Raw genomic sequence first — 72,089 nt, 5'->3', positions numbered from 1 at the left:
AAAACAGTCATCTTCCCCACTGTACTTTCCATAAAAAGATTTCCTCCCCTCTATTAAGGTGAAGTACCTTGTTAATCCTCATGCAGCCAATGAGTGCTTTTTTCCCCCCTCTTCTTCAAAATGGATTATTTTTTTTCCTTTTTAAATATAGGTTATTAGAAATAGAAGAGCTGCAAAAAACAGTTTCAGACTGAGCCTTGTTCATGTTCACCTCTGCTTTCTGGCCAGCTGCACCATTCTGCAGCCAAACCCCATTCAAGCTGTCCATGAAAGTCGCTGCCTTTAAGCAGACTCCCCCTGACATAACACAACAAAATTACTGCTCCACCAACACAGGTGCATTTACTTTGTCTGCCCTATAAATCTGGCCTAGAGGATGACTTATATAAATAAAGTGAATGATTTTGTACTTGTAAGGACTTGATAGGGGTCAGCGATTTGCTGAACACTAGCAGAATTTCTCAGCTCAGAGTGGGTGAACCAGGAGGGCTTAATGCAAAGTGTTAGATTATCCAGGCGTGATGGCTTAATACGAGTGGGAGTAAGGCATAATACAGGGAATCATTACTCAGACACGTGCATTTATGAAATCATTATTGGGCTAAAGCAGCTCATTTGTCTGCCTTTTTAACTACAGACCTTTGGTTTGAAGAAGACCAACCATGTATCCACTAGTAGGAGCTCTGGGCTGAACCCTGATCACCTGTAAATGAGGATTTTCCATTAACCACTTGATGCCCCGAGCTTGCTCCTTCTGGAAAGGTGCCAGGCTCATTTCTGTCCCTCTCCAGGTGGAGGAGAGATGCCAGAGGCATCTTGTCTTTGTTAGGTTAATTTGGAGAGGCTCTGGGCTCTCAGGGAAGCTAGCTCCTGATTGAATGAGACACTCTGTGAACCCTTCAATTTTCACTTATTTCTTCTATGCTTACTTTTATTTGAAAAGATTTTGCTGGGCTTATTTGAGGCCTTGTCAATACTCTTTTGTGACCAAAAGATCAGGCCTCCTTTGGCCTTGATTAAAAAGGCATAGAGGCAAGTATTAAAAGGCTTTGTCTTTTCCAGTTCAACAAGCCCATGGGTCTCATTTTCAGCTGCCTTCCTTCAGCTCTGTCACCACAAAAAGCAGTTTTTGTAGGCAGCCATTTGCATTGGGTGATGTGTGGGAGACGGGAGAGGAGAGCTTTGTCTGTATGAACACCCTCTTTGGCCCTTGGCTTCACCTCAGCTCTTCAGGGACATCTCTCCTCCAAGGCACTCTATGGCCTGGAGCAGCACCAAGTAGTGGCGAGGAGAAAACAACCCCACCCCCTTCCCACACACCCCACCCTCCCTCACCTTCAACCATCATTGTGAGGACACGAAGAGGAAACACCAAGCCCAGCCCAAATGAAAACAATCCTTGGCAGTATAAACCATGTTGGAATGATTTTATATAATACTGCCAACAGAAACATGAACCTTGTCTTCCAATCCTTCTCCTGTTTGTATCCACCACTAGGCCTTCCATTCCAGCCCCAGATTTGAAGTCTTTCTTGGAAAACACAGGGGCAGGCTGTTCTCCCCAGGTGACCTTATTTCCAGCTATCTCTTGCCTGTCAATTGTTTCAGCTGAGGTAAGTTTAGAAATGAGTTTGCTGCTTGCAGAGATGAAGGACAGCAGGAAAGGCTCTGCCCAAGTCAGCAGAGCATCTGTGTTTGAATAAGATCAGGGTCAAGCACTCAGTAACTCTGAATAAGACACGTGAAGCACCTGATCATCACCAGAGTTAGCATTTTCTGCTTACGCCTGACCTCTGGCAGGTTTGCTTTTATCCCTACCTTTTCAGTAATATCATTTCCCAAAAACTGTTGGGCCCAAGATGATATGCTTCCAATCACAGATCAGCCATTACACCAAAAATACAGGGCCTGGTCACAGGAATTTGGAGCAGCCATGATATTCATTTGAATTCTTTAAAGAATTTGCCTCAAACTTGCTGTTTTTGTTTTCCATGTTTTACCAACGTTAGCCAAAAACCAAAACTATTTCAAACAAATTTTGAATATTTCAGAACACTTTTTCAGAGTATCAGAATTCAGATATGGTATTACTCAGAACAGAAAATATATGGTATTACTGGTGTTACTCAGACCAGAAATTCAAACTTGAAGAGACACACTCATCTACCAGGGAACAGATCCTACCAGGGAACAGACACACCTAATAAAAATAGCTCAGGTTGCAAACTTTGAATGTGAAATGCTCACAGCAAATTGCTCTCCAAGAAGCTGCCAGAGAAGAATGATTTCCAGAAGTGATTCAGCAAACAGCTCAAGAAAATTACAATCTCTTCGTGGACGATTCACAAATGGAAGATGCATTTTGTTGAATGATATTCATTACAAACAATTCTTCTGCCTATATTTATCCCTGTGAAAACAGTCAGGGCTCTCAGGTGGGCCCTTTAACATTTACAAAACCTGTAATGCACAATGTCTCCAGGCCAGGCAATTTTATGCAGAACTTTTGCACAAGGTAATAAAAAAAATATGTCTGATGTCTAAAACCAGATATGGTGAAAGATTTTCCTCTTTTTCCTGTTTTTCCTGTTTTTCCTTTCCACATCGTGTAGCGATTATTGCACAAAGGGCAGTAATAGTACCTTAGATAATGTAATGTCATCCTGAAGGACTGCATTTTTCAAGCAATGCCTTTTTTTGGAGGCAAGGGAGTTTTTGCTTCTGTGTGGCAACACTGACAGAAGCTGGACTGTGGGGTCATTTCTGTGTGCCTTTGCCAACATGATATGCATCTTTAGCAGTTTCTACCAGAGAAGCATTCTAAGTTTATAAAGCATGTCCTGAAAAACAAAGTAGGAAGAAATTGATTTTCACATTGTTTTTCTCAATTCCCAAGGGCTGGATTCACTTGCAAAGTAAGAAGTTGGGCCATGAAATCAGTGGGATTTCTTCAGAGCCTCCTTCTCAAGCGTCTGGTGCTGGCCTCACAAGAGCCCAGTGGGACACCAGAGAGAAAGGAGAATCGGGGAAACACAAGAGCTATTTCCTAAAATGCACAACGTCATTCCTTGGTGCATGCTCCTGTCTTGAAAATAAAATAAATAAAAAAATTGGAAAGCTTAATATTTTTATTATTACTGTTATTATTTAATGACAGTTTTATGATAACTCGGTTTGTTTACTGTTTCCTTCTTGTGGGAATGTCAGCTGTTCTGGAATTATATTTATATCAAAAGGAGGCAAACATTTTCTGCCATTCTCCTGCCTTGTCTGGTTATTCCCTTACTGCTAAATCCCTCAGGAAGCAAACAGAAGCTTCAGGGATTAGCAGCAAGGCCAGCAGAGGCTTCGCTGCTCAGCTGTGTTTGCCCACTGAGTCACAGCTTGGTCTGCCTTGGGTGCGATGGGGCTGGGGAGACCTCTCCCTGCTCCTGCCTGGACCTGCCACCTTGGAACATGTGGTACGTGAGCTCCCGAGCCGAAAACAAGTCGTTTGCCAGGTGCTGGCAATAGCAGTGCTGCTCAGGGCTTGCTCCTAGTCCTTTTTTTTTTTTTTTTTTTTTTTTTTAATTTCCTGAGGCGCAGAAGCCCATGTGCACTTGCACTCATAAATTCTCCCCTCCCAGTTCACAACCCCCGAGGTGGCCTGAGTACCCTGTGCTCACCAGAGGGAGATTGGCAGCACCACGGCGTGATTCATCACATTGGGAGGAAGACAATGAGACAGAGTCTTTTATTCAAGGGGGAACTCGAACAGTTGTTAGTGCTACAAAATCAAGAGAAGGTTGATAAATAAAAGTTCAGCTAGGTCTAACAAGGGCTCGGGTACCTCTGTGCTGTCAAAACAGAAACACCACTTCAGCTGCCTCAGAGCACAGAGCATCTTTAGCACAAAGCCTGTAGATAATAGAATGACATATATTTTTCCTTTGTTTTATTTTTTCAGTGCATTATTTTAATAGCTTTATTATTATTATCATTAAAATACAGATGGTATACCCAAAATACTTTGGAGTATCTTATTCAACTTTTAAAATCTTCCTAGACTCAGCTCGCGGGCTGACACAGGGCACTGACAAATAAGAAAGTTTTCTCCTCTTTTCTTTCCACATCACTTGACACAGCAGTGAGGCTAAAGTAGTGAGGAAGACACAATATCACCCAAAAATGTGTTTCAAAAGAGGTGTCAGAGGGCAGATTAGGGATGAGGCAGGCTGTCTGGGTGCCCATTCCAATACATTGCAATGAGCTGGGAAATGACAGTGAGGAGCTGAAAGCCACCAAGAGCTGTCACTGCAGAAAATCACTGAAACCATGATGTAGGGCAGCTCTGGGGCTGAGCATAGCCTGGCACTCCCCCAGAGTCCCGGTGATGCTTCTTGGTGGTGACTGGAAATCTCTAGCACAACCTCGGTCTGAACCAAGACGATTGCCCACATAAGATGACATCAGCCAGCAGACTGGCAGGAAAACTGTAATCATGAAAAAGAAGGGACAGAGGGAATGAGGTCCTGGGAAGTAAAAAGTCAGAAAGAATGAGCGTTTAGGATCAAGGAAAGGTCATGTATGGCATAGACTTGAAGGCTGTCTTCCACAGAAGGGTCTCACATCTGCTTCTGGACTCCACAAGTACTGAAGCATCACAGCCCACAATCCCCTAGATGGTTTCCTGTTTCCATGGGTTTCATCTACCATGGTGTATCAGCCTGCTGTCCCTTATCTTAAACTTTAGATGTACTTTCCCTGAAACTGGTCTTGAACCTGTTATCTGAGGCAATGGCAAAACAAGCGAGGACAGTCAGATTGATTTGGAAGTAAATGAACCCATGCTTCCTCATTGCACCCTCTACAGTCATAAGCCTGCCTTTCCCATGAACATTTGAAACTTGGCAGCTCGGTTTTGCTTTGCTTGTTATTGGGAGTGATTGCCCTGGCAGGGATCCTGAACCAGCACACCACATGCAGTGGGACATTCTCTGCATCTCGTTCAGAGCCTTAGGGAGCCAGGTTTCCACAAAAGAAATTGGGTTTGGAAATTCTTCACCCTCCAGTAGAGTGAATGCATGAATATTTCTGTTCCTGACCTGATTTTCCGTCAGTTCCAGGGGGTTTTTCAATTTATTTTTTCTCTTGATTAGTGGAGGAGAGACTGCCTTGCTTTGCTGTTTCTTTTCCAAGTTCACTGGCTAGCTGTTTCTGAATGTCCTGGGTGTTTCCCTGTCCCCTCCCCAGTGACCCTTTCCAGAAGTTTCCTGGTTAGGATTTTGATCCGTTTTGAATAGCCAGTTACTCCCAGCTGGTTTCTCTACCACTCCCTTCTGAGGTCAGCCTGCCAGAAGTCAGAGGAGGTGGAAATCACTCCTTTCAGCTCTCAGATGCTATTCCAAGAAAGATAGAAGCTGACCAGTCACAGACGGTGATGCTTTCTGCTCACACGCCGGATCCACTCAATCACAGCCTTTCCCTGACTCACCGAATTACCTCACCCATCCTTTCCTCAAGTTGGGTCCCTAAATCACTAGGAAGATGACAGACATGCAACTGAGATAAACACCATGTGTCTGTTGGTGAGACGTGCCTAATGCCATGCTCACAGCAGTTCTGCAAGCAAGCCGAGTCAAAGCATCCTCCCCATCCTCAGAGACAAATTTTCTGCCCTTCATGCCCTTCTGTGACTTCCATGGCTTTATGGCAGGGCCTGAGGCAGACTGGGGTCATCTCTTTGCCCTAACGGACAAAGCAAGGTCTGGTTTATATCCAGCTATACACCAGAGCTTGCTTCCAAGTCTCACTTGTGTGACAGTCCAGTTTGATCAATTTGGATGCTGGGTGAGAATTGGCTCAAAGCCATGTGCAAACTGATGTGAGCCCATACCCAAGAGCTCTTCTGAGCCCAGCTTACCTCCGGACAGTGTGCAAGATCCACCTGGGGTGATAGAAGAGGAGAAGCCACCTTTTGTGGCTGCACTGCCTCACCCCCAGGTTGGGAGCAAGCTCATTGCTTCCCATACCAGACAAATTTCATCCTGGTTGTGCAATGTTGTCAGAAGCCACAGTGAGGAATATTTCAGGGAGTTTTGCTTCTTTTGCAACTGGTGGCTGGCTTTCAAGCTGCCTCCATGCAGCAAAGCTGTAGTCACTCTGCTAATACCTATCTCCCATGTAAATGCAATCTGAGTAATTACTGTGTAGCAGGGAAGGTTTTTGCAGTCATTTGTCTGTCCCTGAGAAGTATGACTACATCCTGTCAGCATGTATCACAAGCACATCATTCATGAGTTATTCCAGAAAAAAGGAATAAATTACTTTTTGAGTCCTATAACCAATAATTGTAAAAAACATCCACCTTGGTGCATTTAATTCCCCCCAAAGTTCTTGATTTGCTCAGTCAGTCTCTCCTGGCAATGCAACTTTGTGTATCCGTGATGTGATGTGCGGTATCAGTCTCTCCAGGTTCTTCTCTTTTTTTCTCCTTCCTTTAATGTATAACTTGCTCCTAGCAATCAATCTGAAAATACCAGCTAGTGTGAGGGAGCACACTGTCAGTCCAACAAAGAAATAAAAGCTCTTCTATCAGATCCATGTTTTTGACAAAATTTACAGTTATAAGAAACTGCTTTTTACAATCAGATTATTCAGGTCATGAAGAAATAACGATGAAAACTGTCCGCTGCATGTTTGAAAAAAAAAAAAAAAAAAGAAAAAGGAAAAAGATTTATCTCTAGTGGTTTCCACCTTATGGTGAAATCCATACCTACAAATTAAAATATTAAGTGATAGTTGGTGTTTTATCAATAGAAACTGATTTAACAGTTGCCTATTACTCTTCCATTACAGGGCATGCACTACGAGGTATAAAATGTTTGACCTTTTATTCATGGGATTACAGCTCTTCTGGGACCATGAAATCCCTGGGAAGGGACCTCTGGCAGTCATCTGGTCCATCACCCTGCTCTCACGCAGGATCAGCTTGACCTGCACTGTTCCAGGAGGTCATTCTTAAGGACCCCCAGCGGCAGATTCCCTGGCCTCCCCAAGCAATCTCCCTTTCACTGAGGACTTCCTCAAACAAAGCATTAGCTGCTTGTTTCTACTAATGAGCTGCACTGGCTGAGGCAGCCTCACACACATCCACTGCCAGATGGGCACGTTCACCATGGGTTATGTGGGTATCTCTTTAGCTGAAATCTCAGGAATCCTCACAGTAAAGAATTTGACAGTAAGGGCTTGACTTAAAAACTATTTATGAAGGAGGGAGCGGTTTCGATGAATACAGATCTGTCCATCTCCTATTCATGAGGCTCTTCAGACATGAACCTTGAAATTCAGCTTGCCTGTGTGCTTGATGTTAGATGAATGTTAAAGTACATTGATGAATTGAGCCCAAACATCCATGTTTCTCTTCCTTAAGTAGCTGAAGCAATATTAGTTAAAGAATTTGGACAGCACAAGAAACCTTAAATTGGCTGGCAATCAGTCACAGTAAAGTTAATCCCTGTGCTTGATTTCCTACCTCTATGTGAGGGTAAATGCAAATAAAGCATTACAAGTGAGTCTGATGCCATCTTCACATCAGTACAAAAAGACAGGCCTTTAACATCAGGCATGTAGTTACCTCTTCCATTTCAGAGTCAGACCATATATTAACCCTTAATTTGCTACCATTGCCTATTATTTCATAAGGATGTCTATCATCAAATGCTACACACAATTCTAGGTTTAAAAAAAATAAATAAATCATGGCAGGCTTCATCTACAACACCATGAAGCAGCCTCAGAAAACTTTCCAGAACAGGAATGCTTTACTTAAATTCTGACAAAAGTGAGGGATGAAAGATCCTGGGAGATTCAGCCACCACAGAGTGGTAATAATGCGTTACTAGATATCCCACAATGATTTCAAGTTCTTGGCAAGCTGGTCATGTTGTCTGGGTTAGTGTAAACTTGTCTGTTCTGGAGCTATGAATATCTGCAATACATCTTCACATAAGAGTAACAAATGGGAAATGTATGCAATTTCAACAGTGACGCTCAGTTACTTTTACTTTTTTAAGGAGAAATTAACTGTCTTATTGCAATCTGCATTATCAGGAACCTGTTGGCAGTCAGGTCTTCCTCGGGAAGCCTTCATGTTTCCTAGCTCCAGAGCTCTGTTGTTCAGAAATTTGACATCTGCAAAGACACATGCAGTTAATTCCATAAAAGTTTCAGATCATTTGCTGATTTATGCAGTGTTCCAGCCAGCTAAATTTGTCTCAATAATTAATGCATTTACACCAGCAGGCTGCCTTCCTTTTGAACCATCTTCAAAAATTGTCACTAGCCTCTTCACGTATCCTTCAGCAACCAAACAGAAATAAACGTGTATGTTCACAGTCCATACTGTTGTGGTCCAGGCCAAACCCTAATTAATGAATGGTGTTTCAACAAATTACTTCTGTCTTTCAGTATTGATTAAGGATGATTGCTGGCCAGGGGATGCCTTCAAGCAGTTAGCTTTTTGCAGAGAACTGTTTTTTTTTGTTTTTTTTTTTTTTTTTAACTTTTAAAATTGCGTTCAGATACTGTAGAGCACTATGACATGGAAAATACAAGGTCAAGTCACTAGTTATGCTTGAGACAAAGCAGGATTTTTTATTTTATTTTATTTTATTTTATCCTATGGAATATGTGTGCTATGCACCATTGTTCACGTAAGTCCCAGAAGCTGCTGGCTAGCACAGAGCTGGTAAATTAGCCAGAACAGAACTGCTCCTATACAGTTGAATTAGCATGGCCACCTCTATTGTACATCCACTGTGATGGATAAGATCCCTTAATCTCTGCCAGAACAAGCACCAAAGCTGTGCCCTTGCTTTTCACCATTCTCCTGCCTTCTCTCTCAAATACCAGCCAAAATCTGTCCATAACTGCAAAACAGTCCAGCAACACAAACCATAGAGGAAAACTGTTCACCAAAATGCCTTCCAAGCAGCTGTGGCTTGAGCAATGGTTTGGCTGGCTTTCCTCCCAACCCTCAAACAGGAGCAAGGCAATTACACTCAAAATATCTCAAAAGGAAAGCTTCTGTAATTGAAGATCTGCTTTTCACCAGGATATAGTGACTGGCTGAAAATTCCTTAGATAAGACCGGAGGGCTTGCCAATAGTGACTGCTCTAATTAAAAGCAAAACAATGTTAATTACTGCCACTTTGCTTCACACAACAGCAGCTTCCTGAAACAGTCACCTTGTTAGCCTATGTCTGTCACTGTAAGAGAGGCCTCCATTCTGCAAATGTTGTCTGCTCCGGCAATGCAAACAAATAATCTCTCTAGAAGTTTAGAAGAAAGCTGTAATTCCCCATGACTGAGATGAACACCCACGTTTGGTGTGTGCCAGGTCTCCTCTCTTTCCATGTAACATTCTCCCACCTGTAGTGAAATGAGATTTCAGGCACCAGCTCTGAAACTCCAGCCTGGCTCACAGTCAAGCCATGCTCTTTGTGGCATTGTGCTTCACGACCTCCTGTCCTGACCCAGGTGGGATAGATGATCAATAGTGAAATGCCGATAGTGCCTTGACTGTGTATTTTAGGGTAAAGCTTCTGGAACTAGGGCTTATTAATTGCATGAGTGCTGGCAGAAAATTTTACTCCTATCTTCCACTACTTTGTCACTTCTGCAGCCCTCAAGGATTAATGGAAAAAAAGGTTTTGTTTCTGAAGAAGCTGGAAATGGCTGATCCCCCACAGAGAAAAAATCTGGGGGAACAAAGGACCAGACTATCACTATTCTCAACACAGAGAATCCAAAGCAGAAAACTGGTTGCATGTATGTGCAAAGGAGAGGATGCTCAGTGTGTGGGTGCCAGGAAATGCAGTTTCTCACTTCCAAAGCAAAATCGGCTTATGTTCAAAGCATGACATGACCGCAGCCCTCACTGAGGGCTAGCTCCTTCACCTGCCATGGGGAAATTACCATGACTCTAAAGCTGACATGATGGCTTGTGCAGCAAAATGCTGCTCTAAGCAGTAGGTGAAGCTAGTCAGCATCTGTAGGCTCAAGAACAAGCAGAAGCTCCTAGTCCCATGCTGCAGAGCACTGGACTTGGGCTGAGAGATACCAGCTACCTTCACCAGACTCCAGTGCACAGTGTTCATTTAGGATGCTCACTGTTTACATTAAAAAGCAGACGGGGAGCTGGCTCACAGGCCTGAGCCAGCTGCAAAGCAACCACACTACTGTTTGGTAGGGTTAGTCAGGCAGCACGAACTCATGGATGAAGCAGGGATGAGTTTGAGGGTTGGGTTGGGATTTTACTTTCAAGCAGCTGTGCAGACTTATATTGACCTTAACCAGCCAGGAGAGATCTCGCCCATGCTGGATCCCCAAACTTGGTGCAGTGTCTGCCAGGAGCAGGCAGAGGGGCCTGGGAGCTTATAGTGTGTCCATCTTCACAAGAGCCACGTTCTTCCTCACCAACTTCTGCAGTGTTCAGCGTGGGTAGGACTCCTGCTCAAAGGTCCCAATTCAACCTCACTCACCAAATGCACCTCGAGTTAAAAAAGTACTAGAAACAATGAAATGAAAACGATTACAGCTTAAATCACAGCAGTCAGGGAATGCGAGAGGTAAGATTTCAACGGCAAAGTTAGCTCAGCTGTTCTGTCAATAGAAAATAGTTTCCACACTTGCTGTTTCCACTGACCTTTGTAGCAGCACCATACTGATGGCACCATCAAATACACTTCCAGAAGAGCAGCCAGGTCAGAACAGCAGCATAGGTGATGTTTTCTATCACTCCTTCCCTTTTTCACTGAGTGAACTCAAGCACACGGTCTCGTGTTGCAGTCAGAAGGGCTTGTTCTTCTCATTTTGTCATGGGGAGACCATTCCTGTAGACAGCTTGGAGAAAGCCTGGTGTAGCTGCTCTCAAAGGGATGCCAAGCTCGCATACTCTGCTCAGGTTCAGGCTAGGTATCAGTGAAGGCACATTCACTGAGCAGATCCCACAATTTCCTCTGGAGATCTGAGATGTACACATGTGAAGGTTTGCATACTCATCAAATCAAAGGGTTAAATGTATCCCTGTGGAACAGCTTACCTCCCTTTGAGATGCACAGTGCAGTGCCTTATCAGGATCTCTCAGATCTGCTTGGTGACTGCACTCTCCTTTACAGGGAGAGAAGTTTTCAGCTGTGATATAAAACCTCAAAGCAAGGTATTTTGAATCTTTGCTCCCATTTGTTATTTAAGACACAGGGCTCCTCATGCTACATTGACCATACATAACAAATCATTTCAAAGGTTGTTTTAATATCTGTTCCACAAATCTGCATGGGCAACCTCTCTGACACTTTATTAAAGCCAATAAACACATGCTTACAACCAAGAACTGCTGTAGCAGCACTTGGCTTTTTGACTGGGGTATCAATTCCCCCTTTGTGCACTAGAAAAGGGGGTATTTATTTAGTTGTGCTTACTTCTCTTGGGCTCCACAGTTCATGCCGTTCCCAGTCATGCTCCACGGAACCTGGAGGATGTCAGCTTCACCGCTAATACTGCGGGAGCTGAACCTTGTCGGGATCAGCCAAGGATTTCATCAGTGCAAGGTCAGTGCCGACACCTCCCTCCCTTCCTGTGAGAAAACTCTGCTGCGAAGCAGCTCCCCGGCCCTGCACTCTGCGGCACCGAGAGTGCTTTCTGGAAGCTGCGGATGCCATTTCAGGGCTGAGAGGGCTATCGAGATCAAATCGCAGCCACCTGAGCGTAATGCGGGGAGCACTGCACACCGCTGAGCCAGCAGTGGTGCAAGGAGATGCACACATGGGCTGGGCTGAGGTCTGCGGTGAGCCTCAGCAGTGGCTCTGTGCAAGAGGAGCTGAGCACAGGCAGGCAAAATGAAGGAGAAGAATTACTCCTGGCACTTCTCTTCAGGAGGAACATAGGCACAGGGGTCTGCATCCATGCACAAATGTGTCCCTGTGCACAGGCATACTCAGCAGGCAGGCAAGCACATGAAGATATACATTAACCCAGGCAGCATCCTGTGCTATTCCTGACCCTCTTTCCGTGTTGCTCTGCATTTTCCTTGGAATTTAGCAGTGTTCAGCTCTGCAAGAGCACAGAAAGCCCTTTCAGCTTAGAGGCCTGGGCAGTGTGTTTTACTGCACGTTATTTTCTTTGGGGTTCCTGCTTCCCCAAAAATCCTGCCTGCCACAAGCCAGTAAGAGCAAGTCAGTTTCCCAAAAGGAACAAAGCTTTTGGGGTCCCCACACTTTTATGTTAAACAAACAAAGAAAAAAAAAAAGAGATAAACCCCAAGTGCTTCATTTTTTGGTCAGTAAGATTTGTTTCAGATATGATTCATCAGCAAACGGGACAAAGAAGATAATCATTTTCACAAAGTGGCTTCAGAGGACAGAGCCAGACTTCAAATAAACGGTCATGTTATTTAAAATGTTGCAAAGTATTAGAATCAGAACATGTTCCTCCCTAAGAAAAATAATAGGACAAAAATAGAAGATAATGAAGGAGGCATTAAGAAAATGTAGCAGCATGAAAGGCACTAAAAGCAGTTACATGGTGCAGATGGATGTATTAGGGGGGTCCTCTCCTGAGTCTAGAAGACTGGGCTCCAGAAGAGCACATGCAAAGAAACAAATCTTAACAAGGATGAATAGGGCAAGGAACTCACAATGAAGTGATTTCTAGGAGGTGGAGTAATCCTGGCTTCCAACTATCCCCTTTAGATAGGAGTTAATGTACAGGTAATTGCTTAGCTTAAACAGTCTGAGTCTGTTGAACTGGTTGCCGCTGAGCAATGTTGAAGGTCAGGTCTTAATCTCCAATGTGTCTAAAAGAGACGCTTCCATTTATATATTTGCTCAAATCACTCAGCAATACGGGTCTGATCTAAGATGCTGTTTCTTGCAATTTGCCAGGTTTTCTTTTTATATGATATTTAGAAAATACTACCAAAATGTTTAAAAATAGGATGAAACAAAACTTTTTAGTAATGTTTGGAGAAAATAAAAAAACATTTCTTCATTTCCTATGCTATGCTCATGCACTGCACTAAAATTAATGAATAGTTTGGAAATCTCAACCTGTATATCCTAGTGGATGATAGAATGAGGATAATATTTAGCTAGTGATGGCCCTACAATAGTTCCTAAGTAATGAGAGGGTAAAATCTTTATCAGATGTGTGTTAACAATAACAGCTTTATTATATATATACCACTGATAATAGACTTACTTTTCTGGGTGTTTCTTTTTCAAAGCCCCTTGGAGGTAGGCCCTAGAAGCCCTGGTGTTCACGGGCCACACAGGAAAAAAAGCACCTCTCTCAAATGCGTCACCACTCTCTCTTTTGACTTCATGGCACCCTAGACTTGTGAGCGTTGCTGAATTTTCAGAGTTTCTCAGAGCCTGACAAGCAGCTCCTAGAGCTGCTGACTGTTAGAGGCACTTCTGCCGAAACACACTGTGTACGCAGGCACCACGAGCTGTCAGATCCGGCAAGGACTCCAATGGCGAGCCCTGCCACTCAGGAATGAGTGACTTTCAGGTGCTCGTGATATCGTATCTGTTGACAGTCTGTCTGACTTATCCTTACGTTTCTCTGCCCACTTCCCACATGTGCACCAACACTCAGGTGAGGTGGCTGATACAGACCAGGACCTAAGTGTGCAACTCCTGGAAAGCTCCAGCGTGACCAAAAGGAGATATCACCAAGCAAAGTGATGATTTTTTTACATGAAACACTTTGGTGCATTTTGAGCTGCACTTATGTTTCCGATTTTGGGTCTTTTTGTATTCCTTTTTTTTTTCTAATTTTAAATCCATACACCCTTATTAATATGAGGCAGTATCTAAGGTACTTTTATTGCAGTTTGAAAGTACCGCAGCCCAGGTTCATGCCACCTAAACTGCACTGAAGTTGCTGTACTTAAAGTTTTCCATTGCTGATCTGAAGCCTTTAGTTGTGGCCAGCTATTATGTATGAAACTCAAGGCATAGGGACAAATGCTAAAGTGTGAATCTAGCTTCAGTTCTCACCTGGAAGATCACTTCATAATAAAGTTAGCACTAAAAAGAGCTGAAGAGATAGGACAAGTGCCTTTGGACTGATGCAGAAATAAAAAACTTACACTGTAATTTCCCTCTGTGCAAAGATTTCCTCTTAGATAGAGTATAAGCATAGGAATCACAAACCCAAATGGTCTATGCAAAATGTATGATCAATCAAAAAAGGAGGGAAGGAAGGGAGACTACATGGGGTGATGGAAGGCTCAAAACAGAAATTGCTGTTATTTCCACTGTGATACTCTGGAAGGTAGCTATAAAAACCACTTACTTCTCTTAAAGTAAGATGCAATTTGTACCTAGCATGGTTGTCGTATCGGCCTGAGGTATCTGCAAACTATTGACTAGAGGACTCTGCATCTGTTACAGTGATTCACTGAGGTTTAACATTTGCCATCCTTTATCATAATCTCATGCATCTGTATTTCTCCTTTAAAACAGTTATTAGAGCTATTAAACCAAAGGCGCTACATTCTGCACAAATTTAGAGCCTAACTTCTGCTGTAATACACCCATGCAGTCCCATGATAGATAGTTAGATAGATAGCTAGATAGACAGACAGACAGATGTCAAAAGACAATGTGAATGCATAATTAGGCAAGCAATGAACCTAGTAGAAAAGCTTGGATACCTTACCCTGGGTGTACCTATGTATGCGCATTCAGGGTGTGGATGTGCCTATGTGTATGTGGATATATGCAAGAAAACACACCCTTTCTAAAATCAGATGCAGTTTAATATCAGTTGCAACAAATCCTATCATATATTTCCTCTCAAAACTGTATTAAATGTGACAGGTTGGGCTGTAAAGATAGCAAACCACTATTTTCGGCTTTCTTTGCAACTTCCTAGGTTACCCAAAATGTCTAACTTCTGTGGAAAATCAGATGGGTCTGGAAATTTGCCCAAAACAGTTGCCAACTCAGTATATCTCTAATACTTGGAATCCTCTAAATATAGGCCTTTTCTTCTGCAAGAAGCAGGCGCTGAGGACACTACTCTGCTTCCCGGAGCAGTGGTTTCATTTTCCCCTCCGAGACCCACGGTTCAAACTGAGGGGGGAACAAAGCAGAGGCTGTTCTCCCTATTCAAATTAATTTATTTAATAAACAACTTAATAATTTCTTCTTTGTTACAGGGCTTTTTTTTAGGGTCTTTATTTTGGAAACATATTTTCTCCAGAGGAATTGCCAGGGGCCCATCTAGTCCAGTATCCTGTCTCTGACAGTAGATAATGCCATGGAGAGTTATGGACTAACCTATTTATAAGGGAAGTTTCTTAGCCCTGAGGACTTTGAGGTTGTCTGTGCCTGGAAGCCTGTGAGTTTATAATGCTTATTTTTATCCATCCATACATAACCACAGATGCTCTCGCTAGCCCTTTCCAGCTCTAATCCTTCCTGCTAGACGCCCTGGCTCGGTGATGCCTAATGGCAGTGATTTCCCACTGGTTACTTGTGTGCTGCATTGCCAAGGGATAAATATGCCTTTCAGTGTTACTGGAAGTCCCTGTCTAATGAGGAGGGGGAGTAGAGAAGCCTGATTTGCATTCCCTGTACTATTTGATAGAGGCCGGGTGTGCTTTTGGGAGTCTTTTCTTTTTCTTTCTTTTTTTTTTTTTTTTTTTTAATTTTACCCCATTGCCTTCCATTTCTCCCTTCCCACACTTCTAATTTTTCACTGTCTCTTTTCGAAGAGAGCTTGCTGTGTCTTAGCACTTCTGTTGTCCCACCTATAGCTCTTTTTTCCCCCCACCCAGTATCTTCTTAGAAACGTAGGACTGGAAAGACTCAGGAGACTACTCCAAATGCATCCAGCTCCTTCTTAAAACTAGTCTGCAACACTCTCCCTCTCACTCCTGCAGGAGCTCACAGCTCTGGTGGCTGGAAACCCCCACGTGCTAATGTGGAGACTGTTTGCTGTGGCCCAGCTTACACCTTTTTGTCCTTGTGACTGTTCAGGAGGTTTTCCACCCACCAGATCTGTGTGTGGCTGATGTAGAGGTCATTCACCACCCCTCACATGGTGAACTGAATTGAAAAAGAGATGCTTTTCTCCTCTCTTCCTGAAAGATACCTTCCTCTATCCCCTTGTTCAGGTAGAAATGTCAGTACTGCTGATCTGTGAAATGGTGAAACCTTCTCAAGGTTGTGTGCTAAGGGCTTTCTATCCCATTTTTATACATCCTTGAGTTTTATTTGCTCTCCTAACTGACCCTGCCCAGCATGCAGGGAATATCGCAGCCTTTCACAGGGCAGTGACAGCTGACCATGCACCCAGCAGAGACGTACCCAAACCTACCAGCTGTCTCCACATACAGATCCAACACGGAGAGGCAGAGCAGGATTGATGTCTCAACTTGTATCAGTGGCATGGACGCTCTGCAGATGGTACCCTCACCTCCTTCGGGTTCTGGGAACAGATGGTGCTGGTGCTGGCCAGAACCTGGCTGGGGAGCTGATTGTTCCTAAGAGCAAGAGGGCACCGTGGATGAGACTTTTCCAGCATGTGAAGTGGTGCCTCACCTCTTTTCCTCTTGAAAGACTGATCCAGGGTGGCATCCACTCACTGATAACCCAATTTCTAGTGCTCAAGGATCCATCCTGCTAAGTCAGAGAGCAGGAAGGAGAGAGGGGTGGACAGCCCTCATGCTCCCTGCAGGGGAGGTTAGACATTTAGAGACCTACATTAGGCAAAAGACTGACTGGAGATACTGCCTCACAGTCTGAGGCAAGGATGAGAGAGCCAATGTGCTTGGAGGGGACCTGGCAGAGCAGGGTAACCTATGCTCCCTTGGCATCTCCCAGCTGCAGCCCTCCATTTTGTGGGGCTGATGGGCATGGGAGGCATGGATGGCCACAGGCAGAGCAGGATGGGGAGCATCAGGAGGTGGCAGGAGGTGGCTGCGTGAGGGCAGAGTGTCTGGCCAGGGCAAAACCACAGCTGATGCCACCTGGAGGAGAGGTAAGAGATGGGAGAAGGGGAGCTGCCTACATGGATGCTCTGCTGGGAAAGGCAGGGGTAGGAATGGGCAGGGACAGCTCTGCCAGAGGGGACAGAGAGGGGACATTTGCTTCATCTCAACCATGAGAGAAGTGAAAGCCAGCCAGCTGAGGTGGACTTTCATCTTGGTGCTGTGTTCTTTGCTCTTCACCAGTAGGAAGCTCCCACTTCTAAGATTAAAGCTTCAGGAAGGCTCCAGGGTCCCAGCCTTCCTAATGCCTCTGCCCAGCTCATGGCAGCAGTAGCCAGAAAGCCAGAACACTTCAATGACAGCCCCCCAGCTAGAGGGGAAGACCAAAGGCCAAATCAAATACCTTGATTAGCAAATACGTGCAGCCAGAAACAGCTAGATGATGCCTGCAGGGTGGAGAGAGTCCCACGACTGGAGATGGACTGGAAGGCAGCAAGGAACAACAGCAGCATCAAAGAAGGGTTTTGATGAATAGAGAGGTAAATTTTACGCAGACAAGAGAAAGCACTGAGCTTTCTTACCTGTGCCACTGAGAGAAGGAAAGATATCAAAGGACATCAGGACAGAACTGAATGAAGCAAATAATCAAGCAAATTAAATACTTGTCTTCTTTGCACTCATATGCTGAGGCCATCGGTCACAGAGGGACCTGCTAAAAGCCAGCCTGTTCGGGGAATGCAGTCCACTCCTCTCTGCACAGAGCCAGAAGAAAGCAGCCTGAAACAGCTCCACCTGAACCACCCCAAACAGATGTGCGTCTAACCGGGGTTAAAATCCCAGGGCGGGAGAGTCCACCCTCTCCCTAGACAATCCCTTCTAGCATTCGACAGTTCACTTCCAGAAGATTTTTCCTAACAATTAATCCATGTCTTTCCTTGTTCTAATTTCAGGACCTTGCTTCTTTTCCTATCACCTGCAAAAATGGAGAATGGATTTCTTTCTCTGTCTTTGCAGCCACCTTTTGCATATTTAGAGCCAGTTACTGCATCTGCACTTTTATCACCCTTGCTGTCCAAGGCTCCTGGAAGGACCCCATTAGCACAGAAGCCAACAGTCTCACGTCTCTAATTTTGTCATCCCATAAACAACACCCATTTGTGCGTGGCCAGGCCGCTATTCCCAGTTTATGGCCTAAATCCTAATGAGGTTACGTGACTTTCCTGAGGTCAGATGAAAACCCTTGGAGAGAAATAAGCTGAGCCTCCCGCTCTCCCTCACTTCCAAGCCCACCTGCTGGGCTCTCTCCCTCCTGCTCCAGGAAGCAGGGTGAGAAGCGAGTGCTGTAGGCTGCGTTCCTCCAAATGACTCACTTTCTCAGTGTTTTCATAACGTGGCAAAGAAGGTGACTCAGAAACAGCTCCTCAATAAATAAATCATGCATTGTTCACCAGGGGTGAGCTGCAAAAAGGACAGCGAGTCTTTTCAGCACTGCACAAGCAGCTTGCATTGCACCTCCCGACCACTTCGTGGCTGGAGTCTCTCCAACGTCTGCCAGATCGTTTAAGATAATCTGCCTTCTTTATCTTGCGAATGGTGCTGTGAGATTGTCTGGGGGCCCTGTCCAAAAGGCAAGCCCCCCGTTTATAAACACCTACTATTGGGCGGCCTCTCCTCGGCTCCCCCGCCGGGCAGCAGGTCGGAGAGGTGTGATTTTGTAGACAGGGAATGAGGCCCAGGGAGATTTGGTGACGGGCCAAGAATCACACAGGAAAGCCATGTCAGCTCCAGGAATTAAACCCCACTCTGCTGAGCCCCAGCCCGACCGTGCACTTGAGCCCAGCTCTTGACTGTGACCGCAGCAGTGGTTCGTGCTGAGTGTGCACAGCTCAAAAGCTGCCCGTGGATCTCTACCAGAAAGGGGCTCGAGACAAAGTATTTGGAACCACACTCCTGGTTACCTGAATTTAGACATTTGGTTTTTAACCCTTCCACTGAAAAAGAGAGGACTTTCAAAAAGAATGAGTTATTTTCAGAAATCAGAGTTTTCCCACTGAGGGTCAGGGTGCTAGAAATAAGGGTGGATGGCTCCAGTCATTGACTTGTTTTTAATTTTTATGCTGTTCACAGGGATCTCCTTGCACTCCACTGTCTTTGAATACAGCAGCTCCGTAGGGGTACTTCATACTCCTCTGCCCTGCATTGCCAGAGTGCCTCGGTATATTAAAAAAGAATGATTCTTTTTCTAAATTCTTCATAGACTTTTTCGAGGTAAAATATTATAAAATTAAAGCCCTGAATCACCAAAGTCCTCATCAGGATAACCACGCCCTTGCAAAAGAGAGGATGGTGCTCCCAAGGGGCACCATCTCATCATGCTGCAGAGGATGAGCACAGGCAGCAGCCAGCCCTGAAGCATCACTTACAGCACTCTGCCCATTTTCCTGCTTGGAAAACTGCCTTCAGGGCTTTTCCAGTCTCCTCTTTGGTCCACTGGGAGCCTGAAAGTCCCTGAACTACCTCCAAAGTTCTGGGGTAATCCAGGGAATTTCAGGTATTTACAGGGTGAGTAATACGGGAACACTTCTCTGTGCAAATGCCCATCCCCAACCTATCCCAAAGAGAAACCTGGGTGCACACAGTCATCCCTACCAGATGCTTGTTTGCACGGAAGGAAAATCCAGACATGCAGCCAAGACGCATACCTGATCTAGAAAATTAGGAAAGCAGGGCTGCGGGATACTCTTAGCCCAGCGTATAATAAGTGCAGTCACAGCCTGCACAGGTTTGAAATATATATATATATATATATATATTCCAAAGATAAAAATCTAAAGTTGTCTTGATTTTCACACTGACCTGTCCCACTCATTTACCTCCTACTCCCAATCTGTGGGAAATCTTGAAACGTAACTTTGTTGCATTTCATAATAATACATATTTTTCCTCCCCAAATTCACATTTCTAGTGAGCTGTGCTCATCAGCCCACTAGTACTATGTTAATAAGCAAAGGTTATTTAAGCAGTGTTACTCTTACACTACCTGATCTTGTATCGGTGTCTTTTAAAGAGAAGTTTAAAGGAAGAAGTCCTTTGAAGTTGTAAAATTCCATTTTGAGTGACCAGGAAAACAGACCTCAATTCACTATAGAAGTGTTTGGTGCATTTTATGTAATCCCAAATTGTAGTATTTTGTGTACCTTATTTATGAGTTCGGAGATTGGTAAACAACCACTGTATGTTTGGAATAGAATATTGATGTGATTTCCCAGGTGACAGGTTTAATACTCGATATATTTGATTCAAGAACTGACAGCTGCAGTTTAGAGCAGGAAAGATTTGATTTAACAAGAGATGTATCTAGCAACTGGCAATTCGGTTAACACAGGAAGGAATTTGGTGTGCAACTGATCCCTTCCCTTCATAAAAGGTGAATAAGCTTCAGCCAGCAGTGCCTGTGTTTCAGCACCCTGAATTAATTCCTCTCTATGCTCCATTTCAGCACATGAGATATGCATTTCCCAATTAATAAACATTTCATACTTGGCTTCTTTGGTGTGTCAAGTACCTGCAGCATTTCCGAATGCAGAGCAGCCTTCCAGCACCTCACCAGCGAGCAGCAGAGTGACCCAAGCACCCGAGGTGGACGCTTCATCATCCAAGCAGGAACCGTGCAGGACCAGGGTCAGAGTGGGAGGCGAGAACTCTTAAATCCTACGCATCTGCAAATAAGAAAGCAAACAGGGAGGCAGGGCATTTTGGAAAGACAAAGGAAATGAAAATATATCTTCAGGACAGATTTTCTACCTCCTGAAGGGGAAAATGAAAAAAAGATCAGAATTCACGGGAGGACAGAACTACTTTAATTTTGAGGCAAGACAGATGAGCTGGGCTGAAGTCACCAAGATGTGGACTCACACCAGCAGACCTTGAAAACCACAGCTTCTGTGTCAGTGGAAGGGGAGTGTGAAATCACGTGTAAGGCACATGTTGGGGTATTATTCCCAGAGCTCTCAGCTCTCACCCAGGGCAAACAGGGTGGAGGAGATAGGAGGGTGGGGTCTGGTCCCCGAGCATCTACACAAGAACAGAGAGATGGCTGGTACCAAGCAATGTAGGGAGGAAAAGTTGTACTGCATTTACTTACTTTCCCCAAAATAATCAGAAAAACAAAAACAAAAACAAAAAAAACGTATGTTTCTCTTTGTCTTCTTTCTTTTCCAATGAAAAATTAGTGGTTTCTGAAAAAGGTGGACATTTGCCTTATTTCTGGAGAATATAAACACATACTTTTTTTTTCAATAAAAAGTATTTGTTTTCACTCTTGCCTTTCTTCTCAGTCCCCTTGCCCCCTCCTTCTCCTTCAGGAAATTACACCACATCTTCTCAGAATCACAAAAAAGGAATGTTTATTTTTTAAGTGCAAGTATAGCAAAGATGACTATATATTTATATTTTTCCCTTCTCTTCCTCTGCTAAGGAAGTGCAACGTGACCTTAAAACACCCGTGTGACAAGCCCTGCAGAGGAGAGCCCAGCAGTGAGCAATATCTGAAGGCAAGAGGCTCATGGGCTCCCACATGTGCTGACTCCCCCCCATAGGTAAGATGGAGAAGGGGGTGTCCATGTCACTCGAAAGGAGAAAAGGGGTGACAGGTCCTAGAAAATGTGACAGCTCTGCAGCACAAGCAACGGCCGCCGTTGGCTGATGTGACAAGGGCAGCTACTGGATGGCTGTGGATGGCTTCAGCTCCTTGCCTGTCCCCATGTGTAATTTATGCAGGGCAGTAAATCCAGCCTCTCGCCTGTAGCGATGCCCTGGTTCGTGCACACATGATCTGATTAACTCAAGTGAACATGCAGAGGGTAAGGGGTTAACCTCTTCATTCAGAGTTTGGCTCCACTGCACACATGAGAATTGAGTCCACTGACGCTTGCTCTCTCTCCAAATCACATTAGTCCTCTGGGTTCCACCGGGAAGGAAAAAAAAATAAATAAATAAATAAAAAGAAGAAAAAGAATGAGAAACCCCCAGAGCCTGCTCAGACGGTGCTTACAATCTAGTCAGAAGGGTTTAGAGACTCACCGCCCCTTCGCTGCGAGGTGATACACAGATTTACTCGACTGCAGCAGCTCATCGGACTGTGTCCTGATGACAGACCCCATCCCTGCAATTAGCAGTGCTGTGCCTGGCTGTACTCCCTCCTGGAAAGCTGCAACCCACCAGAACACACCGGGGCTCAGTAGCTCGTCTGCCAGCACAGGGTCAGGACTGTCCTCAGGGATCAGAGAAGCCCCATCCAGGTGCCAGGGACACGGCCGGGTCCCCGAGGTGTTCAGCCAGAAGGGTTTCATTGCTACTCCTTAACCGCAATCCCCTTTAAAAACACAGGCACAGTTTTTAATTAAGCCTTCGGTGTCTATTTTCGACACCAGATATCTTAGTGCAGTTGTCCTTTCTTTTTTAATCTAATTTGATTGGGAGTGTATTTGGCCATATCCTATACATGACAAAAGGAGTTGGTTTTTTTCCTCATTGCCTCAATTTATTTTTCCAGTCATGTTCTATATACTTTGCACAGGAGTGAATTATAAGGAGTTAGGCAACATACATGGTGCTAATTAGATAGGGGATGTAGAAGGCAATTTTTCCATGACTCCAGGGAAACCTTTCTGTTATGCTTATAAAGCAAATGCAAAAGGCCACGCAATACAAAGTGCTTCTTAAAAATCAAGTTACACACCGAAATAAAATACTAAGAGCAAAATTAGTTTCTCCAATTTAATTCAGTAAAACTTTAATAGCATCTGACTGCTCTCTGCAAAAGTCGTTAAAAAAATTATAAGGAATTCACAAATGACTGATAATGTAAAAACACGATGGCTCTGATTCTGCGTCTAACAAGGGTCCTGATGCAGCACAGCGCTGGAGCCCACACCTAATCCTGCGCTGCAGGAATGTGCTCACGGGCCAAAGTTAACAGCCAAAGTCGCACTGACTTCAGCAGGAGACTGATGTGGCGCGGAAGGACGTGGGAGCTTTGATCTGGAAGGAAAGGTTCAGGGAACATTCACAACCCAAGCTGAGCCTTACGCACACATCAGTAATTGCATGTGCTAATCAGGTAAACACTTCTGAAAGTAGGACAAGCTTGAGCAGGAGAAAGGCAGGCGCAGTGAATTAGGTGAGCCAGTGGGTTTCTTTAATCTCCAACGCCACGATAACCAGTGGAGGATGGTGGAAGTTTTGTGGCAGACACAATAAAATACAGATGGAAATTTTCCTAAATGTCATTCAATAACTACAGACAATAACTCGTTCTTATGAAAACTGAACTGTTAGTAGCAGGAAGATGAGAGGAGGCAGAGCTGCCATGCACACCTTTGCTATGGTGGCTCAGAAGAACAGAGTGCTATGAAAAATACTCTCTGGAAGTGCAACTTTTCCAGTAGGGATTTACAGAGTTATAACCCACCTACTGTATTTTTTTATTTTATTTTGTGTTACATGAAAGGCATAATGCATGACTGATCATACATGGAACTTTTCTTTCCTGCTAAGGATTTTTCCACCGTTTTTGTGATAATCAACACTCCTTCATTAAAATGCTGGGTCCCCCCTGGCCAGAGCAAAGCTGCGCATGCCTTATACCCTGCTTTTAATAATGTTTCTAAGGTCATAAATCTTATCAATTAATATTTCAGGGTGATTCATACCATTTCTAATATGCAGTAGCTGGGCAGGATCTTGCAGATAAAAATATTTTCTGAACAGATTCAAAATAATTGCTTTTTGAAATTGCTGATGGGGGTTCTGCCACTCAAGCGGTTAAGCCTGAAAATGTGCTTAAGAGATTAAACAAGGAAAACTGAGCTGGTCTGGAAGCTGGCCCCTTTCCATGTGCTGAAGAGTTGTCACTACTCCAGCTGCAAGGAGATGAGTTAGGATTTGCTTTGGTTCATCCTGCACACAAGAGGTACAAGGTACAGAAGTTGTTGTGTTCAACCAGGCTTTGCACAGCTTTTGCATGCAGCCACTAAGGCACTGAGGGATTCAGCCAAGGCAAATACATGTGCCAGGGAGCGATATGGTACTTGGAAGAGGAAAACTGCTGCCATCGGATCCAAATAGGCAGCGTGCAGCTTCTGCAGCCAGGTTTGCAGGACGATAGCTGCAGCCCCAGCAGGACCAGAGATGTTTCACCACCGTGCATCCAGCAGGAGGGGACCTTTCCTGTCCTTCCCACATGTGAAGTTCCCCAACCTGCATGTTCAAAAATGCAATTTCTTATCAGGGTGGTACTTTCTGAGGAATCGTGCCCTGTGTTTAGGGCTTGTTTACTACATAAATAAGTGTTGGACCCATCATCAAACTATAATTTAATGTATGTATATGTACACACACACACCTCTCTGCTGTTCAATATTGTGTATTTGTACAGTGGTATACATGTTTTTATACATTCATTTATAAAAATAAACAGTGAGGATGTCTTTGAAGTTTCTCTGTATGCAAAACAAAAAGCAGATGGATTTTTTCTCTCTCTCTTTTTTATATAAATAGAGTTGAATCACTGCATATTTAACACTCATTTCTTCTAAAAGGAAAGCCTGGTGCTCAGCCTCCCAATGTACTTGTGAAGCCAAAATATCAGGTAATTAGAGGTTTTGGCTGCTCCCATATCAGGTGCCTAAAGACATGTCAAAGCTATTTAATTTCCCTACACTGCTATATCTAATCTTTCATATTCCCTTTTCAGCAATTCTAGGTACTGCAGTATTAAGAGAAGTGAAGTTTCTGGTCTGTCCTTGACATCTGGTTAAATGTCCTGATTTCACAAGCCTAAAAATCCCAAAGTAGCCAGGGAACCTGCATAGCAATGGAGAGGATCTGACCACTTAAACTTTTCTCTTTTTCACTCTTTCTCTCCAAACCCAGTCTGTTTTTCAGGCTGACATTTTCAAGGATGTCTTCCAGAGCTCCGTGCTTCATCTCCATGGGAAGTCTATGCAAAGAGTAAAGAAAGGGGGTAGCAAGCAAGTTAATTCAGTGTAAGCCATACCACAAGCCTGATTAACCCCCTGTGAAGCTGAAGAGATGTAGCTGAAAAGCTGTAGGTGAAAGCTGAGGGAGGTGCAGGACAAGGAAGTGCATGCAGGCAGGTCTTTGCAAGCCAAGAAGGAAGGCAAGGAAAGTGATGGCCAAGAGGCCTCAGAGGCAGAAGACAAAGCCCAGAGCTTCACAATAATTAACTCACAGGCCCTCCCTGGAGGCTCCCAACTTTGCATTCACAGAACTGCCCTACTTTCCACTCTCAGGTGCTTTTGACTTTGCAATTTCATTATGTGCTTTCCACCAAGACAGCTCCATCCCTCCCTGGTGCTGACTTCATGAGCCAGCCACTCTCCTTGCTTTTACACAAGCTAGAAGGACAACACTAAGTCCTTTTTGAGGTAACTTTGTGCCTTCAAATAAATAAATAAATAAATAAATAAAGCATTTCTGAGGAAAACGCCAGCCATACCACACTAGTAGAGATGATGTATCAGGCAAAGGGGAAAGGTGAACAGGGCAATTAGTGGGACAATCTAACGTCTGAGCTACGAGCAGAGGGTTTGTTCTTCTGAAATTAAGCCCTGAATTTTATTCTCCATTAATAATGCAAAATTTGACTGATAAATAAAATATGACCAGTGGTGTGGAACAGAGATAATAACACAGGAATAAATGCTAATAACTATGCCTTGCTCTTATAAAGCTGGCCTTCTAAATGCAAAAGGAGGAAAGCTACCTGTGATAATGGTAATGTGCTGAGTTTTGTAATAGCTGAGTTTTGCTTCTGATCTTGCTGTACCCAGTAGCATCTTCAAATTCTACATGGCATATGTTGTTTTTCTGAACACCAGACAACCACCATACAAAAACAGATCATAAGGATGACACTATAAACATAAAATGTACATGCCTCAGTCCTTGAGACAATTTAATGCATGCTGATCTCCTACACTGCATAAATCTGAATTTTTAGGGAAATATATGTGGCAAGAAAAATATCAACTTTTATCTCAAAAAAGTTGCATAATGCTTGAAACATCTCATCTTTGCCTGGATAGTAAATTTGTTCTAATAATACCATTCATCAAAGAAAGATCATACAACCTTTCGTCCCAAAGACCCAGGTACTACACAGAATAAACTCCGAAAAAACTCTACTTCTGATTACTTATTGGTTATTTTAAATCAGTTCAGACAGATTCAAAGAGCCCTATGAAATTCCATTTGAAAATAATACAATCCAGAAAACATTTCACTGCAATTAATATGTATTTTTATCATAAGTGAATTTTAGGGAATATACAATACTTTTCTCCTCATTTCACATTATTTTTCTGTCATCTAGAATCCAAAACTTTCTGAATATAAAGCAGAGACTCAGGAAGTATCTTGGAAGTATCAAACTCACACATCTTGATTAGTAAAGAAGCAAGTGCAAATTCTTAGCTGGGATAGAGTTAATTTTCCTCTCCTAGTAGCTGGTATGGTGTTGTGGTTTGGATTTAGGATGAGAATAGTGCTGATAACACGCTGATGTTTTAGCTGTTGTAGAGCAGTGCCTACACTAAGTCAAGGACTTCTCAGCTTCTTGTGCTGCCCTGGCAGCGAGGAGGCTGGGGGTGCATATGGAGCTGGGAGGGGGCACAACCAGGGCAGCTGACCCTAAGTGGACAAAGGGATATCCCATTCCATGTGGTGTCATGCTGAACAATTAATATGGGCTGGCTCTGGACCCTCTCTAACAGGCCTTGTGCCGGGGGCCCAGAGCTGAATGCAGGGCTCCAGGTGGGGTTTCAGGAGAGCAGAGTACAGAGGGAGAATCCCCTCCCTCAACATGCTGGCCATGCTGCTTTTGATACAGACCAGTATACGGTTGGTTTTCTGGGCTGCAAGCACACATTGCTGGCTCATATTCATTTTTTTTTTTTGGTCCACCAGTATGCCCAAGTTCTCCTCTGAGCTGTTCTCAATCCACTCATCACCCAACCTGTATTCATGCTTAGGATTGCCCTGACCCAGGTGCAGGACCTGTACCTGGAAGACTGCCCCCCATCACTGCCCAGGCTCAGGTCATCCTTGTCTGGCAGAGGAATAAGTTTTCAGAAAAATCTGTACTTTTGTGCTTTCTTCACGTCTTCTAAAAAAGGAAAATGCTGAATTTGAAAGACATTTAATTAAAAATGAAAGGGGATTACCACTTGGTTAGCTGGGACTGGTTGAATGAGGGTATCCAAGGTAGAGTGTTCTTCACCAGAGCAAAGCACTTTCCTATACAGCTATCCCATCACTTAAATAGACCAATTCACAAATTACTTCTGAGACCTGATAGACCCCGGTCTAACAATCCCTTGCATGGAGAAGGGCCTCAAGTCTCCAGTATGAAGGTCAGCAATGCCAGCCACTAAGTGCCCAGAGTGCCAGGCTTCCCCGGTGCTCCTATGGGAAAAGCACCTGTCTCCGGTAGAAGTACTCACACGGGTAATAAACACATCTTGAGGCCTTTCAGCAGGGCACAGCAGAAAGCAGGTTTCCCAGCACTAACACAAGCAAATCTCACACAAGGAAGCTAGCAAGATTACGTACAATATTAGGTTACTGCCATGAATGGCTTTCCAACGGTGGTGCTATACTATGGTTATTTAACTAAATGTGTAGAATCCAGGTCCAGGGAAACACTTGAGAAGAGTGCTTGAGAAGAGAAAAGTACTTGGGAATTGGAACAAGGCCAGAAAGTGCTGACTTTAGTTTTTCTCTCTTGATCTGTTAAGTGTTGGACAGAGGTGTTGGGTACACTGTAGTCACACGAGACAAGGTGAACTGATCTAACAACAACCAAAACGAGGCATCCCCATGCACACCTTCACCCACCACAGTCCTAACTGTACTAACTCCAATGCCCATCAGATCCCCTCGTGAGCTGACTTGACTCACTAAAATGGAAGGAGAAACTTAGTCAGAAAAAGCTCTAATTCACAGATCTACACAAGCTCCCAGATCAGTACCAGCAGCGCTGTCAAGCTGGGAGAAACTGGGAAGAAGAGAAAAAGGGAGAGAAACATGGAGTCACTCCTGTCACCACACCTTTTGTCATCAGCTGTTGGCCCATGGCCATGCACAGCTGCCAGAAGGGGGGGCAGCATGAGAATATACTGCTGAAATTCATTGTCTCATGAAAGTGTTCATAAAGCCCTACCAAAATAACAAGGGTGCATAAATCAGGCAATCAGTGCACTTTCCTTATGGAGTGGAAAGAAGAAGGCTGGTCTGAGCCAAAATCCGTAAAAATCCAGGATCTCTTTCAGCTGTTACCCCAGGCTTGTGTTGGAAAGGTTTAAATCCTTCCTGAGTGCGGAAGAGGGGAGAGTGAATTGAAATGGGGTCCAGCCGAGGACATGGCTTTCGGCACAAGGCCTCAAGTTCCCCAGTGGGCAGCCGCCCCAAACTTCCTCTGCTTAGCTCTGTTTACCTTGCTGTCGTCTCCACGGGGCTTCCACCCATGCAGGGCAGGAGGAGGAAGAAAGTGGGAGGGTTTCTGCTGAAAACTGCAAAGTTGCAAAGCACGGAGCTTTTCACAGACTGAAGAAAATGCAGTCTCTCGGATGCAAATTGCAGCATTGCAGAATTTCCACGGGGGATTTGGAAAGGTGTGAAGGGCAGCAAACCAACGGCAGGCAGTAGATTTATTTGAACAAGTTTTAGATGGCAGTTTAAGTCTGTATTTTATTATAGACTCTGTGTTTTAGCTGCCATTTTCTCCCTCTTTCTGAGAGGCTGACACTGTTTTGATAACCTTTCTTCCAGGAGCCTGCTGAGCCACCTAAGTGACACATCAAAAAGAGCTCAAATGTCAAGATCTGGGTGCTCTCTGCACCGTGCTGAGCCCTGTGGACCACTCGTAACACCAATCACCTCTGCCCAGGTGGCCTGGCTTTCCTTTTGGTTGCTCTGCCCTATTTGTTCCCAGATAGGATCCCCACTTGAAAATCTTTTCTTGCTTGCTCAAGCTTTTATGCACGCGTTCCCCCGCATTCAGATCTGCCAGTGCAATAGCTGGTCTCACAGCCATTTTCTGTCTTGTCACTGCCTTCTTCCTCCAAAAAATCTTTATCTCGGAGCTGCAAAGGAAAATTTGTCCATAAAAAGGCAAGCTTCTCAGCTTAACTCCCATCTCTGCTGGAGCCGAAGGGAAATTTGCCAACGACTTGAACAACACCAGGAGATAACGCTCTTCCTTTATCTGCACATTAATGGTCTTCTGCTGCCAATCTCCCCAGCGAGACAGTCTTGTCAGTCCCGACACAGTGCACAAAGGCACTATTACTTATGTCTCTAACACAAGATAGGCCCATTAGGCATTTTTTCGTTGCCTTGGATGGAGTTACTGTGTGCTAATACACATGTAATTTGAACATCTGCTTTGGTTCACAAAAAGACAATAGCTTTTTGAATGGAGGGAAAAAAAATAAGGAAACCGTAGAAGCAAGCATCCTTGCACTAAATAGGACGACCAAGGACAGCCTTCACCCCAGGCTAAGGTGTGCAGCTGTATTGCAGAACAATCTCTTCTGCCTTGGACCACACAACCAGACATGGGGCTGAGGAACCCAGCTCCAACTTCCTACACATTTATCACTGCATGGGGAGAGAACAGCCTCCCAGGACGGCAGCCTGGGAGAAGGAAGCAGGGGGAACTGGGGACAAGATGGCATGCGGAGGATTTTGACCATCCCCATATTTCAATAATCCTCATTCACGCTACATATGAGGAAGTTATTCCATGATGCATGAGATGATGAACACATTTGTTTGCAGGGCCAAATCTGAGACCTTAGTCCAAGCCAAATTCCAGGTAACACTCAGTGACCAAAAAGTTATTTTCAAGACTTTTCTTCATTATTAGTGCGGAGAACCAATAAGCCAATCTACAAATATATATATTTGAGAAAAAGCAAACAGATGGATTACAGACATTGGTTGCCTATTATTTCATGCTTAAAAGACAAGCAAGATCTTCAGAAAATATGCGTGGTTATTTCAGAAATAAAATTAGAATTAAGTAACACAATCTTTATTGGTTTTACCGTTGGCTGCATATAGCATGTCCAAAGCTGTGGAAACAGAAATATCCTACCTTATTACTTTAATTATTTCAATATGTAGCGATGTTAGGCTTCAGCAAGCTATAAATACACACATGTATACAGGCACTGGGAGTGTTGCACACCTGGATGCATATGTACTATTTATCCCAGATCTGTTTGCGATAAATTAAAATAAAATAAAATAAAATAAAATAAGATTAAAATAAAATAAAATAAAATAAAATAAATAAAATAGAAAAAATAAAATAAAATAAAATAGAGGGATATATATCAGAGTCATTGGTTATAGAGGATTTCCACGTTGTGTTTACTCAGTCACTGTACTAGTATTATCTCTCCCTTTGCACAATGTCCCCTTAAACTTTAAAGCATCCTTCCCAAATGTGTCCCAGAAGCTTGAGATCTTCCTTTTGATACAGGTTTGGACTCAGGTGAATATGATTTGTCAAAGGAGCTATGCCAAGCATCAGCCCCCTAGTCTGCATGTCTACCCACACCTACATGTGGCAGAGAGAGGTGTTACCACTTACTACTAAATCGTTTTACACTGCCTACACGCAATACAACCCTGCTCTCAACTGCTGCAAATTTTGCTAAATACTAACTAAAGGAGATAAAGTTTCCTATGAGGGTGTTCTCTTTCAGTTGAATTTTGCAACCCTCACCTAGGGGGGAAAAAGCAGGATTTTTTTATTTTTTTTTCACCTATATTTCAAAATCCTGAGGAAATCCTTGTTTGGAGCTTACATTTCGGGGCAGGAGCTCAGCAGCAGTAGCTGGAGGGAAGGAGTTTAATCAAGGACATGTTTCCCACACCCCCACTAGATTAAAAAACCTTGCCCATATTTAGCCAAGTTTATGCTTGAAAGATAACCAGTTCCAGAGGCTCACGCTCGCTTTTCAGAGCCTGCCCTCCTTGCCTGGTGAACCAGGTGTGAAGCAGTTTTACCCAACCCCTGTAGCTGCTGCCTGGGTCTATACCTGTGCTGAAAGCAAGGACGTTGTTTGTCCCCCTCATTCTCTCATCTGCATTTTTATGAGTAAATTAAGCAGCGCCGAGGCCCATAGCACAGTCTATAGTGTTTAATTATTAGCATGCTCCCTGGCACGGTTTTGGCTTGTCCTAGGGAGTACTCTCAGATACCATGTCTGGGCAGGGTTCAGAGAGCAGCACTTGCCAAGGGCTGTTCCCAGTAGGCAAAAAGGATAAAGCCATACTGTTATGGGAGGAAGAGAGTTTAGATGTATGGATGTGAGCCAGACTGTGCCACTTGCTTTTAGTGCCAGAGAACGGGCTCTGGCCCAGCTTAATTACAATGAAGACATATAATCAGCAACTCCTTCTCTGTCAGGCGTTGGCACCGAGGAAGGAGGAAAAATCAAACTGCGGAGATGGAAAAGCTGAAGGCACTGGAGGGGGAGGGATGGTGGAGGGAGAGGGTAAACTGAGAGCTGGAGTTTGGGGTAGGAGAAGATGGGAGTGGGAGCTGGTGAAAGGGAGAAGGTAGGAATGGATGGGAAGAGAGAGAAGGGAAGTCGTGAAGAAGGACTTGGAAGGTGATGGGAATTGCTGTTTATTAAGTGGAATAAAAAGAGGTTGCTGGTCAAAAATGGAGAAAGAGATGAGAGAAAAAAAAAAAAAAGATGAGGGAAAAATGAGATGGTGGAAACTGGTGGCTCAGAAGGATGAGGCAAAAAGTCAATCAGGCCCAAGCAGAGGCTGAGAACAGTGAGAACTTCTGTACTCCAGAATGCATGGCTGGTTCTAGAAGAGAGCCCAGGCTCCATCATATTTTGTGTATTGCACACACATTTCTGAATCTCTGTCTTTGGCTTTCACCTGTGTCTGATCTCATTCTTACAGGAGTAACTTAATCCTCCCATCTCGGCAGCCTCATGGTCAGACAGAAGAAATGTCAGAAACAGTTAAGGTAACCAGCCTGTGTGTAGCCCTGAGAGAAAACATGGAGCAGCAATTTCCATCAATAACTCCCCACGGAGGTTTGGAAAGGCTCCCTGTTCCCTTAAAGGTATCCTTGAAGAATCATTTTAATTAACCATTTACCTGCTGTACGTTGCCTGAGGCTTTCAGTAGCTAACACTGCAGTCACTTTAGCATCAGCTTGTCACTAGTCATATGAGCAGTCTAGGCAGGATGCATTTGCTGTCTTTGATTTCTGTCAAGAGAAGTACAAGCTCCACTAGGGTAAAAATCCATACTGGGAACCATTCAAGCCACCTGAAATTTGAGACACAAGGGGAGACCTCAGATTTCCCTCTCACTGCTACTGTAACATAAATATATCTTTTCTCTTTTTTTTTTTTTGTCTTTTTTTTTTTCCTTTGTAACAGAATATTTTACTGACCCTGGAAAAGAGAAATTCTCTTACCATGATCACTAACGAACAAAAAAGCAGAAAGCTCCCACTGCTATTGTGCTTGGAATATAATAGTCAAGGTTAGCACATAATAGCTAAACAATATGCATTTGAAAGCCGTCAAGAGAATAGCGCTTTGTTCTAATGAAAAGGATTGAAATGTTTTCTACTGTCTGCCTTGACACCTCATGTTACAGTACTTGGAATTACTTCAGTCAGGGAAACTGTCACATCACTCATAAAGTGCCTATAGAGCAGCAGCACCACAGCAGCAGCACCGAGCCAGGGCAGTGCACCCACAAATGGGATCTTTTGTGTCTTCTGTTACTGCCAGAACCACGTTTGCTTGGTGAACACCAGAAGAAAGTGTTTTTGCGCTGCGCTGGTATTTTGTTTGTTTGTTTGTTTGTTTTCTTTTTTGGTTGCTCCTTTGGCACCACACCAGTGTATCTTGTGGGCCAAGACTCAGCACTTGGCAAGTTCAGTGGGAGCATCGCCCATGTCAGTGTTTGCTTACTCACAGCCCTGTCCATTTCTAGCCTGCCTGCATAGATTTTGCCAGTTATTTCAAGAAATAAATCAAAGGATAGAAATTCTGGTTCTGACCATATCAGGAGGGCAAGCAATTCCAGCTACAGGTTCTTCCTGGGTTGTTATCAGGCAGGTGTCCTAAGACGGGGCTAAATAAGGAACTCCCCTAACTGTGGCAAGCCCAGTTTTGTAGAGGGAGGAGGTGTATTATGAAGCTGGATGAGATGCTGTTGGGTTTTGGAAATATATAAGCTCAGAGTCAGGAAGCAAATACCCTTTCAGGTGTAAACCAGTTCCAGAAGGACATTCTGGCTTGTGGAAACAGCTCTGAGCAAAAACCTGCTTGGTTTGGAGGGTAATTAGTGAGATCGGCAATTAAAGGAGCACTGAAGTCATTCCTCCTGCCCTCCTCCCCCACCAGTAAAGGACAGCCATGAACATAGTCTCATAGGATTAATTCATTCACAGTAATTGCACAAAATTGTGTAATGGGAAAGTATAAAAGCAAAGCTCTCTAAACCAAAATGAAAAAGAAAAAAGAAGGCAATGACACACAAAAATATTTAGCTAGTTGTTCTGGGGTGAGGCTCAGTTTCAACTTTGTTAGTGTTTCGTTCATACAAAGGTAGAGCTGCAGTCTCATACTAAGCATTGCCAGGGAACCTAAACTGCATCCTTCTTACCACGCAGTACCAAGGCAGGGCAGCCCAGGGCACACAGAAGCAGTGAACTAGAAATGTAGAGACCTCTGATGTCAAAGACAGACAGATACTGACACACACTCTCAGCTGGTTGATGTTACAGTTTTGGCCTGCAGGACCTAATTTTACCTCTCTCCTGCTCTGGGTACTTAAATCCTCATCTGGAACAAGCCTCAGACTAAACACCCACTTCCCTGGAGCAAAGCATCCCTCCCATTTTCATTTCTACCTGGGAACCATCCACCCCCTCTCCCTGTCTAGCCTGGAACTAATCAGCCCCACATGTCTTTGCTATGCAGTAGTAATTACCCTCAACCTCAAGGCAGGGTTTTCACGCCTAAGCCAAGCATAAGTCAACAGAAAAACCTTTGCATCTATGAGCAGCAGGCATTCTCACTACTGGCTAGCAGGTCAAAGCTCCAGGGGAAATCTGGTAGCCAAAAGAGAGACACAGTTACACGGTCATTAAATGGTTCCTTACCCTGCTTTGGCACATCTCTTTCATGTGCTTCCATCCAGCCCACTGGATATCCCCCAACCATCTGAATGCTATTTTCAGTACCTCCCTGTGTTGACTTTAGGTGTTTTCCCAGCAAACAATCCAGCACCGATATCCTGAAGAGTTGACAGGGAGGTCTGTCAGGGGGCAATTACTGAACTCCATTCTTCAAAATCGAACAGCCTTCAGGACAAGGTAGCCTATGACAACAGGGAAAAAAAATCCAGTGTGCGCTCCACTTTAAGTAGCTCTTAGAAATGCACAGTTTTAAGAACAAAACGTTCCTCACTCATCTAAGAAAATGAAACCTTACTCCTCAGCTCAGTGAAATAATATTTTTATTTTTTTTTCAATGCTGAGGATACAGTTGGCATTAATTAAAAAAAAAAGTGTTCATGGTAATATTTTAAATGATCTTTCTTTAATTTAGCTGAAATAAGGCAGTTAATTAAGGGATAATGTTCACGGTGCCAGAGTATATCAGGCAATAAATGGTTTTTGCAGGTAATTAAGAACCGAGTCTTTCTGATAACCACACAAGTGTATTGCAAGCTTATATTCCAATGCAATGAATATAACTCCTATTTTTAACTATGTAAAATATGATGATGAAGGAAGGAACAATCTTAAAAATACAGTACAAACTACATTGCTCTTCATTCTTCACCAGAAGAAGGCTCGTCCTGTGAGAAATGCCAAAATATTCATGAATTCTGGAACATTTAGATTCAGGAATTTTAATAGGATAGGATAGGATAGGATAGGATAGGATAGGATAGGATAGGATAGGATAGAATAGAATAGAATAGAATAGAATAGAATAGAATAGAATAGAATAGAATAGAATAGAATAGAATAGAATAGAATAGCTCAGTTGAAAGAGACCTTCAAAGATCATCTAGTCCAACTGCCTGGCCTCTTCAGGTCTAACCAAAAGTTAGAGCAAGTTGTTGAGGTCATTATCCAAATGTCTCTTGAACACTGACAGGCACGGAGCATTGACCACCTCTCAAGGAAGCCTGTTCCAGTGTTTAACTACCCTTGTGGTAAAGAATTTTTTCCTTATATCTAGTCTGAACCTCCCCTGGCACAGCTTTATGCCATTCCTGTGTGTCCTGTCATCAGTTACCTGGGAGAAGAGATGGGCCCCTCCCTCTCTGCTTCCTCTGCTCAGGAAGTTGTAGAGAGAGGAAGCTGTATTTTGAAATATTTCGTTATCAAATATAACCAATAAATTAGCTATTCAATTCAGTAGCAATAACAAGTATTGAAAATTGTGAAAAAGTAATTCTGACATGAAGAAAATACTATCAGAAAAGTAAATAGTGGGTTTTTTGTTGTTATCGTTTTGTTTTTTGATGCTGTCGCTTTTTCTCCAGGAGTTCACAGACAAAAACTGGATTTTTATGATGTTGCCATTTTATTGACCACATAGTATCTGAGAGGGCACTGCTCACCAGGTCAGAGACTCTGGGTTCAGTTTCTACCTCTGTTCTTCTATCGATTGTTTATATCACCTCAGGCAAATCATTTAGCATCTCCAAGCCTTGATTTGATCTCAGTAGTCAAAGTAATATTTATTTTCCCCTGTCTTTGCCTTGTTTGGTTAGCTCATGTGCTCCTTGAAGAAAGACCTGCCTTTTCCTCATTTAAATAGCACCTCCCAAGAGGGCAAAGAGGAATAGCTTCATCTTGGTTGTACATACAAATAATGAATGACATTCACCTGAATGGGTTTGCAGTCACCTCCAGTTCTTTGCTGATGTGATCCTGTGCTGTGGAAGTAACTGCATCCCTCATGAAGCTGTGCATTGCACTATCCCAGCCCAATCTTTTCCCTGTTTCGATAAAGCAGTTTTGACAAATGGGATCTTACTAGCAAAACTAGCAGTAGCAAAATGAAAAATAATGAGGCTAGGAAGCAGCGAGAAGCATAGGAACTAGAGTCTGAATGAAGGCATGGTGCTGCACGCCAAGGGCAATGCCTTTCTGATGTTACCCCTAAGCTGCCAGCGTTGCTGAGCAGCCATTAAGCAAGGCTTACAGCTGGTCCGTAGGGATGGCACAGACACTGCTCCTGCTGTGAAGTATGCAAGACAGCAGATGCAAAAGTGGGATGCCACTTCATCACACCCTCTTCCAGGCCAAATAAAACCAACTGAAATCCATAATAATAGTACTATTGTCTTTGGATAGAGCATGTGGGAGAATGGCGTAGCCCTCAGCAAGGCCATAACCACTGCAGGCATCAGAGGAGTTGCACGTCAGTGTCTGAGCTTTCAACTTTAGCTCATTATTTTAACAGAAAGATTAGCTAAATTTGGCTTATTTTGCTGACAGTAAATGGGGGTAGAGGGACAGTGAGGAAGATCTGTGCTGTACCTCAGAGTTATGGCAGGACAACAGGAAAAAGTCATGAGCTGTCCTTCACCAGTTTTCCAAAAAAGGTATTATTGTTTTGGAGATAAAATGTAATAGCTTGGATGAAAGAAATCACTTTTAACATCTAAAAGTATGAAAATCCCTCCTTCAGCAGAGTCAAGTTCCAGTGGCAGGGTTGGGTGGGGAAATGCATATAACAAAGTCAAGAACGATGGGTCTCTGGGATGGTCCTTCCCTTCAAATGAAGTTTGCTTGAGGATCCTGGGTCTTCCTCACATCTCCCTCCACAGCACTCTGTCACCCAGACCAGCCTCCTGAGCTAGAGCCAGCTGAAGTGGCATTAATACCAAATCCACAGCACAATGAGGGATTCACAGCAATACTCCCAGGGTACACGTCTGGTCAAGGCCAAAAACAGACACTGTGGCAGGAGTTTGCTTCACAGTGACTGATCAGAGGATTTTTCCATCTCAAGTGATGGCCAAATCAGACAATGAACCACTCAATAAAAACAGCTTAAAGGAAGCAGAGACACTAAGTGCAGGTGAGCCTCCAGTATCCAGACCAGAGCTCTGCTTAAAAACTGAGCCAAATTTTATTCAAAATCAAGATAAAGATCTCATTCTAAATGTCTAAGTTCAAAAACTTTGTCACCTGTCCAGCTGCAGGAAAAATACCCCTTATTCTTGGGGCAGTACAGTTTAGGTACTTACCAAGGGGAAGTCGCACCCACACCATCAGGCTTAAAAACTGCCAATGGGACAATCAAAAATCATTTTAACTTTCAAAAGCAATAGATTGTCCAACAGCTATAGAGTCTACCCTCTACCTTCTTCTTAATGTTAAACCAGTGTAACTTCATACACATTAACAGAGGTGCTTTTGTGCTGGGTTTTGTTTAAGCTGGTGTGGCTTAATTCACCAGCCCCTCAAACAGCTGCCCTTAAGACTTGTCCTTTCTTCCTGACCCCCTTCACCCTTTCCGAGACAACACCAGAGGTTTTTCAACATGCATTTCCTGAGTGCTGTCCATCAAACTTGTCCCATTCATTTTCTTCATTTGGCTCAGCTCTGCTTTCCTGTGGATGTGCACAAGCTACCTTTAAGAAGCTAGAGAAGGGCTGAAAGAAATAACATGCAGGCAAAGGAAGCCAAAAAAATATGTTGTTTTTTTTTTTTTGGTTTGATTATTCAAATGTTCACAAGTTGTCAGGAAACTGGACAGGTAATACCTGGTCTAAACAGAGTCCTTAATTGTAAAAAATACTAAAACTCAGCATTTCACTCCACTGAGATATGCCTCTGGCCACCCTTTTATTTTTCATGCTGTGTTTTCTGAAACATTACATTCAAGAGAATATATTCCCTTCAAATCATGTACACATGCATGTTTATTAAGTCATTACCATAGCCTTAAGTCCATAAAATCACTGTGGACTGCAATACCACATGTGCATCCAGCAATTAGATGAATAAATTAACCCTGAAAATTTTCTGCTTGGGGTGGAACAGAACAAGCTGTACTGTGAAAGTTGAAATAACACTCCAGAATGGAGAAATCATTTTGTATTTAAAAGACTGGTACCTGAGCTAAAGCTCAGTGGAAAAAAAAAAAAAAAAAGGAAAAAAAAAAAAAACACCACCTAATCATGCTGATGATTACCAATAGCTTGAAATTTCTGAAGTAAAAGGAGGAAAAAATAGTAAACACGGAGCTGGCAGAGCACGCAGTTCCAAAGTGCATTACTTCGTCAGTGTCATTTTCTATGCGGCAGTGTTCTTTCAATTATTTTTTCCCCTCTCTTCCTCTCTGGAAAGAAAATTGGCAGAAAAAGTTGCCTGCAGGATCAGAGAGGGGTATTTTTATCAACCTACGACTAGATTAAAAATCCTTTATCTGAAATGCAGCAGAGGACTGGCCTAAATTAAATCCCATCTCCCTTTGCTTCTAGGCTGCGAAGGAGTATCACACAAAGGGCATTTTGCTTAATTCATATTATTTTTTAATTTCTCTTGTTTTTACTTCGCACTTGCAGAAGTTACCCATGCAAAAAGGAGCAAGGGAGGGAGCAAAGAGCTACATGGTGAATGTCCAAGGGGGGATGCCAGGTGGGGGCTGCTTGCAGAAACACCTGGTGGGCCCAGCAGCTGAGGGCACAGGGGTACGTCGAGCCCAAAGCTCTGAGGGGCAACTTGTAGCCAGCACATCATTAGCCCGGACATCAGCTTTCTACACTTGCTGTCATGCCCTCTTTATCTCCGCAGAGACTGTTCACATGGCAGAGCATTTGCAGAACCTGAGCTTGCATGAATTTTTAATGGTATTAATAATCACTGTTTGCAGTTTTGCACTGCAGCGTGACTACCAGAGAGCCTTTCAGTAACTGGGTCAACAGAAATGCCCTTTGTCACCATGCCCACCATGTTACTGACATAATCACTAGGTGTTAATTGTACCCACACACATGTGCTCACTTAATTACGCCCATTTGATGCAAGCCTCTTTCACCTGCACAGCCCCGATGCCCAGGGGTGTTGATGTTGCAACAGAGATACAGTTGGATAGAAATGGGGAAGAAGACAATAAACAAAGTCAGGAAATGGAGGCAGGAAAAAGGAGGTCCCAAGAAGGTGTCATCACCACCTAACTTGTTACCTTCTGTGTGTGAATCCCTCAGCTTTTCCAGGAAGGGCTGCAAACATCTGGGTCTCTTCCCTTTTATATCTCTAAAGGACTCCACCACTGACAACAGGACTGGGTGAAGGAAGAATCAACAGATATCCTGGCCAGGATATTTGTGGGTGGTTGTGCCAATTTCTGTGCTGCTGGCTTCGCTGTCTCCATCTCATGTCAGAGTGTACAGGAGCAAACAGCTATTAATTTGGCTCAGCAGCGATTGCTGTGCACAGTGGCCTGGGCAGAGATTTTTCATTTCATTTTCATACATCATTTACAGCTTGCTGCAGCCATTCCAGAAAGTCAGCACCAATCTCCATAAGTTAACGTGGAACAAACAGGAAAGGAGATGGAATTCTTCTGTTGTTATTTAAAAGTCTTGTCATGTCTGGGCACATTTGGTGCTACCACTGATTTCATTTTCAATATACTTCACTGATATAACAAAGTCATTTCCTTGAGAATACACAGGGGAGGCCTGGACAGCATTAATGTAGGGGAAAAAAAAAAAGGCAAACAAACAGCCAATTTGCTCATAAGAAACCTATTGTCTGTATTGCCCTTTGCTTGTTGTTGGGTACTTTTTCCTCACATTTTATGTTAATGTGATGGGCCAGATTCTTATTTTCAACATTCCTGTAAACCCCTTGTGTGTCCTCAAGGAGCAAATAGAATTTCTCCAGATTTATAAGTGTAACAAAGATGAGGATAAGGCCCTAGAGCTTTTCTAAAAGTAGCTCACAAAATTCCTCCTGCTTATTCCTCAACTGAGACTGCTAAAAAAAACCAGGTGAAGGGTGCTCCAGAAATGTCCAAAAGTCCTTCTGCACCCAAGTTCAGACAATCATTATATCTGTTTTCTTTAATCATTTATCCTCTCTGCTTCAGTTGCACACTCTTGAAGAGAAGTATAATAATAACTCCTTTGCAGCCTCCAGTGGCTATAAGGAGGATTAATTAGTTAATGTTTGCACAGTACAGAGGCCAGACCCTGTGCTGATTTATGCTTAGTGTGTGTGAGCTGGGGTGGATTAAGATGTGAGCCAGCATAGAATTGAGCCTCTCACAAAGAGCACACCAGGTCCAATGCCACTAATTTGCCATTTGCTGAATTTTTTTTCTGTCTTTATGATGGTTTCATGGAACTGACATGGTACCTCTAGTACCTCTAGTGAGCTCTGTGCCTCAGCGGCTGGGTATGGGGACCCAGCCTCATGGTGGTCTTCAGAGAACATCTAAGTCTGCAGCGGTGAAGTTATAATAAGCAAATCCCCGGAACAAGGAGTGGTGGCACAGAGCTCTGATTCTATGAACAAGAGAAGAAGCAGACTTTGCTTTAAAACAAACTCAGGCAGTGGAGAAACTTATTTAAGGAGGAAAGTGTTTCCTGTATCTCCTAGATCTCTGATTTGCACAGGTGCAATCAGTACACTTTGGTACTTTAGTGATACTGATGAAGAAGCAATGGTGTATATCCCCAGAGTAATGCAAAGCAAGCAAAAATTACTCTTATTTTTTCTTTTTTCTTTTTTTTTTTTTCCAAATGCAAAGGCTTCTAGGCAGTGATTGCATTTTACTGCATCAGAGCATATGGCACTATTACTTGATCCACTTACCAAGGGCAACATTAATGACTTTCCCTTAACCCAGCAGTGTACTCTGTTGCATGGTTAAAAGGATGTTCCAGTAAACAAAATGCTCAAAAGCCAGAGTCGGCTCTGTTATCCTTCTCCCCTTTGCCCTTTGAAACCAGGCCAGGAACATCTCATGTATCATATGAAAGGGCTGTCGTAGTGAGAGCGCAGTGACGGTCGTACTCATACCAGCTGCAGCAGTGAGCAGTGGTGTGCAGAGCAGATCTGCTGCTGAGCTCGATTTAGTGCCTGCCTGTTCCTGGAATCATGAGAAAAGGCAAAAATACAGTATTACTCCCCCCATGCAAACTCAGTCCCAGTGTAATTTTTCCAGGAGGGGCACCCAATAGATTTTCTACAATATTCAAAGAATAATATTTGGATGAGCTTTCAAGGAAACAGGCCAGATTAATTTCTGTGAAGGAATAAGAAGCTTTGACGCTTAATGTTGCCATCTATGTTAGCTGCCCAAAACAAGACAGTGTAAATAGCACTTGTGAAATAATTGTAGTACTGAAATGAACTTAACGTGCGGTATACAGTAATAATCCTGATCATCCAAACATCCTGACAGATACTAAACTTCAGAATGTATAAAGCAAAAACATGCCAGAGAAAAGAGGGGAATAGAATAAAAAAACCCTCTGTATTTAAGACTACCATGACTTACACAGTACCTTTTGTCAGGATCAGCTCTCAGGATGTCTGCTAATGGAAGAATCTTGCCAGGGAGGGTCCTTTGCCTTGCTGAAGTTAATAGCTAACTGAATTCAATGGAGTAAAATTCCTCTCTCCCTGTGTGCTCAGTGGAATACCACACTTGTTTAGTCCCTCGTACTTGGTCCTACTGCCCTCTGCTACATGAAACATTACTGCATTCCCAGATAATTTTTTCTCTTTTTGTTGCCTCAGTCATCGGCCCATAAAAACAGCTTCAATTGATAGAATTGTTAATTACAGGAATGGGGAAATAGATCTGCCATCAATGTTAATGTTCTTTGATAAGTAGCTGTCTAGAAATCACTTCAAAGTAAAGGAGAGACATTGAAGTAATTTCCATCGAGAACAGCGCTTGATAGACAGACACATGAGCAGGTAAATAGAACCCTAAGTTAGCAGGATGGCACATACATATTTATATATAAATGCATGCTGATGTAAAAGGGCGCTTTCAACAGATACAAAGAGATGCAAAATATTTTGGTGAGTCACTCTATTAAGCAGGCTCAAGAACCATTAAATGAGTCAGGAATTGGTAGGCTAGAAGAAGACAACAAGCTCCTGGTGACCCTCTCACAGGAAAAAAAATGAGGGAGTATTTCCTGAAATTGCAAGGACAAATGAAAGGACAAAACAACTATGACAAAGAGTCAGAACAAGAGTGACAGCCTGAGAAAGGTAGCTTGAAATACTGAAGTAGACATGAAGAATTCCAGTCATGGCTTTGAGGAGACTCTGAAACAATCAGTCACAGACTGGCATAGAGTGAAAGTGAAGAAGATTAAAAGGATTTAAAATAGAATGTGTTAATAAAAAGAATAGGAAGTCTGAGTAGTGAATAAACAGGAAGGAATTTAAAAGTATTTGTTAAAGTAAATGTATCTGTGAGTAAAAATAAATAAATAAATAAAAAATCAACTTTTTATGAGCTTTAATTGAAGATACTCCAAAAGCAGACTGGTGTAGGGGCAATGATGAAAGATTTTTAGGGACAAAAACTCCAAAAACAAATCCAAAGGAAGAAGGAAGCTTGGAAAATATCCAAAGGGGATTATCACATAAGAGACAAAGTAGGAACACTGCTTCTTTATATTCCTCTTCACATTAAACTGCTAGTAAGCCGATGTTTTTCAAAGCAACCACAAAAAATTGATCATCAGAATGATGTGCATATGACCAGTCTGGAAGCGTAAAAGTAGGAGTTCACCAGTATGATCTGTGTGCAGTTAAAAAAAGGATCATTCATCGCAGTATTACAGTGGTGTCTAGGGGCCAGGCTATGATCTCTTTGTTCTAAGCTCTGAACAAACAGTGCAGAGAGAATTTGCTGGAGGAACTAATGGCCTTAATAGACAAGACAAAAGGTTGGGGAATGAAAAAATCCAGGGAAAATGGACTACTCTCCCCGCATGTGCCAAGACAGGTCTACATCCTTGTATCAGCTAGGGCCAGCTCTCAAGAGCAGGGTAGAAGACCCCAGTCCTTTGAACATACAACCATTGCTTGAGCATGTTTGTCAATGGCACATTGCCATTTACCTTTGATTTGGGGGCAGGGGAGCATAAGTCAAAACTTAGACCTCCTAGGAAGCTGCAGGACAAAAAACTGTAGCTTGTGCTTTTTGTAGCTGTGAGGAGGCCGAATGCAGCATATGTGAAAGATTAAAAGAACATCAGGCAGCTGTTAGAGGTTTGCAAGTTATGAACTCAGCTTTGGCAACATCTTCTGTGAACAGAGAGGTAGACAGAACTGGATAAAATTTGGTAGCAGAGTCCAGCAGTCTTGGTGGATTCACAGGATTTCTGCCCCTAAGAATGCCATTGCATAGCTACGCCATACGTGAGACCATTATTTTGGCCATATTTATTAACCAATCACATCTTCTTAACCGTTTGACCTCACCCACCTTTATTCCTTAGACAACAATGAGCAGAGGTCTGTGCTTCCCTGGCATTTCTCTCTGTGACCTGTTGCTTACCAGAGCCCAGAGAAAGAACTGAGTCCACTTCCAAATGAAAAGGTACCTGGAAATTAAACAGAAATGGCAAGCACATACTGTGCAGAGCCTTTATAAGTATCCAAAGGAAGGAAAACCAAATATAAATTACTGTTATCTTCCTGTTACCTCTGCCCATGACCTGGGAATCATTTTGGAGGCACTGTAAGGTGCAGTACACTAAAGTCCTTGGTTTGTCACTGGACATGGAGTCATAGAAGCAGCCCTACAGACTAGAAGTCCATCTTGCCCCAAACAATGGCCAAAGGCAGATGTCTCAAGCAGGACATCAGAGAAAGCCAGCAGTGACACTTAGAATAAACACTTCGCCTTCAACAGCTTTCTGAGTCAGAGGTGCTGTCAGTAGTCTTCACTAGCTGTTTTCTTCCATCAATCTCTCTAGGTTTTTGGGGTTGTTTTGTTGTTGTTGTTGTTGTGAGATTTTGTGTATCTGTTTTTCTTTTGGTTTTGTATCTGTTTTTAATCTATATAAACAAGCATAGCAACATGTGGCAAGAAGAAATTTCACACAGCTACGTGCTATGTGAAACAAAGCATTTCTTTCTGCCTGCTTTGAACAAACTATCTGCCAGTTTCTCCTGATAACCTCTTCTATTCCCTTAAATGGAAGAGGATAATGAACAATTCTTCCTTATTTACCATCTTCGTGATATCCTATCCATCAGTATAGATACCGTCATTTATCCCTTCTCCAGCTTAAAGACTTTTATTCAGGTCAGTTTTTCCTCAGACAGAAGCTCTTCCACATTTCATTCTTGCTGCCCATCTCTGAACCTTTTCCATTTATGCTGTATCCTTTATGAGATGGGATGTACCAGAAATGCACACAGCAATAAAGAGTTGCAAAGTGACACAAAACTGCTCCGTATTGTGTTCTCTCTTCCTCTCTAGATTTTTTGACATTTGATTCGTTTCTTTATCAATATCACTGATGATGTACCAAGTCATTAAGGAAGGAAATTTGAGAGAAATAAATACAGTTTCATACATATAGAAGCTACTACTTGCAGCATGGCCAAACAGACTTAGATGTAATTGCCAACAAATTAATTCACCAAAGAGTGCTGAACCACTGATGCTATTTTAGGCTTCGTTTTGGTAAATAGCAAGCACATTACAGGAGAAGCGATCAAAGAAAATAACCTTTGACTGAGCAATCACAAGTTGATTCAGTTTAAATTAAATGGAAGAGTAAACAAAAATAGGTCTGTAATTAAGGTTCTACATTTCAAATGGGCAGAATTTGAGAAATTAAGCGAACTAATTAGTGAACTCAACTGGACTAAAGAACTGAAAGTCCTGAATGTGGGAAAGACCTGAGATTCCTTTCAGCCAAAAGTATAGAAACTACCTCCAGCACATCTCCCAAGCCAGGGAAAAACAAAGCCTGTAAAAATTACTCTAAATTTAAGTGAATGAGTAAGCCACCTCAACAAAGGATAATAGCAATCAACCAAGAGCCAGCAAAGAATGGAAAAAAACGACAGCTCAGCAAAGTGAAGGTACTTTAGAGGTCAAGAAGCTTGAGAGTAAAATGGGAAATGCCAGAAGTTAAGCAGAATGAGGCCTTGCAAGGGGTAGATTTAAACAGAAACATACCTTTCAGCCCTATGAATAAAATAAACAGTGGGGAAAGGAGTGGGGTAGCTAGGCAGAACTTAAAAACATGAAGGTCCCTGCCCCAAAATTAAATGGATACCTTACACAGATTTTTCAACAAAGATAACAGTGATAAAGAATAGTAGGATGGCTCATGATGATAACAAAAGGATGACAAGGACCAAATCTGAGAGAGAAGCTGAGCTCAGACAGCTCAGTGTCATCAGTAGTGTCTCTGTCTTCTCAGGGTTGCAGCTACCAGTGTGAGCCAGCATACTGAATCAGAGAGTTGGTAGGTGGGAGAGTGCAGAGAAAGGGAAGAGAAAAGGAAAGGGAATGGGAGATGAGGGGAATGACGTGAGCTAAGAAAGGAGTGTGTAGGATGAACTGAATGTGAAGTACTGTTGAATTGTCCCCAGGCACCAGTCCTCGCAGCTCCAGAGGCAGTGAAGACCCCAGTGGGACAATAGGCATTTTCACCCCCTATACCTGTGCTTGCCTTCTTTGAGAGCAGATGCTCAGCTCCAAAAGCTTCCTTCACTTCATCCCTTCTTATGGGAGAGCTGCAAATTTGAAAAATCTTCCAAACAATCTTGAGAAGAGCTGGAGTGGGCTAATGAGAGTATTCTCCTATATAAATATTGGCTATTGGTTAGTCTCCAAAAATCCTTGGAACAAATGGGATGACCTTTTTGTTTGGGAGAGCTTAAAATGTGAATCTCCCTGCAGGGAAAATGCAAGAGAAAAGCCTCTAGGCAATTTCTCACTGCTGAATTTCTGTGTTAATACCATTCTAAATTTGAGCAAAATTAAGTAAATTTTGTCCTGCATGGGGAGGGCTCATCAGGTGGGGATCTAGTCTACCAGAGCTACTAAGTGAGACAATAACTCACTTAAAGAATTATTTAGCTATCAGCTGGGAAACACATCACTCTCATTTGGCAGGGCATACACAACTCACAAGACATTAATCAGGTATCCATTGGAGAAGAAAATAGTGATACTTTTACAATAGACTGTAATTTCAAGGGTGGTTAATAAGTGAATAAATAAAACAGCCATCAGTACCAGTAGGTGCATTTTTTTTTCTCTAGAGAGTTCCATTAAAAGAGTCACACAGCACTTCTATCACATTGAAGTCAGACTGAAATATCCCCCTGACCCCAGCTGCACTGTGTAGCCTTCCATCTTGCACCATATTCTTCAAAGAGCCTCACAATGAAGAGCTTTGTCACCTTTTCTTGCTGTACTCAGGACTTTCACATGCAGCACCTGTCCTACCAAATATCCCCATCATGGAGTCCAAGCCGTGCTCAGCGTCTGCTCTGGAAAATACTCTGAAATCAGCAGCAGCTGGAAGTCCAAAGTCCTTTGAAAATTATGGTCTCGGTCACATTGCAGAGCATCAGCCATAGGGTTGCCATATTTCTGTCCCAGGTTTTCAGGAAGCATCAGACATCCTATGCCTGCATTTCACAGATGGTCTGTGCATGGAAACACATGGCATTTATTGTGCATATATAGACCATCTGTCCAGTGTAGAGACCAAAGGCCCACAGCTCCTGCAAGTGCTGGACACACCTCATGTGCTCTATAACTTATCTGGGCACATGCAGGGAACGTAGCTGAAGTTTTTTACTCTGCCTGAGCAGTCAGAGCCTCTGAAATCCCAGTCAGAGGTAAAAAACTGCTTAACTTCAAATTCCTTGTGGAAGAGGGTGCATGTTCACAGTGTATAATTACCACACTCACTGCCATAGGGGTCAACTGCGGCTGCTGCCACATGTATCCCAGGGTCAATGTTCCTGGAATGAAGGAGCATAAAGATCTAACAGTTTCCCCTACAGTCAAGTTCCCCAGCCACCTCTTCCCACAGCTCTCTCAGAAAGGTGTTGCAAGAAGCATGCATGACTACCACGCAGAAGCTGGTAAAGCTTAGAAGAAGGCACAGCTTCTCTGGGGTCACTCTAAGTCAGTGCCATCAAACCTTCTGGGAGGGTGGCAGGTCCCTTCAAAAATTTCAAGCTGTAATGCTGTCATTTATTCAGAAATACAAGTCTTTTCTTTACTGTCTAGGCAATCTCAAATGTATGAATACCACACTGAGCTGCAAGGCATTCCTGGACCTCCTGTAAAGGCAAAAAGTTGCACAGGATCTGCTCCAGCACCAGGGAGATACACCCACCTTTCAGGAGTCACACATGCATGTGCAAATTGCTGCGCCTGGTGGGAAGCAGTACACCCACGTGTGATTATAATATACCCCCTAATAGAAAGCAAGTTGTATAGAGCTGATCGGTATATTTGATACCTGGATATTTCAGGCAGCCCTGCCCTGAGGTTCTTCTCTGAATCGTCCGATCCCATGTCACCTCAGCTGTAGCTCAGTGGGTGGAGAGGAAGAGTGATGATAGCGTATGACTTCTCCAAAGGTTACACCTGCCAGACGGAAAGGCCTCCTGAAGATGCAGTAGCAGCTAGAGGTTACTCAGCTGCTTGCCACCTCTCACTTCTGTTCTCCACATAAAGGGCAGCCGAGCAATTACTGAAGGAAAGGAATGAGCCACCTATGCCTGCACACGTGAGGATCCCATCACACAAGCATAAATCCTGAGTCGATGGCATTAAAATGCAGCCTGAAAAACACCGGCTTTGACAAAGCTCTACTAGCACTGTTTAATCACAGAAAGGTCCCTGGGTGCTGACCAGACCGGGAATACCTATGTGCTGCCACCACTAGCTAAATAAAACCATGGAGACCTGCCAGGCAGAGCAGGAGCTGCAGGCAGGGACACCCCCGCAATAACAATGTGCCCAGCAGAAGACAGCCTCATGTGCTTTCAACAAATACCCCCTCACCCTCCTCAGACACCCTGCCCAGCATGTGCCCCTTGGGGCAGCAGGGAGGTGGAAAGCAGCCCTGGATGGAGGACGCTGGAGTGGGAGGCCTGTTGCAGAGCCTGTGACAGCGCGGCCTGCGTCCTGAGGGAAGACTGATGGAAGGACCTCATGTCCTGATGGCTGGGCTCACCCACACCCACAGAGCACAGTCAGAAAACCACCAGATCTTGTGAACCATAAGAAAAAGAGGCATCTGCTCAACTAAACGAGGAGCTAGCAAGGCGGGGACCCACCAGTGCTGTCTGAGGAAGAGGAAGGCAGCGTGGCAGGACAGCCTGCTCGCCAGCTGGGAGGAAGAAGAGAGCCATGAAGGTGAGCCTGGGAGAGGGGAAATGACTCAGGGCTCAAAGCGTCAGGCAAATGGGAGGCATAAATAAGAACAGACACCCAGATGCTTAGAGCCGGGCAGCCACAGGAGATAGCCAGATTAGAAAAGGCAAATAAATGTGTGTGGGAGTGGATATGAGATCAGAGAAGCAGGGTCAGGCGAGTTCAAAAACAAGCTCTGGAAGTCCTTTGCATGCTACTGAGCTCGATGGTGAGGAAAAGAAGCCTTTGAAAGTCGTGAAGGGACAGGGTGATATAATACCACAGCCTGCGTGAAGAGAATAGCATGGTTTCGGCATAATGAAAATCTCAGTGCACTATTCTCCTCTCGCTTAGCCTCGTTTAAATCATGAATAATGACATGGCAAACTACAACAGGTTAAATCCGGTGGGAGGGAGAGAAGAATCACATCCCTTTTGTTTAGAAGGGACTCACAAAAAAAAAAAAAAAAAAAAAAAAAAGCAATAAGAGATTTACAGCAGTCAAGAGGAAAACCATGATGGATGACATGAATAGGCATTGAATCAGTGGAGCTGTGACTGTGTAAGGTCTGGAGGAGGAAGCAGAGTAGACTGCAGGTGCTGGAGGCTAAGCAAAATTAGGGGCAAGCAAAATTCAGTATAGTTTCAGTTAGAGATATAGCTTTGTCACATGCCCCATAACAAGGCTTCCTTTTCTAACTGCAGATGTGAAGCAAGGAATGACGGTGCTAGCACATATGGATCCACGCTAATCTCTTCAGAGGACTTGATAAGGGAGGCCAGTGCTTCCGCTACCTCCTTTTCTAGAGGCTGAACTACTTGAAAAAGACTGCTAAAAATATACACGGAACCAGCCATTATTTTGCCATGAAATCGGTTGTTCTGGCTCCCACATGACAGCTGTGCAGCTGTGGATGTCGGAGAGCAAGCTGAGTCGGAGGGGTGTGGGGACCCTATCTCTGCTTTTGAAACATGGTCCTCACATGAGAAAGGAATTACACATTGAGAGCCCTTGCTTTGAATGTGACTTGCTCCCAAGTCACCAGCTAGACACCGTATTTTGCAGCCACACACTTACCAGAGAGCTCCAAACATTCTGGTGCCTGCAACAGTGTGTGTTAAACCAGAGGTAGGCTGCAACTCAGTTTATCATGCAGAGAAAGCTCTCCGGAGATGTTGTCATTTTAGATGGAGTTTGCAGGGCAAGAGGTTACATGAGATACCTTTTAAGACAGATAATAATTGCTTCATTTGTCACAAGGAAAGAAAAATGAGTTTGAGACTCCATAAAAGAATAGTTTGGGGGGTCATAATTTTGTGTTTACACACTTCTGATGTAAAAACAGAATTTCTAATGAAGAATGAATATGAAAAATCCTTGGGGATTGTAAGTGAATCTCCATACTTTAAACTGGCCCTCGTACATAGTCTTGCTGTGCACCATTAAATGCATAATATACATCCCACTACCAATGTCTTATCAAAAATGACAAATACTGCCTAGCCATGCTGTTTCTGCAAGAGATGCAGGCTTCTGTTTATTTCTCATTTGGAAAAAAATGACACTGATAGCAAGCAAGAGATTAGCGTGTGTTGCTGGATACGAAGAATAGCAGCAGTGGAAAATATCCCCTATTCCCAAATGATAGGGATGAGTATATCTAATTAAAAAGTAATCTTTTATTGTCTGCCAACTCAATCTAAGTTTCAATATACAAACCAGCAATTACAGGAAGTAGATAATCAGTTATGCATTTAAAAGACTTTCTGCTGAATTACATGTCCTTTAATTAGATGTACATTTTTAAAAAAATGTATTTTGGGGAAGTGAAGGAGAAACAGTAGCTGTACTAGGAATGGACTGACTCTATCCATGGCCAACAGAAACTATCTGGAGTAACAAAAGGAATCATCTTATTTTAGATGACTTTTATGTGTCACAAATACTTCCAAGAGCTAACTTTCAGTGCCCTAAGGCACCTTGTATATCTATGTCATCCTTCCAGGTTTTGAAGCACAAACATCACTGAATTTTAAGATATGAAAATGAATGCTAAATGCTTTAAAGTTGTGTCTGGCACATGCATCTATGCAATGATGGTACTAGTTGCATCCACATTTTTCTCTCATATACATGCTTAATACACAACAACTGCTACAGAGATTACGGTGCAGTGGTGCATCCTTTTCAAACTACGTTCAGGATGCCAAACCTTCTGCAGATAGTAAGACAGAGAATGTGAATGCCAGGCTTAAAATATTCTGGGTTATAAACTGATGCAGGCATCCTCTTACTGTAAGCAAGGCCCAGGAGTGAATGTCATTTCAGCAGCACGTTTCTGCCATCATCACCACCCCAGTGCTCATTAAAGCCTGTTCAAGTGTTCCTCACAAAAGACAGTGGAGGGTGTGCTGGTTTGCAGACACACTACAGGTATGAAGGGGCAAGGGGAAAAAAGCGATGGGGTCTTACAAATTGTTTCACAATTACTGATACCTTTTGGTATTTTCATCTTTCAAGATGCACTGCTGAGCATTGCTAGATCCCCCACATCTTCTCTGTTTGCTAGTGTGTGCTAGTGCTGTTTGTCCTATCACACAACTCCCTCCAGAAAAACTTGTAGCCCGCTCCTTTAAATGTGACCTTTTAACAGTGATGGGTATCATTACAACTTCCTCATAACAAATTTTTGCTACAGGCACAAGCTCTTCCTCCGCACCTGGCAGTCCATGGCACTGGGTAGCTATAAATCTAGCTGTAATATCTATGGAATTAAACATCTGATTGGGTCTTCTCTTTTTAGAATTCTGGGGGTGTTTTGTTTTGTTTTAATGCAAAATAACCCATACAAGTGCAAGCACCACTGGAATGATCCCTAGGCATGCAGGGGTGACTCTCCCACTCTTAGCTTAGATGAAGCTTGCTTTTCCATCAGCTCATCAGCATGCTCAGAAAGTGTGCTCCCTTCCTGCAGCGTTCAGGTCTGAGCACATTCCTGCTCTCCAATACAGGCTGTAAACTGCAGGTAGTGAGGCTCCTTCAGTGGCCTAGAAAGACAAAGGAGTGACAAGGTCCTGGAGAAGAACTACTTTGGCATAGGAGCTGCAGGCAGGGCTGCAGGCCTTACTCCCACATCCACTGGTGAAGAAGGTGGGGGCAAAGTGCAGACTCTGGGCCACAGGGTTAAGCTAACACAGTTTAAGCTGATTGATAGTTCTAGAAGGAGGAGAGGAATCTGTCTGCTTCATCTCCCTGTTCTCCACCTTTGAGCAATCACTCCAACTCAGATGTGAGCAGCTGCCAAAAAAATTCAAAACCATTTCTTTTGAATTGCAGGGTAAGGGACTACCAATTTCCCAGTCATACTTATAAGCAGATTTATGTTCATCCCAGATTGCTAGAGGAAAAAATGTCACTGGCATCCCACTGCAGCTGTGTCTGTCCCACTCAAGTGTGAGATACCAGATTGGCACCAGTCCACTTATCCTGACTAATCGGATAAAATTACTGACTTCCTGCAATTTAGTGTTTTATCGGGATTTTGTTTGCAAGGGAACCTTGGAATTGCCAGGTTTTAGCTAGTAGTGCTGTTATGCTTTGGTGTGCCTGGACAGCTGCTAGGTAGCAATGCTCTTATCAGTCTTTGCATGACTATTTTGTGAAGGTGAAGAGATTCAAAGGACATGTCTTAGAAGGGCTTCATTTTCAGCTGTTGCTGATGCATCTTATTTACATGGGTTCACTGTTTAATAGGAAGGGCTATTAGTATTTGGCCTTTATTTACTGGCTATTAATACCTTGTACATTAAAATTATCACCCAGATGTATTTTAATATACATAAATCTCATTCTCTCAAGCCAATATCTATTCTTTGATGGACACTCCTCTTAGCTTTTCAGAAAGTATTGATTATAACACCTTTCACCTCTGAAGTACGCCTATATATTGCATTCTATGTATAGCTGCAACAGCCATTTTAAGGCGACAAACAGAAAAGTTAAACCTTACCTCAACGGATTTTATTCCAATTAAAAAACAAAACAAAAAAAAAAAAACGGTTGTTTTTACCTTAAGGTTCTTTAGGCTTATTTTCTATGGGAAAGAATTTCCAGAAAAGTGCTGGTATGCGTTAATGAAAATGGCTTTGTTGATCTCTGTTAAGGCCCCTTTCCCAACCCTCTGCTTAGGAAGTACTGTCCTCCTTCTTGAAGAGTTTCCCCATTGTCCCCAGTCATCGTGCAAAATCCTAAAATATGCAATTAGCTAAGCAGGTCACAGATAGAAAAAGGACATTCCAGTTTCAAGAGGAATTTTTGGCAACACAATGCTCAAGTAGTTTGCAAGCAGACTGAAGCTGTGCTCGGAGCCAAGGGAAGCTATGTGGACAGCACTGGCAAGTTTGGCTGGCGCTGTTGCATCCTCTCTCCCAGAGAAGCTTATTAGTTCCAGCTCAGCACCATGCTCACATGGCTTCAGTGACAAGGAACATGGGCAGACCACGCTCATCTCTGCCTGTCTGATATCTTGCAGACACTAACAAATCCTCCATTATCCCCTTTTGGATTAGGAACAGCACTCAACAATGCCTCTGAAAAAATCAAATTATTTTTTCTCCTGGACAACCACCCCTAGCAGGAAGAAGCAACATATCCCTTTGCCAGTATTCAGTTCAGCAAGGGACATTTAATTCCTTACTGAGCAATTTCTCCTTCTGTCCGCTGACTTCATGAAGAGGAGTTCATTTCATTCCAACCAGATGCCTGAGCACACACCATTGCATCAGTTCTGGAGAGGACTGCTGAGGTATCTGGTGTTAGCCAGTGCTACCTGCACAGCCAGCTGGATGGACCTGGAGGAAATTCAAAGACTGAAACTGGAAAAGAGATGGGAGAGAAAATAAATTTTCAGCACGCATAAAAGCAATATAAGAAACACACGTTCCTTGAATAATAACTAGTTAAAATGCAGTTTCCAAAGAACAGGTTTCTTTAAATACTGTATAGACAAGTTACTTGGTCATACTGCTTGGCCTCAGCTATGCAAGAGGTCAGGCTTGAAGCTCATAATGGTCCCTACTGGCTGTGAAGGTCCATGAGTAAATGTTCATTTGCAGTTTCACATTTTCTGAAAAATTTATTCCAGCCTCTACTTTATATCTAGATAACATGGCTGATAATGAGTAAAAAATGGTCTTCAAGAAACAGAGTAAATCAATAACATAGTTGATGCAGAAGGGTTTTCTCTGAGTACCAAGATATACCTCCCACAAAGGAGACAATAGCCTGGTAGTTTTCCCCAGGGTTCCTCAATTAATAAATATGTTTTCATTATGGTGATGATGATGGTATATGGTAAAGTTGTATAAGAAGCAGGACAAACAGCAAGAAGGAAATACATTTTACCACACACCAGGTATTGCCTTTTAGGATTAAGCAGTCATTTCAGGCCTGCACTAAGGATGTGCAATAGAGAAGCACAAACTGGTGTCTCCTAAAAGAAAGCAAGACCTACAAGAGCTACAGAAGGCTGCAGTGCTGGCTTTCCTCACCACCATTCTCACATCCCAGCAACCAGTCAGGACGATGGCTCTGTCCCTTCCTTGGGTGAGCCTTGGCTGGCCCCTCATCCCTGTAAGGGAAAAACAATGAAGATGAAGAATATTTCCCCCCCTTCTGACTCCCATGAAATTCTCAGTCTAATCTGAAGCCATTTAATCTGTGAAATGATCCAGAATCACCGATGTGAGTCACACCAGTTGCTGACAGAAGCTTCAACTTTCCTAATCATGCTGAGCCTCTCATGTAACTGATCAACACATGGGGAAATGATTATACCTTTTCTCCTGACCCTAAATATATCCTTAGCAGGAATGATGTATATTTGCTTTGTTCACCTGAGCTCCTCAAGGCTCAATAGCTTGCAAGTCTCGATTGCAATCCTGACCTGTGTCTATCATGGTTATTGTTCCTTTCACTCCAACATGCCTGGGTCTGTGTGACTCAGAACTAGTTTTTTAGAACAAGACAGGAAATTTGTCTGCCCAAGGTTATTAGTTCACCCTTCTTCCACCCTGCACTGACCCACCAAATCTTCTGCTGCAGCTGTGTCACCCTGTATTTAGCTTAGGTTCACTTTAAAATACAAGTTGTTTGGGGCAGAAACCACACAGTCCCAGCTGAGAAGGATTTTAACCCTTGTACCTATAGATATTAGCCAAGAAAATCCCACGAAATCAAATGGAAATAATTTATTCCACATACATCTACCCTAGGGCACTGTCACCGTCATCCAAAGTATTGTTTTGAAAGATAGGCCACTGGCTGAATAGGACTGTGGTGACAAACCAGTCTTGCAGTTCTGAGGTTTCTCAAAGCACAATCTTCATTTATGGTGGCTGCCAAATCGTGAATAATTTACTACCTTATGTCAGAGTGGTTGGATCTGTGCACCATAATTGCAGATGATGTCAGCTCAGGGATTTGTCCTGAGAGGCTAAAAGCCACTGCAAAGCCATTGTCTCTTGTGGCCGGTTTTTCAGCTCCTAAAGCAACAAGTAATTCAGAAGTATAGGTCTGAAAAAAGACAACCTATAATTAATATCCCACACACAGTTAAAATGCTGTTGAGAGGGATGGAGAGCAGCTGATTTACAGTCACTGAAGTCTGATCTCAGCAGCAGTTCTGATCAGCTGCAGGGAGTGAAGAATTTCACTAGTGGTGACAAAGGCACCTGGTCTGAGTGACAGGACACACAAGAATGGCAGGACTGTATATTACTAAGACAGACCACTGTCACCGAGAAACTCTTCACCCAAGCAGATACCTGTTCCTGGTTTGGAAATCTGTCTGTGTTGTACATGAACAGTGGGATGCAGAGCCCAGTCCAGTGCAAGGGGCACTGCAGACTCCTGAGTCTCCTTTCTGCAAAGAACCTGTTCCTGGAAATGCTGGCAGCCAGAACATGCATGCAGTGCTTGTAGAGTGCCCAGGAGCAAAGGGAAGAAGACAATCTCTCATATCCATTTTACCTTCCCTTTCTGAGTTGTGGAGCCAGACTGTAATGCTAATACCTGAACTAGGGAGTAGAGGGAGGAGGTGGAGGGACCGGAGAGACAGGAGAACACTCAGGCACAACTGGACTCAACCGCTGGCTGGTGAAGACTTATAGCTAGGACAATATTCCTCTTTGTGCCTAACATGCAATTACCTTTATTTTGTCATTTATAGGGTTCCAGTCATTTTTACTCAATTGCTTAACTTGAAGTTGTGCTTATGCACACAGCACAATCAGTATGAAGCTAAGATAAAGCCTCTGACTTGTACCTTTTGTTTTTCCAGAGGAATTACAAGGATGTCACCACCCTGCAGGTTCTGACATGACAGACGTTCCCCAGAACTGCAACACAGAACAACAGACTGAGTCATGCCTGAGAGTGCTACCCACGGAAATTTCCCAGCAGGCTGGGCTGGCTGGTCTCACCTCCTGAGCCTGACGTTGCTAAAGAGCAGCCTGATGTGTGATAATTAATCAAGTAGCTCTTATGGAGCCAGGCACAGTCCATGTATGCAGTAAAACAAAGGGATGGTTCAACTCCATTCAGAACACAAGGGCCCAGCCTGGAGCTGGCATTCATCATTAAGCTATAACTTGTTTGCAGGATGTGAGGATTTGGCTCACCTCACTTAACCATAGATTTACCTGTTGCCTCGAGCAGCTTTCAGGGAAAATGGACAAAAATCTAACATCACGAAGGGGAAAGAAGAAAGTCTTGGGAGGTCTGAATGGGTCTCTGACAGATGCAGAACTGTGATCCATTACCATGGTCTCCAGGTCTCCCCAGGGCTCTGGGACAGGGTGTCTGCTCAGGTGGAAGATAACTCCGAAGCCACCTCGTCTTTCCCACAAAGTTACTCTGGGCACAGATAGGTGGTTTCTATACAGCTTTACATTTACTAGTAATCACATAGCAGACCCTGCTGATTACCTGACCCCATACAAAGAAAGTTTTAAGGCTACAGGTATGTTCTAGCTGCTATGCTAAAGTTTACAAGGTTTTATTGCAATGCAGATCCCGGGACTGGCATTCTGGCACTGCAGGTAATTCCCATATGGCAACTGTAAAGTACTTGGAAATATCCAAGGGAAATACTAACATAGTAAAAGGGGGAATATGTTTCTTGCACAGCTTTGAGCCATTTTATTTTTCTTGACATGGAAGATGTGGAAATGGGGGATCAGGATGTCCTATACTGCAGCTATTCTTGACTCCTAGCAGTGCAGGGAAGGAAGCCCTTTAAGTCAGTGTTTCAAAGCCCCTTGCATATCATTTGAACAATAGAAACAGCGTAGACTGAAGTCTCAGAGGGAGTAAAAGAGCTGGGGCTAAAGCTAAACGGTGCAAGAGAAATGCAGCTAGGAATGAAGCCCAAGAGCAAGCCTCCTCTGGGAATGCTGCCCTTGGGCTCTTGACAGACTGGAGGAGCTGCAAGAAATAAGGAACAGCTTTACCATGGAGAAGGTGGCCCCTGATGGAGCGGAACCTGACTCATCTGACAGAACAATTCAGGAATATCTGATAATATCCCGACAAGGAACTTGACAGAGACCTCCCTTTTACACAGCTTTGACAGGGAACAGTCATTTTCAGGAAAGTCCTTTGCCTTTGCTTTGTCCTCGCCCACATAACCAAAGGTGAAGTGATCATAACCAGAGGTTACTGGACCATAAACCAGAGGCTATTCTTGCTACCACCATTCACTTATCAGTTTGGAATATGTCTCCCCAGGGTGATCCTGTAGCAAGGGTGAATGCTATTGCAGCTCCTAGCTTAATTCTGCAGCAGATACCATAAAAATATTTTCAGTTCTAGGAATTCCCCATGTATAGTAGGAATGACAGTGAACAAAGGGGCAAGGAAGTGTTGTTTGCTTGCTTGTTTTCATTGAAACTTTAATCGTCTATGGAATGTTGTCTTTTCATGCATTTTCTAGAATGAGTGAAAAATGACACTCCCCAATGAAAATCATTACTTTTTGTCAGAAAACAAAACAAAACAAAAACAAACAAACAAACAAACAAAAAAACACTCCAAACCAAGCACCTAGGAACCAGTAAAGAGAGGCAGATTTTGCCTGAAAAGAGTAACTTTGAATATATTCTGGCATTTCAAGGAGAGATATTTCGTAGTTCAGAAATGTGAGTAGTCCATCTCAAGCCATCATCATGTCCCATTGGGAACTATAGTTCCTCAGAGCTGCCCTGACTGTACTGTACCCTCCTGGAGGTCTTGCAGCCTCCCAGTGAGGCAATGCAATGAGACACTTACTTAGAAGGCAAAAAAACAGAGATCAGGGACCTGGGAGACAAAGCTGTAACTCCCATCAGCCACTGTGCAAGCAGGACCTCTCCACTGAGATGCCAAAGTACATCGTTTTGGCTTGGATTGGCTCCTCCCCAAATGTGCTATCTGGATTTTGTTTTCCCAAGGGGCACTTTGATTTTCAGGAGAAAAAAAAAAAAGCCTAAGGTTTTCAATAGACAATATTCTTCCATGGCAAAATTTAAAGAAAAATGTCTTTTCCTCTTCATTTACATTTTCATCATGATAGATAAATGGATATATAGATAAATATATATAATCTTATGAGCCCTGTGATGTATAACTCCATGCTGAACTCCAAAAGACATGTAAGAGCAGTAATACTATTTGCCCAAAGTCCAAGTCACAAAGGATGATCATCTGCGAGAGGAGAATATGAAAGCAACTTCAAGAGACCATTCTTGCCAATCACGACACCAATCTAAACCACCTTTAACAGGTACTGCTTTAGCCTGTTATGGAAAACCTTTAATGAGCCTCCACACCTAACCCAGACAATATCACCCAGTCCTTAACTACCCTTACAACAGGAAGTTTTCCCTAATGCTTTAATGAAGTTTCCCTTTCTGAACTTTAAGCCCATTACTTCTTCTTCTGTCCATTGTGGAGACCAGATTGCCCGTTCTGCTCTGCAATAGCCTGTTGCACATCTGAAGATCACCAAATGACACACCAGTCTGCTCTTTTCTAGACTAAACATCCCCAGTTTTTTCAGACCCATGTTTTCAGTTCTCCTCCGAACTACCGTCTTTCTGTTTACCTACATTTTTCAAGGAGCGCAGTGTCCAAAAGCAGACACAATATCCCAGCTGGGGTTTAAACACAGCTATGTAAAGCAGAAGGATGCTTTCACACGTCTCGTCTCTGTTAGTTTTCAAGTAAATTCTTGTTTCAGTCCCTAATGTTAGCCAAGGCCTCATTAATTCTTTGTCTTCATGAGATAAATCTTAAAGAAATTCCACAGTTTCAGCTGGTGTGACCCTAATCAATGAAACTGTGCCTTGTCTTTCTAACAGAGTACCACAAAATGGTTGAAACCTTTTAATATTCAAGACTTGACAGCCTGTTTATGTTCTAGGATTGGGATATTTTCCTTTGACAGTAAGAAGAGCAAATTTGCAGCTTGTGATACTGTGAGGAGCCTGGAAACCCTTTGGCACTTTTAAACATCAAGATTTACTTAGAAGAGCAGTGGGTTTTTTAAACCATCTAAATATATCCTCTTAATTATTAGTTTGACTGTAACATGCCTCAGAATGTAAAGGCTTAAATCCTCATGTCTAATTAAAGCTACATATGGAGAGAGAGCCAGCGGATTAGGAAGGAGCAGTCTGTCTTTGCAGCAACTAGCAAGTTGCCGTTTTATCTATTTTGAACCAAACACAGTAGCCTTTTAAAGATGAAGAACAGGACAACAAGTGCAATATGTACCAGTCCTACCACTCACTGGTGAAACTAATTACAGAAGAAAGCAAAACCAGACAAGCAATACAGCACTATGCTTCCAATCAAGAGAAATGTGACAAACATTTACTGTGATCAAACCAATAACTTAAAGTGCACATTACAAATATTTCTTATTCATCTCTAATTCCGGAAGCCCTTCTTTCCCCCTGTTGTGCTAATTGTCTTATATCCAAGGTTTCTGGCTCCCAGCCAGATATTTGCTGTTCTCTGAAAGACTTCTCTATTCTGGAAGATAAATGCCAACCCAGCATGGAAATGATTTAGCAGCCAAAGAACTGATGGATTTCCAGTTTTGATTCACTCTACTCCAGGACCACTGTAGCTCTAAATACTGTCTGTCTGTTAGTAATAGGTGTTGTCAATTTTTTAACACCACTGATGTTTGGTGGCAGTATCAATAGGAACATCAAAAGAATTTTAAATAGAATATTCAGACATGGAAAGAATGTTTTTTGGTACTTTGAAAACAAACACCACTTTCAGATCAAAGTTCCCAAACAAGGGCTTAGCTGAAAGATTAAAATAAATGAACCCTAACTAAATAAATTAGGTGTTGGGATTTTTTAAATGTCATGTGCAAAACAGTGCAGCACAACATTGACTTCGAGCCTTGTAAGTTCAAGCATGTTACATATCTAATATTTAGCTGAAGTAAATCAGGAAGAAACTTGTCCCTGTTCTTTTCTCTGTTTATAGGGATGGAAATGGTCCTGCTGGATTTATGCCTAGCCCAAGACAACAGCACAGTCAGGATCTGAAACCCTCCTTCAAAAAATGGTAGAGGAAGAACTGAGATGGACACATGGCCTACCACCTTGAGCACTCAGCCACACTGGGTTCACTGTAGGATCTCTTGCCCACAGTCCATCTCCCTCTGTGCACCAACCACTTCCCCCAAGGGAAGATGGCCAAGGCAGCAGCTTTAAGGCATCAAGCCACCCAGAGAAGACATACTTTTCAATAAAGTATTCATTGGGCCCATGGAGCCCACAAGTTTCCAACCTGATGCTGACCCAAGGAATACAAGGGACATGGGAACACGACTTTCTGGTATGAAATCTCAGGGGTCTGGGAATTAAACTTTCTGCTTCTTTAGTGCAGCATACACTGGACTTCATCTTGACTGAACAATTCAGAAAGGAAAAAAAAAATCATAATAATATCAAATGTCCTTTTCGTCAGTAGTCTCTACCACAGTTTCATTGCAAGTCAGGGAATGAACTGAGCACTAGTTGCAAACATCTGCCCATGTATGTATTTTGGGGCTCTTTTACCTTATTATTTGAGCTTCTATCCTCTACTGAGTGATAATGAACTAACACTCATTGACTGTATGCCAATGAGGACATATTCACATCTCTCTGCAAACAGGCAATTGTGCACCATCAGCATTACATGTCATTATGATGCAGCTACAGTACTTCAGCCCTTTCCTGTACTTTGATCAGCAAAGATTAATTACCCTCAACTGAATTATTAGTGGCGATTAAACCTAACAGAAAATAAATGGGACTGCAATAGTACTGGCTTATAATTTTGCCAGTGTGGTCATTTGCAAGCAATTTCCTTGTGCGCAAATTTTTCTTAATCATTATTCTCTACAAGTTTTTTATCATGTATTAATTAGGAGGAGACAGCTCAAACACAATACCATGCTGCCCATTACATGACATATGCAAATCATGCACAAAGCCCACACAGAGCTATATGTGCAAAGCTCAAGTTGACTTGGGCAAAATTTTAATTGAAGTCACAGGAGGCTTGCTTGTGGTAGAGCGTAAACTTTGTACATGCAGCTGTACGTGAGCTTTGCATATGCCATGTCATCTTGACTCAAGATTTGATCAGTTGGTTTACAGGGTCAATTTCCATCAAAACTACAACTTAGAGTGATTTGCTATGAATTCTGAATGTAATAAATATTACACGAGGGACTTTCTTCAATCACAGCACAGCGAGGCGGTAGCATTAGATGACTCTTCCTCAGACAGTATATGCCCTGTACTCGAAAATCTCTTCCACGTTACTCAGATCACATACTAAAAGGCCTACAGATGCAGACCCATGAATGCGAACAGGGATGTATCGCACCCAGGGCCATCCTTTGAGAGTGCTGACATATCACTGTCAACCTTACCTTCCTCCCTGTGTAGTTCAGTTCTTAGAGCATCATGAAATACAACCCTCCTGCCTTTCTCTTTGGCTCCTCAGTAGAACCAGATCTCCTCAGATGTTTTCTCACCAGAAGAGATCAGTACCACCTCACTCGCAAAGGCATCTAGGACTTAAAAATCATTCTCAGGGACAGCACATCATCATATTTCTTTTCCCTCCAACACACCAATTCTACAGCAGCAAAAATAATAATAATAATGATCCTTTCTTGCATGCCCCCTCCACCCCATATCAGTCCAAGAAAGAAATGTATTTTTCACCCAAGGCTTTTCATTTCGCAGCCAGAAGGCTCTGGAAAGAGAAGGAATTGCTGGAACAAGTATTCTTTCATATAATGACAGCCTACAATCCTGCAGTCTGTGCAAGTCTTGGTCTTGGCTTGAGCCATAAGGTCACACAGTAATTAGTCCAATCCCCCTCTTGGGTCAGAGTTTTTCTTGTTCGCAACAACTGGTTGCTCAAATATTTTTGCTGCCTTATTCTCAAGCAGTTCTGATGGCAGCCGGTGAATACCATGGCGAGCACCATGGTTTTAAACTACTCTAACGTAACTCAAGCCTGGAAGTGCCCTCTTCATCTCGCAGAATACCACTTAATGGTCTCCCGCAGACCGTGCCATTACCTGGGAGGCCTCAGAGCTCCTGCAGCGGGGTTGGCTCCAGCGCCAGAAATAACCAGCAAAGATTTTTCTCTGAGCAGAAAATCTCTGCTCTAAACCAGAAAACAACTTGCTTTTTATAAGAATGTAATAAGGTCAATAAGAGGCCTTCCAGGCCAATACTCTGTCTCCCACAGTGACCAGTAGTAAACACGCAGGGAAGAGAGGGGGCTTGGGCTTTCTGATTTTTAACTCTTCATTGGCAGAAAAAAAAATCATTCTTAATATCTGAACTAGTGCAAACATTTTATTTACAATTCTGGCTCAAGCTGTACAACATGCAGTCAATAGGAATTACTTGGTTTGTCCAAACTGTGCAGATACCGAAAGATCTACACCTCTATGAATGACTTTGTTAAGTCTTTTGTTTTTCCATCGCTTGGCTCCCAAACCAGATCTCATTTCTGGACAGGCATCACGCACAACATGCATCCAACCACCCTGGGCCTTGCAAAGTGCTGAATCCTACAGCCCAGCTGAAAAGTTTTGCCATATAACCCATCAATCTTTGGGAAACAAACCACAGGACTGGCTTTTCTTCGGCAAAATCTGCACGACAGCCTTATAATTTCACAGCGCTACATGAAAGAAAATGTTTTGTATAACTGCAGGGGACTACAAATACCGAAAGGGAACCTCTGCACTTGATACTGGAGTATGTACATCAGCCCTGTATTTGTTTAAATGTTCAGATAAGCCACTCACGACTGAGCCAAAATGATAGAGCTGAGATTGTGTATAAATATACATGTATGCACTCGTGCACACCACAGATCAAAAAGACACCTGGCTGTCAAACATGGGAAAGAAACGAAAGGTGTAATTGTCGGCTGTCTCCCTTGCACACCTGGTGCTACAGCCAATGCAAGCATTTCCCGAAGGGCAGCTCCCAGCACTTGCCATGGCTATGGCTTTTGCATGAGGCAGACCCTTCCTCCAAAGGCAGCTAAAAGCCCACTGAGTTTGACTTGATTTCTCTCCCCTTTTGTGAGCCCCACAGCAAACAGATGCAGACAGTGCAGCTTGTTTTCTCACTTTAGGGAATGTTTGTTTTTCTACAGCTCAGAGGGTTTTCTAATGGCTTCAGCCACCATTCCCCTTTTGCTTTATGCGTTAGATGTGCACATCTGCAGTTGATAGAGACGTGATTTCACACCAGCCCTTCTTTTTTCCTAGCAATCCTGTTGAAATACATGTATACACACAAGCACACACATGAGTGTCTGCATGGCTGGCTCTGAGAAGCAATCCCTGCCCTTGCTGCCTCCTGCAGCAGTCACCTCTCACCAGATGGTGCTTTGCCTGTGCGGACCAGCACATGCACAGCCCAAGGCCAGCCCTTCCTGCAGCAAATCCCTCTGGATCCGGCAACCCGTCTGCAGCAGCTCTGCTTATGGGCGCAGCTGCCATCGCGGCACCTTGCTGGGTGTCGGAGGAGGCAGGCAAGCAGCTGCTTCAGAGGCGCTGCCGGCTCTGATGGAGGAGATGCCAGCAGGCAGAGCTGAAGCTACTGCACAGCCTGCACGCTGCTGCTGAGAGCTCATATGTGCCTCTGCCAGTCTGTCCTGCTCTTCTCTTCGACTAGTCCTGGACTTGGGCACTCTCTGAGCCCACTGATCCCTTTAGATTAAGCAGCAAACCCCACTGCTGTTGTGCAGGGCCAGCCAAGAAAGAGCTGTTATGCTTCGCCCAGATTTTGTCCCTTTTGAATTGGTGGCATCTCCCCGCCTGGAGCTGGCAGGCAAGGGGAACAGCCTGCGGACGGGCAGCAGCAGGTCAGTAACAGCAGCAGCACATCCCAGGGCTCACCCCCTCGGGGGACATGGCTCTTTGCCACACAGTGTGCATGCAATCGCTCTCCTCATGCTGCCTGAGGACTGGCACATGCGTCACCCTCCCCATCCTGGGGGGCTTGCCATCCAGGACACGACATGGAAACACAGATGTACTTTTCCTGTATGAGGCAGGATTTTCATCTAGGGGACTTTCCTTATCTTGTGAGACAGCCTTAGAAACCTACACCCCCTCAGGCATGTTGCTGCAATGTCCTCTTACTATTAAAAGTATCATTTTCTCCTTTAGCCTCAGGTATTAAATCTAGTGCTAGCAAAGAGGTTTTGTGAAGGCACTGCAAATCAATTACATCAGAACTGGGTTATACACTAGCACAGTAATGCAAATCAAGTTACTTATTTCTAGCATCAGTACCCTGAATTCAGGGTTCAGTACCCCAAATCATCTTTTTGGGGTATTACAAGCTCAGCTTAATTGTACAAACAGAGCTCCTTTGAATTGGTAGAGCTATGCACATGCACAGTAAATGCGTGTCTGGATCTTAAAGAGAAAATAATACAGCAAAACCCTACCTGGCCCTTAACTGATTGGAAGGAGGAAGGAAGAGCAGATGCCAAGGGGAATCTCTGAGTGCTATTGACTCCCAGGCACAGGAAGCAGAGCAATTTCCAGCAGATTTGGAAGTCCCACTTGTTTTATTTTGCAGGGAGATCCCCATCCCATCTGCGGTGCCAGAACACATGCTGGGAACATTTTAACTGGAACTGGCACGTAGACCTTGAAGAAGCTGCTAATTCCCACTGCATATAAGCAGCTACAGCCGCTCTGTGTCATGGTCGTGTGAAATAGAGAGACAACCCTATTCCCTAAAGGGTGTTATTATCCCCCCAATATTATTATTCCCCAAATTCTATAATATTCCAGATATTATTATTCCTCCAAAGCCTTGTCAGCATGAGGCTGCTTGTAATCCCATCCCCACCGTACGGCAGCCAAAGATAGAGCCACCCTGTGAGGCATTTGGCTCATCTCTCGCTGACTCGAGCCCTGATGGATCCAAAGGGGCTTTAAACACCCTCTGCTCCCCGCAGCACCACCCAGCCACACGTGCACACCACCGCCTGCTTCCTGGGGCTAGAACAAAGGGGCACAGCAGCAGAGATGCATGTGACGGGCATCAAAGCCCCTGGTCACGGCGTTGGGTTAATCCTGCTGCGCCCAGTGAATGGGAAAGCCCAGGACACTGCCCGTTCCGGTCACTTGCAGCCTTTGATCACGAAGCTGATGCAGATTGTATAAAAAGGCAGCAATCCTCGCAGGCCCCCCCGCTCATCCCCTGTCTCCCAAAGCCAGGCTGCTCACCCCAGGATGCGAGAGGCAAAACTTGAGAGTGGATTCACCTCTCCTGTGCATCCAGAGTGATTGCACTGGTGTTTGCGGGGCGGTTTCAGGTTTGGGCTTGTGTAAAAAGAGATCAGCTCCTCATTGAAAACTTCTTGCTCAGGGCAACATTTAATTTTGTTCTCAGTGCTTGCATTGGAATACCTGGATCACATTCACACTATCTCTTACACAGTCAAGCAGGAACGATGTTGTTTGACAATGTATCTTAAGCAGCTAATTCAGCAGGAGAAAGGAGACTGGGTTGGGATAGGGAAAATCAAGACTATTTCTAAATTTGCTCCAAGCAAAGGAGGAAAAAAAATGACAACTGAGGGCAGAGAGGCAAAGAAAGATTAGGATGTTCATATCCCACCTAAGCACACTGTCTGTCCTTCAGTCATTCACAACAAGAAACCGCTTTAACGGCAAAGCCATAAAATCTCATATTTTAAAAAGCAGCCTTTCTTAGAAATATTGACTTTTGCTTATTCAAACTCAACCTATATTCATCCGTTATAAAAGAAAGAAAAAAAATCTGCCATTTCTCCCACTTTATTTTCTTCAGATTCAGTCCAGTGGAAATTCAGCAGCACAGAATTACTCGAGCATTTTGAAGTCAGGCTGTGGTTCCTGCTACCTGATCCCACTCGTCTGGCATCTGGCACAGTCCTGCTTTTGTTTCCTATGACTTCAGCATCAGGCTTTACTGATGTGTGGCCATATTTTGTTCAGCCCTGCGGGTCAAGTGAATTCCACGTCTGTATTGGTTCCCAAGGGGCCAAGAAGGCGGTCGGGTATAAGATCTCACATAACCTCTTCTTCTGCAGCCAACTTTCCAAACGGCTCTTATTGCTCTTCATGTTCACTGAGGGGCTTTTATTTAACTTGGCAACTGCTGTCACTTTTCATGTCCATTTCCGCTCCCTCCTTTTGATGTGTAAATTATCCATGGATGTTGGCAAACAGGACAATTTGGGTATTGCTGAGGGCCCCCAGCCTGACTTCCCCCCCACCTTCTACAATCATACAGGCCTCATTGAGTGTCTTTCTTCCACCTCCCACTTTTAATTTGTTCAAGTAGCCTGAGCATATATGGTCAGTAATTTGTCATAAATGGTAAATGGTCATGTATAATAGGACAGTGCAGCTTTCTGTACCCTGGTTCCTTTCTGAGTTAATGCATGTGAAGATTGGCTGCAGTGCCAGAGAGGTCCTCATCCAGCAAAGAGTTTCAGTATATGTGCGTCAGGAAAGAGCAGAGCCCTATGCTGAGGAGGGACCGAACTCCCCAGCTACCTTTCGAAGCTAAGAGAAGGCTGAGACACAACATATTTTGTGACCCCCGGGCTTTGTATCCACTGGTGCAGCAGTCCTGCAGGCTCATACTGTCCACCCAGTGTCTGGAATGAGCCAGGTTCAAGGTGTGGGTGAGTCCATGGCCCACACAGGCAGACTGGGCCTAACCCAGCCAAACCACACAGGCAAGAGCTGGGCCCTCACAGTGATATCAACACAAGGTAGAGGTTGCCTTCCTCAGCACAAGAAAAGGTGTTTTCAAGAAGGATAATGGTCTTCAAATGAGGTCAAATCTGTGCTCACCTTAGTTGGGCTTCTACTGCCTTGGTAGGGATGGTTGCCATATCAAATGCCTTTATGCTGTAACTCTTGGGACAGACACAGTGTGTGTGACAGCACCCGAGCAAGAAGATCCCATAACATGAGATCTCTGTTTTAAGTCTTGATGGCACAGGTCCTTCCAGCACCACCATCTCCAACTCCTCTACCCATGTACACTGTACAAAAGCTGTGTCTCTGTGATGGCCCAGCATGTCATGTCCCAGCCTCTCCTTTCCATTCATTTCCTTTCCATACTCTTGCTGTACCAGAAACTTTAGCATGAGTCAAACCACAGAGAACTACCCCTGAACCATCTGTACCTTATAAAATAAACAAGGTGTAGACAGCTCTCACCTCACTCCCCAAACATACTGAAATAAAGTTCAGAGAAGCTGGCCAAAGCAACAGCTACAGCTGGCTGATAGGAGTAGTGTGGGCTACTCTATACCATAAAGGACCCCAGGAGCCTAAACCAGGTACCACTGAAGGGGTTCTCCTAGAGAACACAAATTACTCTCCTTGGGGCTGTTTATCAGCAGTGGAAAGGAGAAGGATGCTGAGGCTGGTTAGCTATGAGAGAGAGGGGCTTATTTCCTCTTTGCTTTGCTTGAATGGCTTTCAGGAAAGGGGAACAGCTGTCAGTTGGTTATAGTGGCACATGCTTTTTCTGTATTTGCATTTCAACTCAAGGGCATCAAAAGCAGCTGGAAAGCAGCTATTTGTCCTGCTTAAATAAATAATGTGTGTGTGGCGGGTTAGTGTTCTCACCATATCCAGCCTTTGCTGTAATATCAGCTGTGGGAGATGCTTATGGCTTGACACTTGCAAAATCCTGGGAGCACGTAAGAGCTTTCTGACTGATTCTCTGAAGGTTGACCAACAGGTCCAAAGAAACCCCTTTCTGCACAGGCTCATGCAGTTAAATATATGCTTTGTGCTTTTCAGAGCAGGGTTAGCTAAGTTATGGGTTGTCCCAGCCATCAAGAGATGGCCCCCATCTCCTTCAATCCTAAGAGATGAGCCACCCTAAAGAGCGGCCAGGCTGAGTCAGGGACTGCAGTGTCCAACAAAACATCTCTGGGTGTGGGAGATGGTGAGGCAGTATCATTAATACAACATCCCACCTAAGTGTGGGAATAAACTGAGTGCAAGGTACTATCATTTGAATAGATTCACACAAAACACACTCTCAAGCCCTTTAGTTGTTCTAGGCTAAAGCAAGGGCACCAGTCATGTTTTCCTGGGACTGTTAACACCTGAAAAGCCAAGAGTTCATCTCAGTCACTTTGAAGCAGTAAAACCTTGAAGATATAATGTGGTTTAAACACATGGAAATTCCTCCAGGCCTTAATTAATTTAGTATTCTTCCACAGAAAGACTGTTGGCGTTGTAAATTATTCATAAGATATTACAGACTCACTGATCTCAAATTTCATACAAAATTACAGCAAAGCTTTCAAAATGTGGAAAAAAAAAAAAAAAAACAGCTCTCAAATTAACCCCTTGCATAATGTGTTTCTAAAATTACATCCATAGGGGGTGGTTTTTGTGCTTTTTTTTTTCCCTCATATGACTATTGTTATTGCTAATACATATAATTGCCTTTTGTTTAATGAGATACTCTACCAATTTCATATGAAAAACAGCAGCTACTACTACCAAAGCCCAGGAGCTCATTTTATGGAAAACTGAGACATATTCATCACTAGTGCTGAAGTTCATTCACTCCGGGTTTAGTAAACTCAGCCAGTGGAAGGAGCATGCCAAAGAGCAGTTGCTGGTCGCAAACTGTGCATTTCACTTTGCCTGCATAATTCTCTTGATCAAACCACATCATGCTACAAAATAAATAAATAAACAGAGCATAGCATAATGATAGCTTTTTCCAAACTAAAATGACACCCAGTTTGGTGCTCTCTTACAGTACAGTTTTGCAAATATTCCTTTCCTGAAGCACCAAGAATATAAACAAAACACTGAATCATTGCTTTGAATCGTTGCAGAGGGTTCAAAATGCTGGCAAGTTAGTTCCACTGCACACTACAAAATGTTCCAAGAGCTGCATTTATTTACTGCAAAGCGGTGAAATTTTCAAAATTTCTTCTCTAGAGGAGCACGCTGGGTAATGGGAGCTTCTATGAAGAATTTTCTCACAAAGAATAAATCTAATTTTCAGAAAGAGACAGTTCATATATATGCAGCGACAGTAAAAATTGTTTGAAGTCATATTAACGCAGCCAAACAAACCACTTATTGTTAAAAGTACTCTGTGATTTTGTTTAGTTAATAAGATGTTTGAAAGTACTGTGTGCAACCAAAGCCACAATATTATTCAATAGGGAAATCAAGATGCTCAATACAATTGCTCTGGACTAAGATTAGATAGACCATCATCAAACACTCAATAATCAGTTGTCTAACTACTTGTCACCCACTGAGTAGCTGGGATACAAAATGCACAAACAGAATTGCAAATACGTCTCACCTTTTCTCTGTGCCTTAAGGACTACATAAGACTGGAGTTCAAACTGAGAAATGTTGAAATACAGTGTATCTAGTGAAAACAAGCTTAAAAATTTATTCCCTAGGCAGTGGAACTAGCCTCCCTCCTTACTGATTTGTCTTTAACATCCCCCTTTCACGCACAGCCCTACAAGCCCACCTTCCCCACTGTGTCCCCTTCACCACGCGCACAACAAATCCTAGCCCTCCCCATGTTTCCTAACCTTCACGTATCCTCCTTTTCTCCTCCCCACACCTCCAGACAGGTGCCCCCATGTCCCAGCCCCATGCGGTGGCTGACCTGGAACTAGCCCCACACCAACCTGCTGGCTGGTCAGGGGGTGCTGCTGCCAGCAGGCATCCCAGTCGTTCCCTTAGGGGGATTTCTAGTAGTCTTTCTCCTTGACCTAGCTGTTGATTTGCACAAAATGGGTAGGAATGCAATATCTGAGAGGTGGCTATCCCATATCAAAGGTGGCTGAGGCCAGCCAGTGGATTCAAAAGTTATTAAGAAATTGAGTGGCAGGCAGAATAAGAACATAAGTCTCATTTGCTTAGGAAACCAGAACAGAAGGGACCAGATTTTTTTTCTTTAATCCAGCCACAATGAACTCAAGAAGTATCTCTTATTCAAGTGTAGGGTCACCCAGAATCGTGAGGTTCCAGGAAAAAAAATCATAGCAATTTTATTTATCTTAACTTTACAGCATATTCAGAATTTTGCAATGGTATTTTTTAATATATTAAAATATTTTTTAAACTAAGCCCACAATTTTAGCCTAATTAAATATGGTCAGAAGTTAAATACTACAGAAGCACACCAAATAGCATGCAGTTAGCCAGAAAGACATGAGAAACTGAGTTGCCAACCTGGATAAAGCTTGACATAACTGAATGTTAAGACTCAGTTTTAACATAGTCAGAGAAAGCTATTGACTGCATAAATGCAAATGTGTATTTTGTTCCTGTGCAAGAATTTTGCACAGATCTTTTCTGTCTTTAGGAAAATGAGGATTAGCGATTGGAGATCAGCCTACAATCTGTCAGAGAGATACATAAACCTTACACATGAATTTCAAAAATGAAATAAATGAAATCTTTGTGCAATATTTCTCGCCATAAAGAGTCTTAAGGAAAGAAAGTAATCATGCCAAATGTTTCCTGTGTGCGGTTCAGACACTGCAAGCAGAGATTCTTGAAAATTTTTGGCTGAAAGAAAGGTCATCAAAATGGTTTGCTGAGCTGAAAAATTTATTAAAAAAAAAAATAAAGTCTTGACAAATGTTGACCTAATCCACAACAGCCTCTTGAGCGAACCTTAAGATTCCTTATAGCTCTGCTGTCTTGGCTAGCAAGGTGTACTAGTCCCAGAGCAGACATACTTGGCAGATATTCTCCAAGATCTGAAGTCAGGAGCTTTTAACCCCTCAGCTGCTCATGAACTTAGCAATCCTTCCACCTTTAAACCCAAATCAAATTTTAAAAAGAATCTTCAGCAAACTGGAAATCTTTCTTTTCCAGCCAACTTTCCTGCATGTATTTGTCTTTGTAAATTGGAACACCATATCTCTGTCTCCGAGCTTCCTGACCTGGTTAAACTGCCGTTTTCTAAATGCGCTGCTCTTAGTAAAAGGAACATCAAATCCCACTTCAGCCTAGCCCCTTGGAGGGGAGGCCACATCTGCCAGACAGCCATATAAAAAATGGAACATTTGTCATAGGTCTGCTCCTCGACCCTCTGGACAGCAAAGCACGTATGTGGTTCACACATAGGTGTTCAACCTTTTTTAGATGCTGCTGGGAATCCTGTTTGGCTGCTAGCTACCTCTCCAGACAAGCATGGGTACTGTGTAAGTCCTATGTTATCTCTGCAGCCCCTTACAGGACGTCTCAGACACTCTTGCACATCTCGCATGGCCTTACCTAATGCCTGAGGAACTGGATCTCACCCAGGAGGTCAAAGGGGTCTTGTGCAAACAGACATTCATTCGTCTTGCTCACACACCAAAATAACTAGACACAACCTAGCTCTAATCCAAAAGCTACATCATCATATCAACACAACACTGAGCTTACACCAATCAACCCAGACTCACAGTTCATCTCTGCTTACAAAAGACCGTGTAAACATAACCCTTCCCAGAAATAAGCTTCTTCCAAGAAGTAGAAAGAAAGAAGAAACAGGAGCACGTTCCCACAGTTATTTCTATTCTTACTGATGTAGTACACAAGCTTCTAAGCTTTCCTTATCACTATGTAGGACCTCTCTGTTTTGTTGGATAGGCCTACTGTAGTTCACCATAAGATGCACAGGTGGGGCAATTATTTATTTATAAAATAATTGTGATGTTTAAAGCTGGCAACAATGTCTTACCGAGTGACTCACGTCTTTCTGCACCATGACATACCATCCTCCACTTTGTACAGGAATTGCACAATGTTCCCAATGTGAGCCATCAATGGCTCAAGAATTTTACAGAAAAGGCTAAATGATGTGGGAGAAAAAAAAATAAAAAATGAAGTCTTCAGGGAACCAGGAGGAGGAGGGGAAATGACAACAAAGTATCTGTCCACCTGAGACACATACACACAAATCTGGGAAACATCTGCATATTGCATGCGAC

General features: G+C 43.3%; 1 long non-coding RNA gene across 2 annotated transcripts; it reads right to left on the bottom strand.

Moving 5' to 3' along the window:
- Nucleotides 1–37,848: 37,848 nt before the first annotated feature.
- On the bottom strand, nt 37,849–61,751 carry LOC121071410. Of its 2 annotated transcripts, XR_005820575.1 has the most exons (6): nt 61,474–61,751; nt 54,001–54,117; nt 53,185–53,362; nt 47,589–47,716; nt 40,924–41,200; nt 37,849–40,613 (listed from the first exon to the last, which is right to left on the bottom strand). It is a non-coding gene; the product is annotated as an uncharacterized LOC121071410 (long non-coding RNA). The 2 variants fall into 2 exon arrangements; XR_005820574.1 differs by having other exon boundaries at nt 37,849–41,200.
- Between the last annotated feature and the right edge of the window lie 10,338 nt (nt 61,752–72,089).

The sequence above is a fragment of the Cygnus olor genome, chromosome 5, assembly GCF_009769625.2.
Source record: "Cygnus olor isolate bCygOlo1 chromosome 5, bCygOlo1.pri.v2, whole genome shotgun sequence".
In the NCBI taxonomy this organism is placed as follows: Eukaryota; Metazoa; Chordata; class Aves; order Anseriformes; family Anatidae; genus Cygnus; species Cygnus olor.
The sequence above is the reverse complement of the archived record's forward strand: the minus strand, read 5'-3'. Positions and strand labels throughout refer to the sequence as shown.